This window comes from Lathyrus oleraceus, chromosome 7, assembly GCF_024323335.1.
Source record: "Lathyrus oleraceus cultivar Zhongwan6 chromosome 7, CAAS_Psat_ZW6_1.0, whole genome shotgun sequence".
Classification (NCBI taxonomy): domain Eukaryota; kingdom Viridiplantae; phylum Streptophyta; class Magnoliopsida; order Fabales; family Fabaceae; genus Lathyrus; species Lathyrus oleraceus.
The window spans coordinates 142,679,363-142,751,451 of record NC_066585.1 but is presented as its reverse complement, the minus strand read 5'-3'; the positions used below and the strand labels follow the sequence as shown (position 1 = coordinate 142,751,451).

At 35.4% G+C, this 72,089-nt stretch overlaps 2 protein-coding genes and 2 long non-coding RNA genes across 10 annotated transcripts; 2 read left to right on the top strand and 2 right to left on the bottom strand.

Annotated features, from left to right (window-relative positions):
- Positions 1–15,088: 15,088 nt before the first annotated feature.
- LOC127102477 (uncharacterized) lies at positions 15,089–16,183 on the bottom strand. The gene is made up of 2 exons (XM_051039845.1): positions 15,890–16,183; positions 15,089–15,817 (listed from the first exon to the last, which is right to left on the bottom strand). The coding sequence occupies exons 1-2, from the start codon at positions 16,181–16,183 to the stop codon at positions 15,089–15,091; spliced, it is 1,023 nt and encodes a 340-aa protein (XP_050895802.1).
- Positions 16,184–28,958: 12,775 nt separating this feature from the next.
- On the bottom strand, positions 28,959–29,467 carry LOC127102476 (uncharacterized). Its single transcript, XM_051039844.1, has 2 exons — positions 29,266–29,467; positions 28,959–29,158 (listed from the first exon to the last, which is right to left on the bottom strand). Exons 1-2 carry the CDS (start codon positions 29,465–29,467, stop codon positions 28,959–28,961), a joined length of 402 nt encoding a protein of 133 aa, XP_050895801.1.
- A 25,295-nt stretch (positions 29,468–54,762) lies between these two features.
- On the top strand, positions 54,763–58,176 carry LOC127106151 (uncharacterized). Of its 2 annotated transcripts, none has more exons than XR_007795297.1 (5): positions 54,763–55,138; positions 55,521–55,641; positions 56,055–56,176; positions 57,074–57,555; positions 57,974–58,176. It is a non-coding gene; the product is annotated as an uncharacterized LOC127106151 (long non-coding RNA). The 2 variants fall into 2 exon arrangements; XR_007795296.1 differs by having other exon boundaries at positions 54,763–55,205.
- A 1,131-nt stretch (positions 58,177–59,307) lies between these two features.
- LOC127106019 (uncharacterized) lies at positions 59,308–62,656 on the top strand. Of its 6 annotated transcripts, none has more exons than XR_007795212.1 (5): positions 59,309–59,912; positions 60,294–60,530; positions 60,805–61,411; positions 62,047–62,241; positions 62,365–62,656. It is a non-coding gene; the product is annotated as an uncharacterized LOC127106019 (long non-coding RNA). The 6 variants fall into 6 exon arrangements; XR_007795209.1 differs by having other exon boundaries at positions 59,313–59,912; positions 60,294–60,386; XR_007795213.1 differs by having other exon boundaries at positions 59,316–59,912; positions 60,805–60,914.
- The last annotated feature ends 9,433 nt before the right edge of the window (positions 62,657–72,089 follow it).

The following is a 72,089-nucleotide window of genomic DNA, read 5'->3' as shown; positions in this document are numbered from 1 at the left end:
TGTCTAGTCATTGTTGGCAATGGTTCATGTAAGTTTGTTGGTGCTCATGACAGAAATTCATGACTGATCTTCCTTCTTTATACTCATTGCTTTGGATTCTGATTTGTGGCTCACTTTGGCATGTTTATGGTTTGGTTTATGGTTCATTGTTGTTAGCTTGTTGGCTCAACAGCTTTTTGGTAGCAGCTTGGATTACGCTTGTTTGGCACGTGCGTAGCTTACATCGTAGCTTTTGGCAATTGTTTTGGATTGGTTCTGCATAATTTTTGTTAAATGCAATGCAGAATTTTTAATGCAGAATTTTTGATAAATGCAATGCAGAATTTTTAATGCAGAATTTTTAATGCAGAATTTTTGTTAAATGCAATGCAGAATTTTTATTGCAGAATTTTTGTTAAATGCAATGCAGAATTTTGATTGTACTTGATGCTTTGTTAATTAATTTTATACTGATAACAAATTGGATAAACATAAAAAATGGTTTTGAATTAAATGGATTTGGAAAAATAAGTGGATATGGAAATTGGATGTTGAATAGTAAATGAATTCTGGTTTTATACAAATGGATACGAGTATGATTGGATTAGTAAATGAAAAAGGATATGCATTGGTTTATGAGTGGATTTTCTAAATGAATGGAAATATGATTTTGGATAATGAAAATGGATCGACGTGGATTATATGAATGAATTTTCTATATGGATATATAAAAGAGATTGGATTTGGATGAATGGTTAATGGACTGAACTTATGGGCTTAACGAAAAGAAAAGAATGGGCTCAATGCAATCACGATTAAATTTCCACAACCAAATCAACTTTTCAGTAATTAACTTGGATCATCCAACTCAACTTGAATTTCCAAAATTAATTCGAAAAAAGAACGAAATGATTTCTAAAACCAAATTTATTTTCAAAGATCAAATCTAACTTCAAAATCAATTCAAACTTCAAACGTTAATTTGAAATTGAAATCAACACGAAGTTATAATTAATCAGAACCATTATTAACATGATGCCAAGAGGATGCCTGCTTGTGGCGAACCATGCTTATTCAATGAAATGAATGAATGAGGATGATATGCGAATATTTGGGATTAGTGACCTATAAGATCAATGTGAACGGCGGGGCGAATTTCAGGGTATGACACTAGCTACTCCTAGGGAACCCTTTTTTATGTGTGTATGTGTTTTTGTATAAAAGATGTTTGCAATAAATAGAGTGTGTGGATGAGAAAAGAATTCATTAATTATATTTTTGTGTTTGACAAGACCTTCGGACTTGTGCCTACGTACCAACATAAAAATTAGGGATCAAAACCTCGTAGTTCGTGGTAATAATTTCAAAACGAGTGGGTTGCTTTTAATCAAAATTAAGTTTAAAAGAGGCACAAAAGGCATAAAAGAGTTTGAATGAGTGTGAGTTATTTTTGTCTTTTGAAATTTTAAGTCAAATATGGTTAAGTTCATTTACAAGTTTGATTAAGAAAAAGAGTTCAAAAATGCAATGGCATAAGGCCAAAGTTTCTAATTTGCAATAAAGTCTAAGTTTAAAAAAACATAATCAAAGAAGATTTTGAAAGAGGGGAGAGATTTGAAATTTAAGAAGTGGGAGGAGATGAAGAGACTAATCCTAAGCAAAAATTTAAAAGTTAAGAGTTGAAAAGATCTGACCAATGGGATGCAATCCAATAGACAAGAATGTTATATAGAAACCCACTTTTCCTTTGGACTTTAAAATCAAGCAATATCAATAAGCAAGCAAGATGAAGAGCAAGGCATCAAATAAAGATAACCACATCCAAGCTAGCAACTTCATAGTCTTCTTCATAATCTTCCCCATGTATCAGATGACATACTCCTTAAATGGCTCAGAATAAGGCATTAGACACAAGTTCAAAGTAACATTTGCATCAAGACCATATAGCAGATGAACTCAGAGGGATCTCAATACTTGCATCAGATGAAAGTTCAATTCACAATGACTTGGCTTCAGAAAAGTTGGCATTGGCCAAGTCCTTTTGCATAGGGAGTGTTTCCTAATTCTAAGTCCAAGTCTCAAATCAAATCCAACAGTCCACACAAATATTTTTTAAGAGTTCTTATAGTTATTATGTACATTAAAGGTCCTAAGACCACAAACACAAACAAAATACACAAACAAGTATATACAATCACAATATATTCACAACACATGGCTCAAGTGAGCAAAGTAAAAATGGCATTAAAATAAACAATATGAATAATGACAAATGATAAAAGGGCTTGAATTTAAAGTGCATAAGGTAAATGACTTGAAATTAAAAGTTAGTCAATTGTTAGTTGATTAGATGTTAGTATTGTTTTTTATTTTCAATTGTTTAAGTCATTCTTTGGAGAACAATCAACCCTCTATTCACAAGCATGGATCCTTGAACCAAGACATCTTCCAAAGGAAGGAAAAAAAGGCCAAATTTTCACACAATACCATGAAAGGGGGGGGGGGGGGGGGACTTACAATCTCACTTACTAGAATGTTATGCTTTTGGGACAAAATTTAGTGTTATGTTAAGCAATCGTAATTGGACTTATGTAGAAGTAACAACTATCTGAGGCAGGGCAATAGAAATTTTAGTGTTAATGCATGTTAGAGATATGGTATAATGAACCATACTCCTAAAATATACCACACTTAAAAAGAAAATGGCAAAAGGATGAACCTAATCTAATCCATACTTGTGTTGGTTTATGAACCAACTAGCCTTAGGATATAGAGATATCATTGGTCAATTGAATGGATGGGATAGAATGGGATTGAAGATGAAGAGGAGGGAAATGAGACAAACACAAATTGGTCATGGAAGGAATTTTATCAAATTAAAATCATTCATTCATTTTGGAAGATGAAATATACATTTTATCAAACCCCTAAATCTAATGATTTTAATCCAACAAAGTCAAATCAAGCTTGACCAAGGCCCAAACACAATAGTCAAACTTCACGAGTCAATAAAAATAGCTCAACACAATTTATTCACAATTAAAAAATTAAAAATGCATTAAATTTAATTATGTTTGATCAAAAACCTAAAACCTCTTCAAAACACCAAATAAATGGCCAAGAGATTTATCATAGGTCAAACAAGGTCAAAGGACCTTAGAGAAAAAAATTCATTATTTTTGAAAAGTCAGAAGTATTTTTAAACAATTAAAAATATGCACAAAAACAATTAAATCATGAAAAATATTAATGTTGATCCAAAAAATAATTTTAATTCATAAAATGAAAGGAAAATATTTGAATTTTTTTGGTGAAAGTCCAATATTTTTTGGTTCAATATTAAAATTAATATGAATTAATGAAAATAAAGCAATTAAAATGAAAAATCAGAAAAATAAAAAATACATGGACCATCTAATCTTCCTCATTAATTGAGGTGGCAGATCAAATGGTCCAAAGCGCACGTTCCATGTGATCTCTAGTCAACTGCGTAGCACGCGTGGTAATCACAACCAACGCTCAAGATTAAAATTTTTTGAATAGATCATGTGGTTCAAAGACTTGCCAACGCATTGCCGGAACCAGAGCTCCGGTCTTCTTCTCCGGTGAACCTCACCGGACTGGTCCACCTTCAACCATCACCAAAATGAAAAAGCAAGAAATGGATTTAAAGAAAAAATGCTCAGGAGCTCGAATCTGACCTCAATTTTGTCTAACTTCAAGTGTATATGAAGATACAGGGAGTTGAATTTTGAGGATCATGATCTGAGTTTCTTCTATTTGACCTTTAAGCAACTCAATCTTGTTGCCTACATTGGTAGGACTTCAAACAACCAAAAATCAACAAGAATAGTGGAGAAATAAGAGAGAATCGAAGAATGGAAAAATCTGGAAAATCACCTTCAATGGAACTTCAGATTGGCACGATCTTGCTTTCAATTATGCTTGGCCTTGCTTCAGATGCTTGATGGAATAGAAATGGATCAAGGAAAGGGATGGACTCTTGGAGTTTCAACCTCAAAAATAGTGGGAGATTCAAACTCGATTTTCAAAGAAAATCTTCAAGCTTATCCTTTAATGGTGAGGGTTTAGGGTTTCTAAATCAAAGCTTGCGCGCCAGGTCCCTATTTCTTAGCAGGAGAGCTTATATTTATAGGCCAATGGGACTGATATTTGCACACTTCCATTTTTGACAAAACTTGAAAATATCTCTTGCATGCTTTCATGGGCGTGTTATAGGCCCATCAAGTGATGCACTTAAGTACAAAATTGAGTGTAATCCATGTTGAAGTCATGTTGTCAAGCTATGCACTTGTGTATGAAAGTGGAACTTGATATTATCCAAATGGTCCTTCAACTTTAGCCAATGCGCAAGTGCTTCATACTTTGTCCAAATGAGATGATTTTGGACTTCTTAGAAAGGTTAGATCAAGAGGAACAAATTTTATGTTGAACACTTTTTCATTTGAAGCTTATATCATGATGAATTTTTAGGTGGAAGTTTGGAAAATCAAACATATCGAAAAAAATCTAAGTATCAAGCCATATGTTCACTTCTTTCACCTTGAATAACATTTTCTATGGACTTCAAATGAGAAAAGTCCCTTCATCAAAGTGTAGCTATTTTAAATCCCTTCAATTTTGTCACAAATTTGACCTCATTTGGATTTATCATGAAGGAATTATGCATTTTAGAAGTTGAGGAAAATCACTTGTTCAATGGTATTGACCCAAAATGACCTATAATGTTTCCTCTTGGAACATGCATTTTCAAGTTGAGTTTGCATTTCCTCCAAACATGAAAGTTAAAGTAGACATCTTGAATTTGACCATGCAATCTGAATGGCTCTCATATCATAAAAATTGAGCAACTTATGGTCTTGGGAAGTTGACCTTCAAACTAGGGTTTAGACAAAATGACCTATAATCCTTCACCATAAAAAATGACTTTCCAAAAAAAACTAGATCTTTACTTCAACGTGAAAGTTGTTTGGAATGTAATTTATAGTAACTTTTATCTTGGAATAATTTTCATATGATAAAAATTGTAGGAGATAGGGTCTAGGGAAACCTAGTTTTGACCAGTTGAATTCCTCTGGTCAACCACCATGAACCAACTTGCTAGCTTGATATTATATTGACTTTTGGGACTCATGGAGAATCATATATGCATAAGATGATTAAATGTGAGTTATACCTTGAAATATTTGATCAATTGGTGAAGAAACTTGTTGAAGAAGTCACACAAGATACCTAGATGAATTAGGGTTTCCAAGACAAACAAACTCCAAACTCTTGATGATTTCTTGATTCAAATAACATGTAAAGACCATGGGGATCCATATATGATACTTAGAGCCATAGTATACAATTTCTTGATTGAGCTCCTTGCATTGAGGGTCTTGAACCCTAGATATGAGCTTGATAGAGCATAGGTGAGCATACCCACTACCTAGAAAAGAGTTAAACTATACATTGATATATTTTTGGTATTTTGGTTAGTAAATAAAGAAAAATGAAGTATGATACAATCAAATATGCTTGGTGATCTCTCCCAATGCAAACCCAAAGACTGAGGGGTAAGAAGGATGCCAAGGTGTGATCCCAATGTTAATGCATATGATGAGATATCAAGAGGGATCTTAAGGTCAAAATTGGGGTCTTACAGTAATGATTTAGGAAACTAGGTGTATACATGTATTTTTGACGCCATGAAATTAATAAGCAGAATAATGTTTTCGACAAATGGAGATGCTTGCAAAAGAAAAAAAAACTGGAAATATATACTTGAAGAGCATTTTCGACAGTTTAGTTGATAAGTGTTTTTGACACTTCGACAGATTGGTGGTTCGACATTTCGACAGAAGAAGATGCCTGCAGATGAAAAGACGTCTTCGACAAGTATGGATGATGTTATGATATTTCGACAATTCGACAAGTCTGAGGAGACGCGTCGTTTCGACGTAAAGCGGAAATTCAAATTCAAAAAATTATAATGTTTGACAGAAGATGCGTGGAAGCACCTGGCGAAAGGAAGTCATGCAGAAAGCCAAGTGTCATAGTTTTAGGATTTATTCGTTAGTGACAGTTATTTTGTTTGTATATAAATAGGATAGTTGTTATCAGAAAAAGTGTGTGAAAACTTGTACAAAATTCCTGCAAAATACTCAAAGTACCCGTGTGAGAGAAAAGAGTCTTATCTGGAAAATGTACGTGTGAACAAACACCATTTCTTTAAAGTTTTATCTTATAGATTTCAAAGTTCTTTACCAATTTTCCTTTACATTTACCAGTCATTTATCCTTTGCATTTACTTTATGCAATTTATCCTTCGCCATTTATCTTAATCTTGTTAAGTTTACTTTTACTTCAGCACTTTTAGTCAATATCTTTCGTACATGAAGAACTTAGTAAACCAAATAAAGGATACAAAGGTTATTCTAAAGAGTTACAAAGTTATTTAAATTTGCACATGTCCTAGGATTTGTATGGTTGATCCTGCAAGTGACCCAATTCGACAAGTTTTGGAAAACCAGAGGTTGTTCGCCAAAATCAACTGCGAACAAATTGGCACGCCCAGTGGGACAAGTGCAAAATATAAAACTTAAATAATCTTTAGTCAAGGTTTCTTCTTCGTTGTATGAGACTAAGAAGCGGTAAATTAGCCGTATCTGACGTAGAAAGACCTAAACGAACGAGAGTAAGGAAAATGGCGAGTCAGCCAAATAATCCAAATAATCCAAATCCAAATGAAGCCATCCCAGTATCCAACCCCATCCCTTCGACAGGAGGAAATGTGGGATCAGTCCCTGTGTCAGAGGCTGTGCCTTCATCAATAGGGTCAATACCAGCGGTTTCAATATCGCAAAATGCGCCTAGTTTGTCCATTAGGGCGCAACAAATGCCTGTTGGGACACCTCCTCCTATAGAGAATACTTCTAGGCCTTTTGTGACAAATTTCACCATGCCTCTGCCTGGTAGGGAACAACCATTTGGAATTCCAACTTCGGTAATGGCAAATTTACACAATTCGCCGGTATTATATTCTGATTCTATGGCCAATATGTCTTCACCATTACAAGGGTCAGGATATGGCGGAAACATGAGTAGACTAAACCAACAACCACTTTACATGTCGGCAATAACAAATAATTTTGCGCAAGTAATTAGACAACAAATGGACGAGAGTAATCATGATGTGGTCCAAATGTTGACACAACAAATGGGGGCAGTGTTTAATCCTCTAATACAAAACATCACCCAAACAAACCAATTGTTGGCAGCGCAAATGACGCGTATTGCTGACTTTTTTGGGGTCCCTCAAACTCGACATAGAGAACAAGTGGTTCAGAACCCAGTGGTGGCGGTCCAAGAAGAGCCTACAATAAATCAAATACCGTTAGATAATCTCCAGGCAAACGTCAGAAACCAAGAGGAAGTAGTCGAACAGCCTCGTGTCGAAATTTCTGTTCCACAAGAGCCTAGAAGGATAGTAATCCAGAGAGGCCAAGACGCTGATGTTATGTTGCAACAGCGAATCCGGTATAATAACTTGCCTGCCGAAAACAATTTAGCGGCCATGGTCGAAACGATAATGGCACAAAATGGGGTAAACGTAGGATTACAAAGGCCCAGTTATGCTTCCCCACTGTCGGAATATATTCTGCAAGAAGAATTGCCCCCAATATGGAAAGTTCCTAAGTTCACCAAATTCTCAGGGGATACTAGTGAATCCACCATAGAACATGTAGCACATTATCTGATTGAAGCAGGAGAGATAGCCCGTAATGAAAATTTGAAAATAAAATACTTTCCTAGTTCCTTGACGAAAAATGCGTTTACTTGGTTTACATCCTTGCCTGCAAACTCAGTGTATACGTGGACCCAATTAGAGAGGTTATTCCATGAACAATTTTACATGGGACAAACCAGAATAAGTCTGAAGGAATTAGCCAGTGTTAAGAGAAAATACTCAGAACCAATAGATGAATATTTAAATAGGTTCAGGTTGCTAAAGGCTAGGTGTTTCACTCGGGTGCCAGAACATGAGTTAGTCGAAATGGCCGCAGGGGGTCTAGATTATTCTATAAGAAAGAAACTAGACACTCAGTATTTAAGGGATATAGCGCAATTAGCAGATAGGGTAAGACAAGTCGAAAGGTTAAGGGACGAAAAATTTAGAGCAAATAAAAAAAAAGGTGGCCTATGTAGGGGTATGTCAAGATGATGAATACGACGAAAACGAACCAAGTAACTTCGACGAACAAGAGATTGACTTAGCAGAACTGAAGCAAGGCCCACCATATTCGTGCAAAGTACTAACTCCATCGAACGGAAATCCAGTCGAAACCAATGATAAGTTTCCTAAAAGAACTTATACGTTCGACATCACCAAATGTGACGAGATTTTTGACTTATTGGTTAAAGATGGTCAATTAATAAAACCACCAGGCGCTAAAGAACCGCCTGTGGAACAACAGAAAAAGAGAGGTTTTTGTAAATACCATAACTTTCTGGGCCATAAAACGTCTCGGTGTTTCCTTTTCAAGGATCTCGTTCAAAATGCTATCCGTGACGGAAGGCTGAAGTTTGGTGATAAGCCAAAACAACAGATGAGGATTGATTCGAATCCCATGCAGCCAGTCAAAGCCCATTACGCTGAACCATCCATTGTGAATATGGTGGAGGTCGAAGTCGCTTCTGACGGCAGTTTTGAAATGGTGGAAGCTGCTGGAGGTTTCGACACTAATATCAACATGGTTGAGATTGCTGATGATCTTACAAACCAGAACAAAGTTAAAGTCACTGAAGGCTTTGACGACCAGAAAAGGATGGAAACTACTGAAGGTTTCGACAAAAAGGACAATGACAATATTGCTGAAGATGTTGTAGATCGACAAGGAGCAAATTGGGATTGCTTGGGACAGCCAAGTGGGAAGTACGATTGTCTCACGAAATACACTGCGCCTGCAAGTTCTCGTATTGACATCAACGCAATCCAGCCAACCGGGTGGGGGGATTTACCTTTGAGCAACAATGAAAAAACAACTAAGACAACTGACAATCTCCCTATCATCAAAAGGAAGGTTACTGAAGACCTCACCATTAAAAACAAGGCTACTGAAGGCCTTGATCCTGACCAAATAAGGATAGGTGATGTCGAAACTTACGTCAACATTATGGGACCTTTCAATAAAGAGGTCACAGGAATCAAAGTAGAAGCTGTGAATGGTCCTATGAAGCCTGTGACCGTTGGAATCCTACGTAGGCTAATGGAGGACCCCAAAAGAAATTCGAACAAATGTTGCTGCAAACATGGTCCCAGGAACATATCTTGGTGTTGCTGCCCAGAAAAGGAGTTTGACCAGATAAAAAGAAATGGTGAAGTCGAAGAAGAAAGGCTTATTAAAAAAATGAACAAATTAAGCATTGCTGACGGACAGAATGTTGGGGTGAATATGGTGGAAGTGTCTCAGAGAAACCAGGCAGAAGTGGATGAAGATCGCAGTCGAGAGAAGTACCAAAGGCTGGCATATCCTAAAGAAGAGGAAAATCTAGTAGAATTCATCAAGAGGTGCCAAAAAATGAGGACTGAAGTGATGTTATGCCCACGTTGCAGTGCAATCTTCGACAGGAAGGCAGCAACCAATCTGGAAGCAGTGGATAAAGCCAGGAGAAAAGAAAATTGGGGGACAACAGGATATGACCCAAGAAAAAGTGATCATCACCAATGGAGGCACGGAGAAAGACACCATAGCACTTACAAACCGTCCAACAAAGCAACGGATGACAAATGGGTTCAACCCATTAGAGATGCTCAAGGACAGAAAAAATGGAGAAATTTTGAAGTTCAAAGAGGCACTTCGATGGAAGGTAAGAAGGAGGTGGAAAAGCACAAGCCGAGACCATATCCTTTAGAGAACTACAAAGGAAAAAACCCTATGTCAATATCCCAATGGAGAAGATTCCAGAGGCAGAAGAGGGCAGAAAAAGAAGCTGCAGAAAAAAGCGTGATTGGAAAAGATGCTGACAGCAAAGATAAAGCAGAATCCAGTGACAATACTCAGACAGAAAACATAGAGGAGCCCTCCCACCAGATCAATACTGGCAGCGTGGTCGAACCAGTGGTGTCCAAAGAGAAGGTGCAAGAAGACGACGAAATAACTGACAACTTCGAATCTGACTCAGAAGCGTCCTTTAATGTGATCTGCAACGTGGTTTCTGTCCTCCTTAAAGATTATGATAGAATCATGGAGGTCGAAGACGAGGAAGATGAGATGGAAGAGGAAACAATGGTATATAGGCCTGTTTGCTACTACGTCATGAACAATGGTTGCGTCGAAGAACAAAATGCTTTCTTCGAAAGGCCAAATGATTCCATTGAAAGCACATTTAAAGCCTTTGTTCATAAAAGGAAAGGTTGAGAATGTTGGTGTAAACAAGATACTGGTAGATGGCGGAGCAGTAGTAAATTTGATGCCTCATTTCATGCTAAAGAAGATTGGGAAGGATGATTCAGACGCAAAACCTCACAACATGGTGTTGTCGAACTATGAAGGAAAAGTAGGAACCACTATGGGCGTTATCCAGGTGGATTTGACTGTTGGAACCATAACAAGGCCAACAATGTTCATGGTCATTGCTTCAAGGGCGAATTACAACTTACTACTTGGAAGGGAGTGGATTCATGGTGTAAGAGTCGTACCTTCTTCAATGCATCAGCGAATAGCCATCTGGAGACCAGACGGGATTGTCGAAAACATTGAAGTTGATCAGAGTTATTTCATGACAGAAGTGAACAATGTCAACAGTCGAAGTTTTGACAAAAACCTGGCTCACATACCTCCGTGCAGCCCAACCGAGTTCGACCTAAAAGCAATAGACAATGCCTACTTCTCCATGTACCTTCATCCTACACATGGTTTTCAGTGGGACAAAGAAGTAATTGGTGAATCAGACTACATGTGGGGAACTACTCATATAGCGCCAACAGGATGGGGAAGCGAATTTGATGATGATGAGTAAAGAATCAGCGCTCGAAAGAATTACGGCTTACATAGCCGAAAACAAACTCACAGAGGCCCTTGAGGCCGAAGTAAAATATATGGCTGTCGAAGCCAACAAAGAAAACTCCAACGAACAATGTCCCCAAAGAGACGTTGCAGAAGATTATGATAACAACCAGATGGGCGAATGGCAACACCAAAAGCTTGACGCCATTTATGATGACGAACCTCTGGGGTTCAAAAAAGATCCAGTGTTAACTAACGTGAAGATGGTGGCGCAGGATCCATTAGAAGAAATAAATTTAGGACTGGGGGCAGAAAGTAGACCAACCTACATAAGCGCAAAGATGGACCCCCAGTTCAAATTCGAAATAGTCTAGTTGTTGAAAGAGTTCAAAGACTGCTTCGCATGGGATTACGACGAGATGCCTGGTTTAGATAGAAGTTTGGTCGAATTGCAGCTGCCAATAATGGAAGGAAAGAAGCCAGTAAAGCAGACTCCAAGACGCTTCGCACCAGAGATTCTGTCGAAAATAAAAGAAGAGGTCGAAAGACTTCTAAAATGCAAGTTCATCCGCACAACCAGGTATGTCGAATGGATTGCAAATATAGTTCCTGTAATTAAGAAAAATGGCAAACTTAGGGTATGCATTGATTTCCGAGACTTAAATTCAGCTACCCCAAAGGATGAATATCCTATGCCAGTGGCAGAAATGCTTATAGATTCTGCAGCAGGCCACGAGTATTTAAGTATGCTAGATGGATACTCTGGCTATAATCAAATTTTTATTGCTGAAGAAGATGTTCCTAAAACAGCTTTCCGTTGTCCTGGAGCAATAAGAACGTATGAATGGGTAGTAATGCCCTTTGGTTTAAAAAATGCTGGAGCAACTTACCAACGGGCTATGAATTCCATTTTTCATGACTTTATTGAAACTTTCATGCAAGTGTACATTGACGATATTGTGATCAAGTCTGTTTTAGGGAAAAGTCATATAGACCATCTTCGACAATCCTTTGAAAGGATGAGGAAGTTTGGTTTAAAAATGAATCCCCTTAAATGTGCTGGCGAAAGCGCCATCAACGAAAAAGGGGTTGTAGTCTCTGCTGGGGAAAATCAACTTTCTCAGAAGGTTTATCTCCAACCTTAGTGGAAAAACGCAAGCTTTCTCTCCTCTACTTCGACTAAAGAAGGAAGATTTTGCATGGGGGCAAGAACAACAAGCTGCCTTTGACAAAATCAAGGAATACCTGGCTAATCCTCCAATTCTAATATCTCCTTGTAGAAAAAGAAGTATGAGATTGTACATTTCGGCATCAGACAAAACATTAGGAAGTATGCTGTGCCAAGAAGATGAGAATGGCGTCGAAAGGGCCATCTATTATCCCAGTAGAGTCCTAAATGATGCTGAAACTAGATATAGTATTATAGAAAAACTATGTCTATGTGTATATTTCTCTTGTATGAAATTAAAGCATTATATAAAGCCTGTTGATGTATACATTTCTTCTCATTTCGACGTAATAAAATATATGTTATCTAAATCTATTTTACATAGTCGAATCGGAAAATGGGCTTTAGCATTGATAGAATATTCCTTGAAATATTTTCCTTTAAAGGCTGTGAAAGGACAAGTGGTTGCTGATTTTATAGTTGACCACTCTATAGATGAAAATGTAGAGTATGTCAAATTAGAACCATGGAAACTGTATTTCGACGGTTCTAGTCATAAGAATGGAACTGGTGTTGGGATGTTGATTATTTCTCCTGACAGAATTCCAACAAAGTTCAAGTACAAAGTTGAAAGTCTGTGTTCAAATAATGAAGCAGAATATGAAGCTTTGATTGCTGGACTTGAAATATTGTTGAAATTGGGGGCAACAAGAGTCGAAATAATGGGTGACTCTGAACTGGTGATAAAGCAGTTGACTAAAGAATATAAGTGTGTGAAAGAAAATTTAATCATGTACTTTGTAATAGCCAATAGACTTCTCAAGGAATTCGACAATGTGGCCTTTAGGCACATTCCCAGGGTGGAGAATCAAGAGGCGAATGACCTCGCTCAACTTGCATCTGGATACAAAGTGTCGAAGGAAAAGTTAGAAAAGGGTATTGAAGTCAGAGGAAGAGTCATATCTACCAAATTGTCCCCATCAGATTTGGAGTCAATAAGATTAGGATATGGTGACGAAGAAAATTTTAAGATATTCAATATAGATGATTCAGGAATTGAAGACTGGAGAAAACCCATCAAGGATTATCTACAAGACCCAAATCAGAAAGCCGAAAGAAAGGTAAAATACAGAGCTTTAAGTTATGTACTTTTTGGAAATGAATTGTTCAAAAAGACTGCAGAAGGAGTCTTGTTGAAATGCTTAGGTGAAGATGAAGCTTACATAGCTTTGTCGAATGTGTACAGTGGAGCGTGTGGCGCACACCAAGCAGGTCATAAAATGAAATGGTTATTATTTCGACAAGGAATGTATTGGCCAATAATGCTGAAGGACTGTATCGAATTTGCAAAAGGTTGTCAGGAATGTCAAGTACATGCAGGCATACCACAGGTTCCTGCAAGTGAGTTGCATTCAATTATAAAGCCTTGGCCATTTAGAGGTTGGGCTTTAGACTTTATTGGTGAAATTCGACCAGCCTCTTCAAAAGGGCAAAAGTACATTTTGGTTGGAATAGACTATTTTACTAAGTGGATTGAAGCCATACCATTGGTAAATGTAGATCAAGAAGCAGTTATAGATTTTATCCAAAAGCCCATCATTTATAGATTTGGGATACCAGAAACAATAACAACAGATCAAGGATCTGTGTTCACTGGTAAAAATATGCAGAAATTTGCACAAGAAACAGGATTTAAACTCCTTACTTCGACACCTTACTATGCTCAAGCCAATGGACAAGTTGAAGCAGCCAACAAGGTAGTGATAAATTTGATCAAAAAGCATGTGGGGAGAAAACCTAAAAACTGGCATAAAACTTTAGATCAAGTTTTGTGGGCTTGTCGAACATCTCCAAAAGAAGCAACGAATTCGACTCCATTTAAGTTGACCTATGGACATGATGCAGTTTTACCAGTCGAAATATATTTGCAATCAGTTAGAGTTCAAAGGCATCATGAAATCCCATCAGATATATATTGGAGTATGATGATGGATGAATTAGTTGATTTAGAAGAAGAAAGGTTGCGTGCGCTGGATCTTATAAAGAGACAAAAAGAAAGAGTCGAAAAGTTTTACAATAAGAAAGTAAAATTCAAGACCTTTTTAATTGGTGATCTTGTTTGGAAAGTAATCCTTCCTATGGATCGAAAAGATAGATTAATGGGAAAATGGTCTCCTAAGTGGGAAGGACCTTTCCAGATTTTGAAAAGTTTTTCAAATGGTGCGTATGAGATTGAAGAGATAGGAAAAGACGAGAGAATCTTAAAGATAAATGGCAAGTATTTGAAAAACTATAAGCCAATATTGTAAGAAGTAAAAATAGCAGTAGAATAATTGTGAAAATAATTGTGATAGCTTTGCCAAACAAATGGCACCAAAGTTATTACAAAGAAAGCCTCAAAGGGCTGAGAATTGTTAAACTAATTCGACGACAATTTGATACTAGCAAAAGCTTCCTTCAATGTGGCAAATTTCTTTTTCTGAAACTGGAGTCGATGATCACAAAGACTTTTGTGGGTAGAGAGAGTCTCAATCTCTTGACCAAGTTGTTGAGCCCTTTTTGCATGTCGAATACCCACCTTCAGTTCGTCGTCAATCTCATTTTGCTTAGGTTGCTGTATGGATGCTCTGCGCTTTTTCTCATGGGAGATTTTTTCTTGAAGAACAGCTATTTGTTTCTCCCATTTCTGGATATTATCATCACAAGCAACAACTTCTTTGATATAAGTTTCAGAAAGCTGTTGCAATTTTGAAACTTCGTAAGTCGAAGTAGCAACAACATCCCATTCAGCAATTTGAGTCTCGGATTTTGTCGAGATTTGCTGGGAGAGATCTCTTTGACGATGAAGGTCTGCAGTCGCCAAGTCAATGAGGGTCATCAGCTCCATCACAAAATTGCCAACCTCAGCAGAAGTTTCCAAGACGTTTATTTATTTCAAAATCTTCTTGAGTTCAATATGAGCAAGGGCGTTTTCTTCTAAAACTTTGAACAAATCAACATCAAGGATTTTCGTCTTAATCTTGGTCAAAATGTTGTCAAGAGATTGCGCTTCAGAAGTGGCCCCAGAGGTAGTCGAACTGCTTTGCGAAGAATCTTGGAAATTGTGACGAGCGCTAAGCATGGCCTTCAGATATTCTAAAGGTCTCTGCACCTTGAGACTCTCAAGCTCTTCGCGAGAGAAACCAGTCGAACCAGTTGATACGGAACTTCCTTTGGTCTGGTCAGGAGCGGGTTGAGTGCTTCGCCCTAAAGTTTGCCCAGCATCCGGTTGTTTCGACTGGTCATCCTCATCTTTAGCAGTTTCTTCTTCATGGTCATCTTCGACCCCAGTTTCCATGTCAGTGTCATCGCCCTTATTTGCAGCATTTAATCCTGGATGAGGAGGAGAATCGTCTTCAGAAGCTTCACTCATTGTAGCGTCGAATTCTGCTACAGTCTGCCTGTCATGATCATTTTTGGGGATTTCTTCTTCGTGGACTGTCTCTTCCAGAGTTTTCTCAGGTTCAGGATTAATTTTTGTCTGCGCCATCTCCATTGTTGATCCTTTTGTCGAATCCTTCGGAGAAGTGGACGTCGAGCTGACAGTTTTGAGAGCAGAACCACTATCAGGTTTTGGTTTGTTTTTATCTATAGGTTTTCCTTCGACATCTAATTGTTTCTGAAAATAATTCTAAGTCAGAAGAAAGAAATGCAATGAAGATGAACATAGATAGTCGAAATAAGGATTTACCTCAGGAATCTCAGTATTAAAACTAGATTTCCCACTCTCTGTATCCTTCGACTGAAGTTTGGCAGTTGGAGTACTTGAAGAATCTTTTTTAGCTGACTTAACAAGGGATCTTTGGGAAGAGACCCTCTTGTTTTTTGTCTTCTTCTGAGGATGGGGGTTTGGCTCTGGAGATTCATCACAAGATTCTTCATTAGGAGCTTTCTCCTCTTCTTTCTCCTCTTCTTTCTTTCTTCCCAGTCGGTGGTAGTTTTGAATGTTAGTTGCTGCCAAAAGTCGAGAGTGTTGGATTCCCATTCACTCTCTAAAGGGTGTTGGCAAGCAAACTCGTCTCCATGAGGGAACAAAAGTAAATCGGACAGTTGGTCTTGGTTAATACTGTAACACCCCTTTTTATACCCCAAAATACTTAACATATAATCAGAGTGAATAAAACACGCATATAAACAAAAGGGCGTCACATCGACGTTTTCAAAAACTAAAAGCTTTCAAAAACCAACATCGTTCATCATCAATATACAATACACCTGGTCATTTAAAATGACACATTTCAAATATCATGAATATTCAAGAATATGCGTTCGCAATGGAAAATAATGAATATTCATGCATTTCATAAAATGATTCATGTCCCATACCATGATCATCTCTCAATAATCTCTTCAAGATAAGATAAAACCATATCCAGAATATTTGGCACTATGGTCTCTCAAACAACAATTGCAATTAAATATGTTCACAAGTAATAACATAATACATATCCAAATAAGACATGAGTTCAATAATACTAATCTACCCCGTATTACATGACCAGAGCATTGACTCACTACCTAGTCTCTAAACCAAAACACGGAAACTCGCCGGCTAAATCTCGAGTGAGCTACCGTCCACTTACTTCAGCAATACTACTCTTGAGTATCTGCACGATGCCCATGTAAAGGCAACATTCAAACAGAAGGGTGAGAATTCAAATCATTATGAAGAAGTATAATAAAGCACAATGATTAAATCAACAATTAACGGAATTCATCACACCTTGTATAACCATGTAAATAATACTAACCAATGTTTATTTCACATGTTTCAACCATCCATCAAAACTCAAGGAGTATAATATTAAAATTCAATACTATATTCCCAAATATACATATAACTACAATTATCACATAATCACATATTTTGCCAAGTTATGTATCCAAACATCACCAAATTCAATTACCATATCTCATACACACATCACAATCATATCAATGCATACATTCAATTATCACATAACTCTAATGTGACTCAATGCAAGACATGTGACTCTATGCATGTGGTACCGCAATGTGAACCCAACGTTTCACCGCTTTCCGATTCAATATCTAGAATCCAAGCCACGCTTCCGATCCGGAAAAGATCAAAGCCACTACGTCTATTTCCAATTAAGGATCAACGTCTGCTATGCCTATTTCCATTCAAGGATCAACGTCTATCACCATGTGAACCCACAATTTCACCGCTTCCACCATAAAGTCGACCATGCCATGAATGAATGTACAAATACCAACAACATATGCAATTAAGATCATCTCTACCATCTTAACATTCCACATATCACCATAATTCAACTCTATGAATTATCCACCAATGGTACATATACACATTCATAACAAATATACTATTCATATATATAAGTTAATTATCAAATACGCACACTTAGATTTCATTTCAGAATGATTACAGCATTTAAAATCCTCAATTTTCCCTTTTTCAACAGCAAGTAACCAGTTAACGTATTTTAGGTAACCCGTTACTCAGTTTAACAGAATTCAATTCCTAGACAGATTTTTAACTAAGTAACCCGTTAACGTATTTGGGGTAACCCGTTACCCTGAAAACAGAACACAATTCTGGGCAGATTTTTAACTAAGTAACCCGTTAACGCTTTTAGAGTAACCCGTTACCCTGAAAACAGAATACAATTTTGGGCAGATTTTTAACTAAGTAACCCGTTAACGCTTTTAGAGTAACCCGTTACCCTGAAAACAGAATACAATTCTGGGCAGATTTTTAACTAAGTAACCCGTTAACGCTTTTAGAGTAACCCGTTACCCTGAAAACAGAATACAATTCTGGGCAGATTTTTAACTAAGTAACCCGTTAACGCTTTTAGAGTAACCCGTTACCCTGAAAACAGAATACAATTCTGGGCAGATTTTTAACTAAGTAACCCGTTAACGCTTTTAGAGTAACCCGTTACTCAGTTTACAGAATTCAATATTGGGCAGATTTTCAACAGGGTAACCCGTTAACGCATTTTGGGTAACCCGTTACTCAGATTACCGAATTCAATATTGGGCAGATTTTCAACATGGTAACCGGTTAACGCTTTTAGAGTAACCGGTTACTCAGTAAACAAAATTAAATTCCTGGCTCATGTTTCACATGTAATCGGTTAACACCTTTGGGGTAACCGGTTACTCAGCCTAAAACTGGAATTTTTCTTAACGTTACATGTATGTAATGGAATTTAATAAAATAAGTGGCTTCTCAATCTATCACTCAATTCCATCCATATATCCATTCCAAACGCAATTAATCATCACAAATCAAAGATTACTCATCAAAACCTAACAATTCCCAAAACCGTAAAAATTAGGGATTTCAACCTAAACATATTTCTACCCATTGACCCAATTATACTAACCCATAATAATAAGGATTCTCCCCCTTACCTCTTTAATTTTCTTGAAACCTTAGCTTCTCTCTTGTTCTTCCCCTCTTCTCCTCACTTTTCCTCTTTTCTTTCTCTGTTGCCGTCAAATGACCAAATGAATCCTACTTCTCACTCTCCTCACCTCTTACTATTCTAGTATTATATTTGGGCTTAAATAATGATACCTCTAATTTAATTATTAGGCCCAATAAGACCTAGTATTATAATATCTCTATTTAGTTCAAATAAATTAAACCAACACAGTATACACACCAAGTTAATTAATATAATCAATTATTATACTACATAATAACCAATTAATTAATTAACACTCCAAATAAATAAAATATAATATAATAATAATATAAGAAATAAATATAAAAATTGGATTGTTACAACTCTCCCCCACTTAAAAGATTTTCGGCCTCGAAAAATACCTCAAACGAACAACTCTGGATACGATTCCTTCATTTTATCCTTGAGTTCCCAAGTGATATTGCCATTGGCGGCTCCGCCCCATATCACTTTCACCAAAGCAATCTCCTTACCACGAAGCTTCTTCACTTCTCGATCTTCAATTCTCATAGGTGATGTATCAACCGTCAAATTATCCCTCACTTGAACATCATCTAATGGAACAACATGCGATGGATCCGCAATGTACCTCCTCTATTGAGACACATGGAACATATCATGAAGATTAGAAAGTGACGGTGGCAATGCAATCCGATATGCCACTTCACCTACCCTCTCGAAAATCTGATAAGGACCAATGAAACGCGGCGTCAACTTACGCGACTTCAAAGCTCTACCAACACCCGTTATTGGCGTAACTCGAAGAAACACATGCTCATATTTCTCAAACTCAAGAGCCTTCCTCCTCTTATCATGATAACTCTTTTGACGACTCTGAGAAGCCTTCATCTTCTCTTAAATCATCTTAATCTTATCCGTAGTCTCTTGAATCAACTTGGGTCCAACCACAACACTCTCCCCCGATTCGTACCAACACAAAGGAGTTCTACACCTTCTACCATAAAGAGCCTCAAAAGGTGTCATTCTAATACTCGAATGGAAACTGTTGTTATACGTAAACTCGATCAAAGGCAAGAAACTATCCCAATTTCCTCCTTGTTCCAAAACACAAGACCTCAAAAGATTTTCAAGTGATTGAATAGTCCTCTCCGTTTGACCATCAATTTGCGGATGATATGCCGAACTCAAACGCAACTTCGTACCCAAAGCACTTTGCAAACCTTCCCAAAATCTCGAAGTGAACCTCGGATCTCTATCCGAAACAATGCTCGACGGAATACCATGCAAACACGCAATCCTCTCGATGTACAACTTAGCAAGTCTCTCCATCGAATAATCCATCCTTATCGGAATAAAATGAGCACATTTCGTCAACCTGTCCACAACGACCCAAATCGCCTCACTATTACTCGATGTTCTCGGCAAACCCGAAACAAAATCCATAGAGATATTATCCCACTTCCACTCGGGAATAGATAACGGTTGCATCAAACCAGACGACTTTTGATGTTCAATCTTTGACTTTTGACAAGTCAAACATGAATACACAAACTCCGCTACATCCTTCTTCATACCTTGCCACCAAAACATCTTCCTCAAGTCTTGATACATTTTAGTAGCACCAGGATGAATACTCAGACCACTTCTATGCCCTTCCTCAAAAATCCTCTTCCTCAAATCCGCAACATCCGGAACACAAACTCGATCACGACACCTCATGATACCATTCTCATCAATCCTAAAGTCACCACCTTTGCCTTGATTAATCAATGTCATAACATCGACTAATTTCAAATTTGACTTCTGACCTTCTCTAATCTCGTCAAGAATGCCACACATAAGCTTCAACATACCAAGCTTAACACACGAAGACGTCGTTTCACAAACCAAACTCAAATCTCTAAATTTCTCCAACAATTAAAACTCTCGAATCATCAACATAGACATGTGCAATGACTTCCTACTCAATGCATCGGCTACAACATTCGCCTTTCCAGGATGGTAATTCAAACCAAAATCATAATCTTTCAAGAATTCCAACCATCTTCTTTGCCTCATGTTCAATTCTTTTTGATCGAACAAGTACTTCAAACTCTTGTGATCACTAAACACATCAAATCTCGATCCAAACAAATAATGTCTCCAAAGCTTCAACACAAACACAACGGCGACCAACTCTAAATCATGCGTTGGATAATTCCTCTCATGAACTTTAAGTTGCCTTGAAGCATAAGCTACCACTTGCCCTTTTTGCATCAAAACACCTCCCAAACCCAACAAAGAAGCATCACAATACACAACGAAAGGTTCTAACGGATCCGGTAAAATCAAAATGGGAGCCGTAGTCAATCTTCTCTTAAGCTCTTGAAAATTCGCTTCACACTGCGAAGTCCAAATGAAAGCTTGACCTTTCCTAGTCAATTGCGTCAATGGTAACGACAACTTAGAAAATCCTTCAATGAACTTCCTATAATAACCAGCCAAACCAAGGAAACTTCTAATCTTAGCAACAGACTTAGGAGCTTCCCATTGAGATACAACTTCAATCTTCGTAGGATCCACAGAAATACCACCACTCAAAATCACATGTCCAAGAAAACTTACTTCACTCAACCAAAACTCACATTTGGAGAGTTTAGCAAACAACTTCCTCTCTTTCAACACCGATAACACAACCTTCAAATGCTCGGCATGATCCTCTTCGCTCTTAGAATAAATCAATATATCATCGATGAAGACAACAACAAACTTATCCAGATAATCATGAAAAATTCTATTCATATACTCCATAAATACACCAGGTGCATTAGTCACACCAAAAGGCATCACGGAGTACTCGTAGTGACCATACCTTGTCCGAAAAGCAGTCTTTTGAATATCCTCAGCCTTTACACGAATCTGATGATACCCAGACCTCAAATCAATCTTGCTAAACACACAAGCTCCAACCAGCTGATCCATCGGATCGTCAATCCTTGGAAGTGGATACTTGTTCTTAATCTTCACTTTGTTCAGTTGTCTATAATCAACACATAATCTCATAGAACCTTCTTTCTTTTTGACCAACAGAACAGGTGCACCCCACGGCGACACACTAAGACGAATAAACCTCTTCTCAAGCAAGTCTTTAAGATGACTCTTCAACTCTTTCAACTCAGAAGCAGACATTCTATAGGGAGCCATCGATACAGGACTAGTTCCGGGAACTAAATCAATTGAAAACTCAACCTCACGTTCCGGCAGTAAATCACTTATATCTTCAGGAAATACCTCCGCAAACTCACAAACTATTGGCAATTCTTCAATTGTCCTCTTCTCACGAATATCCAGAGTTGCCAACAACATAAACAACTCGGCACCACCTTGCACCGATTCATCAACTTGCTTAGCAGACACAAACCAATCTTCCTTAGCACCAACCTCGGGAAAAATAACCGTCTTCTCAAAACAGTTGATATACACCCGATTAAATTCTAACCAACACCATCCTCGAATCCGACCTCTCTTCGGGTTCAGGAAAATCACAACATTCTCAAATAGGTTAACTAGCCAACACTGCACTCTTGCATGCAACAACATAATGTCCAAGCTCGACACAATTAGAACATTCAAGATAAGCAGACGCTTCTCCCCCACTTATTTCATTCCCAACCTGGAATGGAGAATAAAACAAGCATCGACAGTGTTCTCACACACATGTCGCATACTAGGGAACAAACACAATTAAACAACCTGGCCGGACGGACCAACCAGGCTCTGATACCACTAATGTAACACCCCTTTTTATACCCCAAAATACTTAACATATAATCAGAGTGAATAAAACACGCATATAAACAAAAGGGCGTCACGTCGACGTTTTCAAAAACTAAAAGCTTTCAAAAACCAACATCGTTCATCATTAATATACAATACACCTGGTCATTTAAAATGACACATTTCAAATATCATGAATATTCAAGAATATGCGTTCGCAGCGGAAAATAATGAATATTCATGTATTTCATAAAATGATTCAAGTCCCATACCATGATCATCTCTCAATAATCTCTTCAAGATAAGATAAAACCATATCCAGAATATTTGGCACTATGGCCTCTCAAACAACAATTGCAATTAAACATGTTCACAAGTAATAACATAATACATATCCAAATAAGACATGAGTTCAATACTACTAATCTACCCCGTGTTACATGACCAGAGCATTGACTCACTACCTAGTCTCTAAACCAAAACACGGAAACTCTCCGGCTAAATCTCGAGTGAGCTACCGTCCACTTACTTCAACAATACTACTCTTGAGTATCTGCATGATGCCCATGTAAAGGCAACATTCAAACAGAAGGGTGAGAATTCAAATCATTATGAAGAAGTATAATAAAGCACAATGATTAAATCAACAATTAACGGAATTCATCACACCTTGTATAACCATGTAAATAATACTAACCAACGTTTATTTCACATGTTTCAACCATCCATCAAAACTCAAGGAGTATAATATTAAAATCCAATACTATACTCCGAAATATACACATAACTACAATTATCACATAATCACATATTTTGCCAAGTTATGTATCCAAACATCACCAAATTCAATTACCATATCTCATACACACATCACAATCACATCAATGCATACATTCAATTATCACATAACTCTAATGTGACTCAATGCAAGACATGTGACTCTATGCATGTGGTACCGCAATGTGAACCCAACGTTTCACCGCTTTCCGATTCAATATCTAGAATCCAAGCCACGCTTCCGATCCAGACAAGATCAAAGCCACTACGTCTATTTCCAATTAAGGATCAACGTATGCTACACCTATTTCTATTCAAGGATCAACGTCTATCACCATGTGAACCCACCGTTTCACCGCTTCCACCATAAAGCCGACCATGCCATGAATGAATGTACAAATACCAACAACATATGCATTTAAGATCATCTCTACCATCTTAACATTCCACATATCACCATAATTCAACTCTATGAATTATCCACCAATGGTACATATACACATTCATAACAAATATATTATTCACATATATAAGCTAATTATCAAATACGCACACTTAGATTTCATTTCAGAATGATTACAGCATTTAAAATCTTCAATTTTCCCTTTTTCAACAGCAATTAACCGGTTAACGTATTTTGGGTAACCCGTTACTCAGTTTAACAGAATTCAATTCCTAGGCAGATTTTTAACTAAGTAACCCGTTAACGTATTTGGGGTAACCCGTTACCCTGAAAACAGAACACAATTCTGGGCAGATTTTTAACTAAGTCACCCGTTAACGCTTTTAGAGTAACCCGTTACCCTGAAAACAAAATACAATTCTTGGTAGATTTTTAACTAAGTAACCCGTTAACGCTTTTAGAGTAACCCGTTACCCTGAAAACAGAATACAATTCTGGGCAGATTTTTAACTAAGTAACCCGTTAACGCTTTTAGAGTAACCCGTTACCCTGAAAACAAAATACAATTCTGGGCAGATTTTTAACTAAGTAACCCGTTAACGCTTTTAGAGTAACCCGTTACCCTGAAAACAGAATACAATTCTGGGCAGATTTTTAACTAAGTAACCCGTTAACGCTTTTAGAGTAACCCGTTACTCAGTTTACAGAATTCAATATTGGGCAGATTTTCAACAGGGTAACCCGTTAACGCATTTTGGGTAACCCGTTACTCAGATTACAGAATTCAATATTGGGCAGATTTTTGACATGGTAATCGGTTAACGCTTTTAGAGTAACCGGTTACTCAGTAAACAAAATTAAATTCCTGGCTCATGTTTCGTATGTAATCGGTTAACACCTTTGGGGTAACCGGTTACTTAGCCTAAAACTGGAATTTTTCTTAACGTTACATGTATGTAATGAAATTTAATAAAATAAGTGGCTTCTCAATCTATCACTCAATTCCATCCATATATCCATTCCAAACGCAATTAATCATCACAAATCAAAGATTACTCATCAAAACCTAACAATTCCCAAAACCGTAAAAATTAGGGATTTCAACCTAAACATATTTCTACCCATTGACCCAATTATACTAACCCATAATAATAAGGATTCTCCCCCTTACCTCTTCAATTTTCTGGAAACCTTAGTTTCTTTCTTGTTCTTCCCCTCTTCTCCTTACTTTTCCTCTTTTCTTTCTTTGTTGCCGTCAAATGACCAAATGAATCCTACTTCTCACTCTCCTCACCTCTTACTATTCTAGTATTATATTTGGGCTTAAAGAATGATACCTCTAATTTAATTATTAGGCCCAATAAGACCTAGTATTATAATATCTCTATTTAGTTCAAATAAATTAAACCAACACAGTATACACACCAAGTTAATTAATATAATCAATTATTATACTACCTAACAACCAATTAATTAATTAACACTCTAAATAAATAAAAGAAAATATAATAATAATAATAATATAAGAAATAAATACTAAAAATTGGGTTGTTACAAATACTGTAATTTCTTCTGAACATCCTAAAATGTGCAGTGCCAGTGGTACGGATTCCTCCTATAGGGGTGGTGTATATAAAAGAGATTAAGAACTCGTAGGTAAGTCGAATGTAGGTTGGACTAGTCAAACAGCAAAAGTGAGACATACCTAGGTTGTTAAGCATCCAACGGACACTGTCAGATAAACCCAAATCACGAAGAGCAGCATCATTGTGGTACCTCATCGCTAAGACGTCCCTCTTGAAAAGTTTGTGGTATTTGCTCCTTTGATTTTCTCCATCAATTTCCTCGACGAATGCAATTCCCATATAGTCCATCTCTCTTCTTGGTCTAACTGCTCTTTAAGGCATGTTGAACAAAGGGAAAGAGAAATTTGAAGAAGAGGTTATGGGTGTTGTAAAGATAGAAACGCAAGAGGAGAGGATTTATGGAGTTGGGAAGGGTATGTTTAGGATTTTATAATGATTTGGAAGAAGTGGAGTGGTTAGGAGTTGAAGGGTTGGAGTTATAAATGTTTAGAGTAGTGTGGTTTAAGAGATTTAAATGTAGGGTATTGGAAAAACACGCGGGAGGGAAAAGAAAAGAGAGGAAAATAGTTTATTTTCCTGATATGGCGGTCACCATTAGGCATATGGCGAATGCCATTTGCCTAAATTGTTGGCTTTTAAATTTGAAGCTAATGGTGAAAACCATTAGCATAATGGTGGACGCCATTAACCTAAATGCGCAAATTTCAACTTTTTCTTAAGATTCCTGCAGGAAAATGCTCCTAAGGCTATAAAACAGTTAATGGGTATAATAAAAAACTAATAGCTATAATTAAGTTTGCCTGGAAATAATTTGGGTCGAGATTTAAAGAGAAGTACTACGTCACCCTCATTGAATTCTCGCCTTATAATTTGTTTGGCATGCCATTGTTTGGTTCTTTCCTTATAAATACTGGCATTCTCATAGGCATCTAGTCTAAGTTCTTCTAGTTTATGGATATCCAAAATTATTTTCTCGCCTGCAATTGTGTAATTCATGTTAAGGATCTTGATGGCCCAATAAGCTTTATGCTCGAGTTCCACAGGCAGGTGACATGATTTACCATAAACCAGTTTGAATGGTGTTGTTCCTGTCGGGGTTTTGTAAGCTATCATATAAGCCCATAGAGTTTCATGAAGTTTTGCATACCAATATTTCCTAGAGGTTGCAACAGTTTTCTCTAGAATTTGTTTGACTTTTTTATTGGAAACTTCAACTTGCCCACTTATTTGAGGGTGATATGGCGTTGCTACACGGTGTCGGACTCCATATTTCAGCAATAATCTTTCAAAGATTTTGGAAATGAAGTGAGATCCTCCGTCGCTAATCACGAGTCTTGGTATACCGAATCTAGGGGAGATTTGATTCTTGAAAAGTTTAATCACTACTCGTGCATCGTTAGTGGGAAAGGCTACTGCCTTGATCCATTTTGATACGTAATCAACTGCAACGAGTATGTATTTGTTACCAAAAGAAGATGGGAAAGGACCCATGAAATATATACCCCAAACATCAAAGACTTCTAATTCTAAGATACCTTTTAGTGGAATCTCATCGCGTCTAGAGATGTTGTCAGTGTGTTGGCACCGGTCGTAATTTTTAATCGCGAAGTGGACATCTTTCCATAGATTAGGCCAAAAGAGGCCAGATTGTAAGATCTTTGCACAAGTCTTTGAGGTGCTTGCGTGCCCTTCATATGATGCAGAGTGGCAGTGAAATATGATATCATTTACTTCCGATTCAGGGACACATCGACGGAAAATACCATCGGTGCCTCTCTTGAAAAGTAATGGTTCATCCCAATAATAATGTTTAAGATCATGGAAAATTTTCTTCTTTTGCTGGTATGTTAGGTATGGTGGAAGCACTTTAGCGGCTTAGTTGACAAAGTCATCATACCATGGCAGGATGGTCTTGGTGCAAATAGATTCCACAACTTCTTTAGTTTCTATATCATAATGTATTAAAGTGCATTCAATCATTTCGCTTTCACTTTCTAATTGGGCGACAAGTCGATCATAGGGGAAATCGTCATTGATGGGCACTTGTTTGGGTTTTATATCCTCAATCCTCGAGAGATGATATGCTACTATGTTCTCGGTGCCTTTATTATCTTTGATCTCTAGATCGAATTCTTGTAAGAGTAGGATCCATCTTAAAAGTCTCGGATTAGCATCCTTCTTACTTAACAGGTACCTAATTGCGGTGTGGTCGGTATAGACAGTTATTTTTGCTCCTACTAAGTAGGAACGAAATTTATCTAAAGCGAACACAACAGCTAGGAGTTCTTTTTTTGTGGTGGCGTAGTTTATCTGTGCGTCGTCTAAGGTTCTACTTGTATAATAAATAGCATGGAGCTTTTTATATTCTCTTTGTCCTAAGACTACGCCAACAACGTAATCACTGGCGTCACACATTATCTCAAATGGCTTACTCCAATCAGGTGGTTTCATAATGGGTGCGGTAATAAGAGCATTTTTCAGATGTTCAAACTCTTTTAAGCACTCTTCGTCAAATGTGAATTCATCGTCTTTCATTAATAAGCCCGTTAGTGGTTTCGTTATTTTAGAGAAATCCTTAATGAATCATCGATAGAAACCGGTGTGTCCTAAGAATTTCGAATTTCTCTAACGGTTTTCGAAGGTTGAAGATGTTCTATAATTTTGATTTTTGCTTTATCCACTTTAATTCTTCGATCGGATACAAAATGCCCAAGTACAATTCCTTGTCGGATCATGAAATGGAATTTTTCCCAATTTAATACGAGATTGACCTTAACGCGTCTCTCAAGTACCATTTCTAGGTTCGAAAGACATCCTTCAAAGCTTTTCCCACAAATAGAGAAGTCATCCATGAATACTTCAATTATGTTATCTATAAAATCAACGAAGATTGACATCATGCATCTCTGAAATGTTGCAGGGGCATTACACAGTCCAAACAACATTCGTCGATAGGCAAATGTACCATAAGGACATGTGAAAGTAGTCTTTTCTTGGTCATCAGGAAGGATAGGAATTTGAAAGAATCTTGAGTATCCGTCTAAATAGCAGAAATGAGAATGTTTAGCCAGTCGTTCAAGCATTTGATCAATGAAAGGTAATGGAAAGTGATCTTTACGAGTGACTTTATTTATTTTTCTATAGTCTATGAACATTCTCTATCCAGATTGAGTTCTTTTTGCTATGGATTCACCCTTCTCATTACTAACAATAGTAACACCTCCCTTCTTTGGAATGACATGTATCGGGCTGACCTAGTTACTGTCGGATATCGGGTATATGATTTCTGCTTCTAATAGCTTTTGTACCTCCTTTTTGACTACATCACTCAAGATAGGATTAACTCTTCTCTGATGCTCTCTATAGGTTTTACAGTTCTCCTCTAGCATAATGTGATGCATACATATAGAGGGACTTCTTCCTTTTAAGTCGGAGATGTTATATCCTAGAGTTGTCGGGTATTTTCTTAGGACATGGAGTAATTTTTCGGTTTCTATCTGTCCTAAGTCAGCATTGACTATAATTGGTCTTTCAAGCTCGGTATCTAGGAATTCATACCTTAAATATTTGGGTAGTGTTTTAAGTTCTATTGAAGGTTTCTTGGGGCATGGCATTGTATTTGGTGTTAGTGCTAAACATCCTCTCAGACTGTCATCTACGTATGGCTCATGCCAATTATCATCTTCGAATATATGAGGTGTTGGAATCTTCAGTACTTCAGTATACTTAAATGCCTCCTTCTCTATTTCTTTCACACATTCGTCTATGACGTCTAAGAAACAACATGAGTCATCTATAGTTGGTGCTTGTAGGAATTTAGCTGAGAAATTCAACTTTTTCTTCTCCGACTTCGAATGTCAGCCTACCCTTCTTCACATATATGATGGCTCCGGCTGTGGCTAAAAAGGGATTTCCTAAAATAATAGGGATGAGGGAATCCTCCTTTATATCAATTATTAAAAAATTGGTTGGAATATAGAATTGTCCTATACGAACGAGAATATTCTCTAGCATACCTATTGGATATTTAACAGAGCAGTCAACTAGTTGTAGAGACATCTTTGTTGGTCTTAGTTCTCCTAGATTTTTTCGCATGTGGATAAGGGCATTAAACTAACACTACTTCCTAAATCGCATAGAGATTTGTCTATGATAAACTTTCCGATTACACAAGGTATGGAAAAGCTACCAGGGTCTTTCAGTTTATGAGGCATGTTGTTTTGAATAATAGCGCTACACCCGGCAGTAAGCATAACGGTTTCGTCATCCTTAAGCTTTTTCTTATTGGATAGAATCTCTTTAAGGAATTTAGCATTTGAAGGCATTTTTGTAATGGCTTTTGTGAATGGTATAGTGATATTAAGTTGCTTCAGAACTTCTACGAATTTCTTGAATTGTCCTTCATTTCTGGATTTAACAAGTCTTTAGGGATAAGGTACATGTGGTTTGTATGGCGACGGAGGCACATAAGGTGGTCCTTTATCTTTTGCCTCTCCGCTTTCGTCTTCTTTTCCATCATTGGTTGGTTCGTTTACCTTTTCGGATCCCTTATCAGAAATTTGATACATGGTCTGATTTTGGATTTTTGGGTCGATTGATTCATCTAATTTTGTTCCATTTCGAAGTGTGATAGTGTTAGCGTGGCCTTTTGGGTTTGGTTGTGGTTGACCAGGAAATGCTCCAATAGGGGCTGCTACTGCGACTTATTATTGGGCTAATTGGGAGATATGGGTTTCTAACATTTTGTTATGGGTAGCCATAACATCAAACTTATTTGACAATTGTTTCATCAATTCACTCGTATGAGCATTTTGTTTTGCAAACTCTTTATTTTGTTGAGCTTGGGCATTTATGAAGTTTTCCATCATGATCTCTAGATTTGACTTTCTAGGTGCTTGTGGAGCAACTGGGGATCCTTTCTAATAGCCAGGTGGAATAACAGGTGTTGGGTTTGGTGGAAATAAAGCATTGTTAATTTTATAGGAAAAGTTCGGATGGTTTCTCTAACCAGGATTGTAAGTGTTTGAATATGGGTTTCCTTGAGCATAGTTTATTTGGTCAGTGGGAACACCAACTAATAACTGACAATCAGCATCAGTGTGCCCAGGGGTTCCACATAATTCACAGTTTGGTGTTATGGCAGCTACGACGATTGCTGGTGTTATGGACAAACTTTCAATCTTTTGAGTAAGTGCATCCACTTTAGCATTGAAGCGGTCTATGCCATTAACATCGTACATTCCGCCTTTTGGAGTTGATTTTTCTACAGCAGCATGTTCTCCTCCCCATTGGAAATGATTTTGAGCCATGTTCTCTATGAGTTCATAAGCTTCATCATAAGGTTTGTCCATTAGACCTCCGCCAACGACATCGCTTAAATTCATCTTAGTGTTATACAACAGACCATTATAGAAAGTATGGATAATCATCCATTCTTCAAGTCCATGATATGGACAAAGTAGCATCATATCCTTATATCTTTCCCAAGCGTCGAAAAGAGATTCATTGACTTTTGGCTTAAATCTGTTGATTTGAGATCTTAGCATAACTGTTTTGCTTGGTGGAAAATATCGAGCTAAGAAGACTTTCTTCAACTTGTCCCGTGTGGTTACTGAGTTTGAAGGTAGAGACTGGAGCCAAGCTCTAGCTCTATCTCTTAAGGAAAAAGGGAAAAGACATAGTCTAATCGCTTCTTGACTGACACCATTTGCTTTCACTATGTCTGCGAACTGCACAAACACTGACAAATGTAAGTTAGGATCGTCTATAGGACTACCTGAAAATTGGTTTTGTTGAACGACTGATAATAGCGTAGGTTTCAACTCGAAATCGTTTCGATTGATGGTAGGGGCAACAATGTTGTTATGTGGTTCTGCTTATGATGGAACAACATAATACTTCAATGGACGGTTTTGTGGTCTTTCAGACATATTTTGTTCTGGTTCTGAAAATGGGATATTAGGGTCTGGAAGATCGTATTTAATACGAAATCTGTTGATTCGGCGTCTTAAATTAATATAACACTCGATGTCGTCAACATGTTGCTCTAACACCTTGCTCTGAGAGCGAGTGTCTGGTATACAATCGACAAAGAAAAAGAAAATTTTGTTGCCTTAGTCTATACTACGCAACAAATGAATCGCAATATTGACTAAATTAGTCCCCGACAATGGTGCCAAAATCTTGATCGTTGACTGCAAGTGCACATCCTATCATGTAGTTTTAAAAGATTATCGAACCCACAGAGACTAATAGTCAAACTAATGTCATATATTGTTGCAGTTCAAAGCTAAGGCTAAAGGATATAAGGTTATAAACGGGAATAAAAATACTAACTTCTAATGGTTTAAAATTTATGATAAAAATGAGTCTAAAATGTGGATTCCATGTTCCTAAGGGCTTAGGTAGAATTCGGGCACTAAATATGATTCTATCGTGTTATGTAGAAAATGTTGACTTAAAGGTCCGACCTTACACTCTCGCGCTATTGACAAAGATCACACCTCATAACCACAGGATTTTGCTCTCGCTCGCCCGTTCTAATTAGAAAGCTTATTTTTAAAGTAAATGAGATCCTAAATGATGCCTAAAGCACTCTCACTATTTTAGGATCGATGCCTAGTTTCCACTATCCAGTTCCTTCCTCATACTCTCGCGCTATCGGACTGAACCTTGATTTGTTCCACACTCTCGTGCCAAAACAATAAAACATACAATTAGGAACTAAAGCCAGAACATAATTAAATCATATATTCTCGCCTATTATTTCTAACGAGTCCCGTCGGTAACAACGGTCCTCATACGCTAGACTCAAGGTAATTTAGCAAGGCATGGTATTAATTGAGAGAGACATGATTAAGTCATTTAAAACTAAGAACAACATGTCATGCAAGTAATAAAAACATTAAAACATATAAATATTAAAAGCGGTAAAAAGAAAACCTAAAATTGCGTAAAGTAAAACTTGAATTAATTTGAACTTGAACATAACGACAAGCTTGTTCTTGATCCAAAGTACAAACGATACAGAAAATGAAAAGGTGTGACAATCCCTCGATGTGAGTTATTTCCACTTTATAGGTAATTTTCTACCTAAAACTAAGACGGAATTTTGACAGAGCTTCCGCGCGAATTCAATGGATTTCTAACACTCCAAAAATGGATCTATATATAAAGTTCATATGCCTGGTAACTCCCTTGGACGTGTTGCATTAGTGGAGGGAGAAGTGGTTGAAAACTACTAAGAAACTGCCCCACTAGCACAGTTATGTTTCTGCGTGAAGATGGCAAACGCCATTAGAGCAATGGCGAACGCCATTAGAGTAATGGCGAACACCATTAGAGCAATGGCAAACGCTATTGTCTTGCTCATTAAATGACGCGGCGAGCAGTGGAGATGGAGAATGCCATCTAGCAGGGGCGAATGCGATTTGCTCAGATTGGCTAAAATTAACTCTTTTGCTCCACTTTGGCTCCTTTTTCGCTTCTTTTTCGTGAGGCTGCCAAAACTCCAATGAAATCGGCTAACAACTGCAAAGCAAATAAAAAGAAATTAAAAGGCGATAAAATGCATAAAAACATAGACGTATAATATGTGAAATAAGCCTAAAAACACGATACGATTTCTCGTTATCAGCTTCCACATATCTGATAGTCTTCCAACTGATATTTCGTCCAGAGTAGTTGTGTGCAATAACTTGTAGTTGAGACATATTTTACTTCTGTTGTAGATAAACCAATAGTTTCTTGTCTTTTACTACCTCGGGATATAAGGTTTTTACCTATGAATTGATAATTTCCAATAGTGGGTTTTCTCTCAATTCTATCCCCAGCATAATCAGCATCACAAAATCCAACTAGCTTAAAATCTAGGGATTTTTTTTTATAAATCAACCCTAGATTGGTTGTTCCCTTCTGATACCTAAAGATACTCTTAACAACAATTAAGTGAGTCTCTCTAGGATCTGACTGAATTTTTGCACACAAGCAGACGCTAAGCAACATATTTGGTCTAAAAGCTATTAAGTAAAGTAAATAACATATCTTACCTTTGTATGACTTCTGACAGGCTTTGGCGTTGCTTTTCTGCTTGCTCAAATTGCAGGTTGGATGCATATGAGTTGTCATGATCTTGAAATCATCTAGCTTGAACTTCTTCAGAATCTCCTTTGTATATTTTTTTCTGATGAACATATACTTCATCCTTGCATTGGTTGATTTAAATTCCAAGGAAGAACTTCAGCTCTCCCATCATACTCATCTCAAACTCAGTCTGCATTGACTTTGAAAATTCTTTACAAAGGAAAGAATTAGTAGAACCAAAGATAATATCATCCATGTATACTTGAACAATTAAGATATCATTTTTAAGTGTCTTTCTAAAGAGTTTAATTTCTACTTTCCCTTTTTGAAAACTATTTTCTAACATAAAATTGCTTAGTCTCTCATACCAAGTTCTAGGATCTTGTTTGAGTTCATAGAGTGATTTCTTAAGTTTGAAAACATGATTTGGGTGGACTGAATCCCCAAACCCATGTGGATGTTTGACATAGAATTCTTCAAAAATAACTCCATTTAAAAAATCACTATTAACATCCATTTGGTATAAAATAATAATATGATTAATAACATGTGAGAGAAGTAGCCTGATTGCCTCTAACCTTGCAACATGTGCAAAGGTTTCATAGAAATCTATACCTTCTTGTTGACTTTAGCCTTGAGCCACATGTCTAGATTTATTTCTAACCATTTATCCTTTCTCATTAAAATTGTTTCTAAATACCCATTTTGTTTCAATGATGTTCTTCTAATAAGGTTTAGGTACCAGATTCCATACATCATTCCTTTGGACTTAATTCAGCTTTTCTTACATTGCCATAATCAAGCCATCATCAGAAAGTGCTTCATTGACAGAAGTGGGTTCAATCATGGAGAATAGTCCAAACATTGAGTGTTATTCTCTAAAAGCAGACCTTGTCTTTCTAGAACTATCTTTATTTCCAAGGATTAACTCTTCTGGATGTGAAGACTTGTACTTGAAGTTCTTCTTGGATTGTAATGCTCTTGAGGAGCCATATTGAGATTCTTTAGAATCCTCTTCATCTGGATGAGCTTTAGAGGTTGGATCATCTTCTAGACCACCAGCTTCTAAAGTTTTGATAGCTTTTGAACATCCAGCTTTTGATGGATTGTTAGCTCTTGAACTTCCAGCTTTTAGACCTCTAGCTTCTGAGGTGTCTTCAGACACAGAAATTTATGAAAAGCTTTGAACTAGCTCTAACATTTTATTGTCATGATCTTTGTCATCAAATTTGATGTGTATTGATTCTTCAACCATTTTGGTTTTAGATTTATACACCTTGTATGCCTTTGAGCGTTCATGCCCTTTTGAGCTTTAACATCAAATTTCTTTAGATAGACCTTATTGTTCAAGATGTGGCATGTACATCCAAAATGGTGAAAATAAGAAAGGCTTGGTTTTCTTCCTTTGAATAGTTCATATGAAGTTTTGTTCATAATAGGTCTACTATAGATTATATTCTAAACATAACATGTTGTGTTTACAGCTTCTACCCACAAGTACTTAGGTAAATTATTTTCATGGATCATAGTTCTGGCCATTTCTTATAAATATTTGTTCTTTCTATCCTCAACTCCATTTTACTATGGAGTTCTAGGAGAAGATAACTCATGGAGAATTCCATGTTTTTCACAAAAAGTTTCAAATGGCTCATTTTCAAATTCTCCTTCGTGATCACTTATTACTTTTAATTTTTTTTATTCCTTTTCATTTTGTACTTGTATGTAGAAGATGCTAAACAAATTATATGATTCATCCTTAGTTCTAAGGAATTTAACCCAAGTCCATATGCTATAGTCATAAACTATGACTAATCAATATTTCTTCCCATTAATTGATGCAATACTTACTGGACCAAATAAATCAATATGAAGTAATTCTAAGGGCATGGAAGTAGAGACAACTTTCTTAGTTTTAAAATATGTTTTATTAATTTTCCCTACTTGGTATGCTTCACAAAGAGCATCTGAGTGATAATTAAGTTTTGACAATCCTTTAACAAGTTTTAAATTGCTAAGTTTATATATTAATCTCCAGTTAGCATAACCTAACCTTCTGTGCCAGAGCCACTTTTCATCACTCACAGATAGAATGCAAAGTACCTTTTGATCAACCAATTCCGAGAAATTAATTTTATAAATGTTTCATTTTCTCCTTCCTTTGAACACTATGGACTTGTCAAACTTATTCATGACTATAACGTTTATCTTATTAAAGATGAATTCATAATCACTATCACAAAATTGACTAATGCTCATTAGGTTATGTTTTAGTCCACCTACTAACGAAACATTATTAATAGAGATATATGAGTTACCAATAATATTCTTACCAATGATCTTTCCTTTCTAGTTTCCTCAAAATCCCACAGCTCCTCCCTCTTTCAGAGTTAGGGTTGGAACATATGCTTTTCTGTTGTCATATGTCGTGAGAAGTCATTGTCCAGTTACCATGATTGATGCTTTGCTTCTCCCAAAAATCATATTTGTTGCAAACATAATTTCAGATTTAGGTACCCATAGTCTTATGGGTCCTTTAGGGCTAGTTCTGACAGGTTTCTTCTTAATTTGTACCTTAGCTCTCATATAATAAGGCTTAGGATCATTCACGACTTTTGATTTAAAAGTTTAATGTCTTGAATGTATCTTTGCCTTGGTTCTGAACCTTTTAGAACCATATATCCTGATGTCTTAGGTTCTGGTTTCTTTAGAACCTTTGACTCAATAGTTTTAGGTTCTTACTGGTTCAGAACCTTTGATTTGTCAGCAGAAGGTACAAAATAGAAATCTAGCCCTTTCTGAGCAGAGCTTGAGGAAAAAGGTTATGTTGGTTTAATCAAGGTTTCAGACCTTGTATTAAAAGATTTTTTAGAATAACCAAGTTCTCCTTTGCTTATACTTACACCATAAATCATGGATTCAAGTTTTGTTCTATTAAATCCATTTATGATAAACATGAAGATCCATTTCATGCTCATCAATGGGTTTATAAAAAAATCATTTTACTAGAGAAACATGATCTCTTTCTAAAGCTTCATTTTTTTGTTTTGAGAAGATTTTAATTCATCCTTCAATATATCATATTTCTTTTTCAATATTCTCATATGTTTGGCTTTTTCGTGAAACCAACCTATAAGGTCTTGAATAAATTAATCAAATCAGAACGAGATAGTTTAGAAAATACCTCATACCCTTCTTTAGAATCTGAGTCAGATTTTGTGCTGAAGATGTAAGAGTCATCAAAGTTAGATTAGATTCTTCCTCATATTTTTCTAATTCATCTTCTTTGTCAAATTTATCCCATGTTTCCATGAGACTCTTTTTGAACTTGTTTCTGAAGCTATCCTTCTGATAACTTCCTTTCTTTGACTTGTCCTTTAGCAACCCTAGATAGTCAACAATGAAGTGACCAAGCTTCTTGCAGTTGAAACATTCGTTCTGACCATATTTCTTGTCTCTTGAATTTGATTCTCTAAAGCCATTGTTTATTCCTGAGAATATTTTGTTCTTCTTTTCCAGATATGGAAATCTTTTGATAATAAAGGGAATATCCTCATCATCTGAATCTTATTTAGAACCTTATACATGAGAAGCTTCTTCAAACTCCTAAACTTGATGAGCCTTAGTAGATTTAGCAACAAATTTCAAAGCAAGAGACTTTGACTTCTTGGAAGGTTCGTCTCCATTAAGCTCCATCTCATGGCTCTGGAGGTTTCTTATAATGCTTTCAAGACTTATTGTGTTTAAGTCCTTGTCTTCCTAGATAGTTACCACATTTGGTTTGTATATGATAGGAAGACTTCTAAGAATCTTTTTAACATGATCAGAGGTTGTATAGCTTTTGTTCAAAACCTGAAGTCCAGACACCAGAACTTGAAACCTTGAGAACATGGTTTCAATGTGTTCATATTACTTCATTCTAAATAATTCATATTGTTGACCCAAGAGATTAACCTTTTCTTCTTTTACTTGTTAATTTCCTTCATATGTAGAACATAGGGATTCAAAAATGGTTTTTGCAGTAGATTTGTCAATAATTTTGATGTACTCATAGTGAGGTAGAGCATCTACCAAAATGCCTCTAACTCTATGACGTTTCCTATAAGTCTTTTTCTGAGAAGGTGTGAGACTTTTTTTTGTCATTTACCATTCCAACTCGATTAACTGGAATATCAATGCCATCCTCAAGAATGCCCCATAGCTCATTAATAAGACCTATGATGTGAGTGTACATCTTACTCTTCCACCATTCAAACTCTGTAGAGTCTCCACTGAAAGTTGGAGGCCTAACTGTATAGTTATTCTTTTCAGAAGTACTATAATCATGATTAACAGTGACATGTGGGTTAAGAGTACCACTACCAAACCTAGATATTTCAGACATGATTTAATATGTTTTTCTCTCAGGATTTTTTCTATACCATTATTAAGTGTTTAGCAAAAATCGTGCTCTGATGCCAGATGAAGGTGAGAAAAACAAAAGAAGGGGGATTGAATTGTGTTTGAAGTTTTATTTTAAAAAAAAACTCTAGTCAAATTCTAAACACAAAGTCTAGAATTTGTATCAGAGGTGAGTGATAAGTAGCGGATAAGGAATAAAAGAAAGAAAGAGACACACAAAGTTATCCTGGTTCCTCTCACAAACCGAGAGTAGTCCAGTCCCCTTGCACTTCCAAGGGATTTCACTATAATCACACAAGATTACAATTTGCTCAAGAACACAAGCAAGAGACTTCCAATGCTCAAACACAAAGTAAGATACTTCTAATGCTTAAGCATACAAGCAAGAGACTTCAGATGCGTAAGCACACAAGAAAGGACTTCAAATGCTCAAGCACACAAGCAAGATACTGAAGGAGAAGAGCGATCCAAAACGCAGCGGAATTTAAAAATTTCTCCTTTAGTGATCCTTATAAATGGGCATGATCAGTGATAGAATCGTTACCTATTGTGGCGACTGAAACCTTTGATGCAGATCTATGGAGCGATCACGAACATTGAATGGTGACAACGCCTCTACTCAGTCCACATGAACGGATTCCTTCAATCTCAGTGCTAGCTGCTACAAATGAAGACTTTGAGTGAGTGAGAGAGAGAGTGAGTGAGTGAGAGAGAGAGAGAGAGAGAGAGAGACAGAAATGAAATTACTACTGAACAAATGCTTCTGCACAAGGGTTCTATTTATAGAACCACTTATGTGGGCTGCAAGCTAAAAATCCCACTTAAGTGTATGTGGCCCATATCTTATGATATGCCAAAATCACTTAAGCGTGTGGTACCTTACCATAATTCGTATTCTACTTAAGCACACCGTACCTTACGATATTCTACAACTCACTTAAGTGCACCGTACCTTACAGTGTTCCTTATTTACTCTATCTCTCATCATTCCATCCTTTTGTGTGTGACCCTGTAGGTTTTCGCGACATTAGCAATTATATTAAATCACATATTTAACATAATAAATAGTGAGCGGTATCTAGCAACACATCACTGCTACCCAAGACACGAAAATGTCATGTGATCTGACAGATCCTTTTGTGATAATACTTATGTGTACAATTACCCTTTTATCCTTATGTCTATATTGAACACAAGACATAGACCGTTTCATCCTTGTCCAGTTCAATATTGGGCCTGTAGACATTTATCCTATTACGCAGGATGGACAAATTCCATCTAGGTCACTCATGTCCCTCAACATGCTTCGTGGAGTATCCATCAACTGTCTTTATGGTCATCCAGTTATGAATAATGTTTGATCAGCAATAAGGCACTCGACTCTACATCTAGGGTCCATAGTGGTTTCAAGTCGAAGGGTGGTATACACCATTATCACCATGAGAATAACTTATGACACTTTGCATAACATTCTATATAGTATTCTCATAGAGGGTCAATCAAGTATAAATATCACTCTTAATATTCATACCTATGTTTAAGACTTGATAACTCCTTATCCATGATCCATGAGATGTGATCATCAGTCTATATACATAATAGTCTTAATGCTTTAATGTTATCCCACTTCATAATAAAGCTCGACTACAAATACTTTAAGAATAGTTTCCTTATGTTTAATGGGATATCATGATTAAGTCACACTTGATACATTAAACGGACTAGCTATTCTAGGGACTTTATTAAACAAACATAATAAAGAAAAAAACCTTTTATTATTAATAAATAATTCGATACAAGTACCAAAAGTATTTGCCTCTAGGGCTTACACCAACATATACTTCTAAGAGACTTCTAATAATCTACCTAACAAAGAAAAGATTGTTTGGGATAATACATTTGATATACAATCAGAGGTGTAGACAAAATACAATACAATAATACTCTTTAAGACTTATGGATTTCTAAGGTATACAAAGATAATAAATCCTAAGTTAAACTTATGTTTTTGTTTTGACAGAGTATTGGCTCTTTGAATGTCAATAGCTATTTGTTGTTCTTCAAGTCTTTAAATCCTTAGATAGAGAAGAAAAAGAGTCATTGAAGAGTTTTCACAAGAGATTCTTTGAGAAACTTGATTCAAAGACGTTGAGATGTTTCTTTTTATGGTTAATGTCTTTGAAATATCACTTGAAATTCCTTTGTTTAAAAAGGAATTATCAGTTACATGCCAACTATCTATATGAAAAATAACTTAGGTATTCACGTGATTAAAAGATGATAAAACAACCATAGAGTCTGACAGTGACCTATCAGAGCCACCTTGATCTTTACGTTTTGGCTGACTTCAGATTTGACCTTCAAAAGTTGACTTCTTTAGAGATTAGTCTTTAGATGTGTGCTTCATTCAGAGTCTGGCCTTCAGACGTAGACTCCTTCAGAGTCTGGTCTTCAGCTTCTAATCCTTCAGATTCTGATCTTTAAACTTCTCTTTAGATTTTCACTAACAGAACCAATACTTAGTTTATTCCTGGAAATTTAGTCTATGATCCTGCACACATGAAAAAATATTAGTATATCCAATTATTCTTTAAATACTTTGTTATCGTCAAAACCTAAGGGATATGGTACAAACCCAATTTGTTCCAACAAGATTAAGATTGGATTTTTGTGAATGAGGCATCAAGTTTGTTTGTAGTAACAAACTAATCAGTTGAGAATATTGTTCTTGAGTGATATTAGTAGCTTGGTTACTTGATACACTTTATTCACCATTGTGAGTCATAATTTATGCATCACCATTTGAAGCATTGGATGCATTGATAGATACCTACTTCTTGCCATAATTTAGAGGAAATTCATTCTTGTGATAACAAACATTTATGGTGTGACCTGATCTACTACAGTAGGTGCACATTCTACTATCTTTCTTAGAGTTATGAGATACACCAAATGGAGTTGAAGATTTACCATGATTAGGAAGTTTTCTTGAATCATAAGCATAAATCAAGGTATTGGCTTCTTCAAGAACAACATTAGACTCAAATTTTGAAGTTAAAGATACATTATTACTTTCTTCTTGAATCCCCATATAATAGATTTTGTTTATAAATGGTAAAGGATCCATTGATAGTACTTGATTCTTAATTTCTAAAAACTTATCATTCAAACTTGTTAAAATCTAGATAATTTGATCTTCAATACAAAATTCACCTGCAAATCACATTTCTTCACATCTGCATGGATGAATCATGTTGGAATTGGTATGTGAGAATTCAACTATTCCCATAGTCTGCGCATTTAAGTGAAGTAATCAAGAACGAATTTGGATCCTAGTTTGAGATTGTTAATCTCAATATGAAATTGGATACTGATAGCTCGACTTTATGAGTCGAATTTGGGGTACAAACTGCAAGTGCACAGTTCTATCGCGTAGTTTTAAAAGATATCGATCCCACAGAGACTTATGAATCGATATACCGTTATCTAAGGTTACTTCGTAAAGCTAAGGCAGGTAATACTTTGATTGTTTGGGGGAAAAAGCTAAAACTAAAATAAGATCTAAAATTAATATCTAATAAGCGGATATCGGTATGCAGTTCATCGTAATTAAGGAATCAATTCTTTGTTGGTTTCTTGGTTTTAAAATGAATCTTTTCAGTTGACTCTATTGATTAAAAGTTTTATCTCAAACTCTCGCTCTGTTGAATAAACTATGATTTTATATTAACGTAGCTGTCACTTATAGTTAAGTCAAAAACCACTTTTTGAAAACAATAGAATCCGTAGAAACTCTTTTTAAGAAAACACTAATCGTTTAAACACCCTTATCTCAAACTCTTGCTCTGTTGACTTGGGTTATATAATTAAATTCAAATGCTTAACTCTCGTCCTCACATTCAATCTTTAAAAATACTTTTTGAAAAAGGTTAGAATTTAATTAACTCTAGAAATTGCTCTCGCCCTGATCTAGAATTAATGTCCAATTTACACTGTCCAGTCAAAACCTCAAACTCTCGCTCTATTGATTTTAACTTCTTTATGTCTTTTACTTTCGTACAAAAACCTTGTTATTAAACCTGTAAATTCAGACCGTAAAAAGAGTGATTTTAATTTCAAATTTAATTAAACCAACTTAGTTTTGATTCCTTCATTCCGCTTACTTTACATACCGATACCTAAATAAATCAGCCAGACATGCTAAACAGACTTAAATAAATAACATGCATAAACAGATTCATCACAGGCAAGCAGCAAAAATTAATAATAAAAACAAGCATATATAAATTCAACAAATAAATAAAGAACCTGAATAATTAAATAGCAGTCTTGAACACTCCACCACAGACCGGTTGGATTTGTTCTTGAGTTCTTCAATCAGGCAGAAAAATAAAACGAAGGAATAAAAAAACTAGATTCTAACGTAAGGTTAGATCCGGTAAAAGGTACACAATAGTTTCCGGTGTAGAAACTATTGTGCGAAAAATTAATTAAGAGCTAGAAAAGAAAATAGAATTGCAAAAGAAAACAATATAGAAATTTGTAAAAGTAATACTGTAAAAATATGCCTAAGCTGCTGGAAAAGAAAAAATACGAAAAAGCGAAAGCTGAAAAAAAGCGTGGAAAAAATCTGGAACCCCCTTAGGTTTTCCGTAAGGTTCTATTTATATTGGTCATGTTGTAACCGTTTCCAAGAGTGTTCCGTGTCAAATGGTCAGAGGTCGTGGCAAATGATCCGGCGTGCAAATAGGACTCAACGTCTCTGAAGCCAAAAATATAGGAGAATGGTGTGACGTCCGTCACACCATGTGTGACGCTCGTCACAGGAGTGTGCAAGGCGTGACGCTCGTCACAGCCTCTGTGACGCTCGTCACAGGCACAACGCTTGAGCTTTTTGGGCTGGGCTTTGGTCTTTGGTATTTGGTTCTTTTCATTCCTTTTTGCACCTCCTTTTCTTCCCTTTTTTACTTGTGCTTCAAATAAACCACCTGAGGCAAATAGAAAGAAAATACCGCGTAATATCTAATAAACTGAAATAAATTGCAGTAAATAATAATATAATTTAATTAAATTGAGTCCTAAAATGTTATATAATTTCATGTTATCAGATACGCGGATATGATTAGCATTGGCAAAATGTTCCTTGTGATAATTCTATACGTCAAGAGCATTCTCCAAGAACACTATTGTTTGATAAATCGAAGCATTAACCGAATTCAAAATTCTAAAGTGAAAGAAGCAATTGCATTTTCCCATGCTGTACGATTAAGATCAACTATATCAAAAATGGGAATGGAACCATTGATAAATGAGAGTTTGTTATGTAGAAGCAAGCTTCAATCCAAGAAGTATTTTGATGAAGACAACTTGCATCAATGCAAAAAGAGAAGAGCTACAAAGTTATCTCAAGCATCAAGTATCCAAAGCCGCATATGCATTTTTGATCAAGCTTCATTTTCAAGACACCATTTGGCAAGTTTGTTGATTCACTTCTTAGGTATATCTAACTCACTCTTAGATTAGTATACAAGTGTTCAACAAATATGATCTGCATGTGCATCTCTTAACATAACCATTTGTTAACACCTTGAAATGCAAGACACATTTATTTTTAAGTATTTTTCTGCATTTCAACAGTGTTAACCGGTTAACCATATGGGTTAACCGGTTAACAGCCCCAATTTTCAAATTCTTTGTTAACGTTTGCATGCGTTAACCGGTTAACCCATATGGTTAACCGGTTAACGTTTTGCAAAAATGGCTTTGAAAAATTATATCTTTTCATCAATGTTCATGAGGGAAATGATACCTCTTTGAAAAGGTATTTTTGGCAATATAAATTATTAAATTTTCAAAATGAATTTTTCACCTCCAAGAATTTTCATACAAACTTCAAATAAATCACTCTCTCATATTTTACCTTTAATAATTTTTGAAAGTGTTCATAATAAAAATTTTCATCTCATTCTTTTGTTGAACACTTGCATATTATCTTTTGAGTGGCTTATTTATCTAAGGAGAAGATCAATCAAGAGAAGATTGATACTATTACATCTTTGTTAAAATCATTCATAGAAATTATTTCTGTTTGACTTGTGATCCAGGATTGTTGGACACAAGGGTCGGTGTTGAAGAGGATTGTTCTTCATACACTTGTTTGTCTATAGGTTAGATAGTAGGCTTCACCGTTTGTGTGAATAGGCTGTACCATTTCTAACTATAGTGAATTCTCTTTCATGTGAAAGGGGAGTGGATGTACCTTCGGATTGTGAAGGGAACCACTATAATTTCCGGTGTCGTTTACTTTCCGCATTTTAATTTTCCGCACTTAAACAAAAATATCCAAAAACCGGAAACTAGATCGAAGAAATTTTTATCACCTAATTCACCCCCCCCCCCCCTCTTAGGCGCATTTACAACTTACATTTGGCATCAGAGCAAGTTATAGGTAACTTGTTCCTAGAGATCCAGCATGGCTTCCGCAAGCATAAATCCGGTTTTCAAAGACGGTGGAAGTAGCAACAAGCCCCCACTCTTCTCCGGAGAATATTTCGACTTCTGGAAAATCAGAATGAAGGCACATCTCGAGGCCCAAGGGGAAGGTATATGGGAAGCAGTTGAAGAAGGTCCACACAAACCGGTGAATGTGGTGAATGGAGTTGGTACCCCAAAGTTGAAAAACACTTATGACGAAGATGATAAGAAAAGGATTCTGAATGAGAAGAAGGCAATTAACATACTCCAAAGCGCTCTCAGTATGGACGAGTTCTTCCGTATATCTCAATGTAAATCGGCAAAGGAGATTTGGGACACCTTGGTTGAAACACATGAAGGAACCACCGAAGTGAAGAGATCGAGGCTAAACACCCTAAGTCAAGAATATGAAATGTTCCGCATGCAGCCCGGTGAATCTATAGTTGCCTTACAAAAGAGATTCGTCCATCTAACAAATCACTTGATCGCTCTGGGTAAAACTTTTACTAATGATGATCTCAACCTGAAAGTCCTAAGATCCTTGACAAGAGAATGGCAACCGAAAGTGACCGCTATTTCGGAAAAGAAGAGTCTCTCAACGATGACATCCGCGTCTCTATTTGGAAAACTTCAAGAACACGAATTGGAACTTGGAAGGCTCGAGAAGCACGGAAGTCAAGAAAAGAAGTCCAAGGGAATTCCCCTGAAGGTTGATTCAAAATGGGACAAAGATGATGAGACATCCGAAGATGAGAACTTTATGCTTCTTGTAAAGAAGCTTGGTAAGTTTTTTAATAAAAATAAAAATTCCTCTTATCCTAAAAAGAATAACCATTTCAGGAAAAAGGAAGCATCCACATCAATGCAAGACGTTACATGTTATGAATGTGGACAGCAAGGTCACATAAAGTCGGACTGCCCAAAACTTGCAAAGAAAGGAGGATTCAAAGGCAAGAAGGAATTCAAAAACAAAAAGGCTTACGTCGCTTGGGACGATAATGAGATCAGTTCATCTTCGGAATCGGAAAGCGATGAATGTGCGAACATGGCTCTTATGGCTTCACATCACTCCGATGAAGAAATCGATGAGGTTAGTAGCAATTTTTCAGTTTATGACAATGACGCACAAGATGTTATAAATGAACTCTTAAAAGAATGCAATACATTGTATAAAAGTATTTCATCCCAAAAGAAACAAATTTCATCCTTAGAAGAAAAAAATACTGCTTTGGAAAAATATATTGAAAGTGGAAAACAAAAGTTGATGGATGAAAAACAAAGTCTTGCATGTAAGAATTGTGAATCTTTATCTTTTCAAATTGTTCAACTTAAAAGAGTTTTAGAAAGATATGAAAAAGGTCAAATTGGGTTGGAAGAAATTCTTAAACACCAAAGGTATTCTAATGACAAAAGTGGATTAGGATATTCTAAGTTTTCTAAACCAAGCACAAATAAGACCATTTTTGTTAAAGCAAGTGAACAAGTTGCAAAAGAGAAAGTAAACAATTCTAAAATTATGCATCAAAGTCATAAAAAGAAAATGATTGCCAAGAAGAAGAATTATGTTCCTAGATATAGAAGTAATTTTCAACCAACTTGCTTTTATTGTGGAATCAAAGGGCACACACCTAATGCTTGTTATGTGCGAAACTTTAGCATTCCAACAGGGCATTATGTGTGGGTTAAAAAGGGTACTAACTACCAAGGACCCAAAGCAATTTGGGTACCTAACAAAACTTGATTTTGTTTTGTAGGTATGCTTGAAGACAACCTCTAATCAATGGTATCTTGATAGCGGTTGTTCAAAGCATATGACGGGCGACATCGACAAATTTTCACATCTATCTTTAAAGGCCAAAGGATATGTTACATACGGTGATGACACCAAAGGGAAAATCCTTGGAGTAGGAACCATTGGAGCACCTCCTGCTACCATCATCGAAGATGTCCTTTATGTTGAAGGCCTAAAGCACAATTTACTAAGTATAAGTCAATTGTGTGACAAAGGGTTCCGAATCAATTTCACAAAAGATGAATGTGTGATAGAGCATGAAGTCACCCATGACATCTTGCTAAAAGGTAAAAGGATTAATAATATTTTTATGACGTCTTTTGATGATTCTTCCTTGAAGGTAAAATGCCTAATGACGAACAACAACGAGGCTTGGCTATGGCATAAAAGATTCGCTCATATACACATGGAGCACATGAACAAATTAATAAAGCATGATCTTGTCGTTGGTCTTCCAAAGATTAAGTTCATCAAGGATAAGTTGTGTGACGCATGCCAAAAGGGAAAGCAAACCAAGACGACTTTCAAATCCAAGAATGTTGTGTCTTCGTCGAGGCCACTTCAACTCTTGCACATGGATCTCTTTGGTCCATCAAGAACGAAAAGTTTCGGAGGTAATGTTTACGGTTTGGTAATTGTTGATGATTTCTCTAGATATACGTGGACTTTGTTTCTTGTGCAGAAAAGCGATGCTTTCAAGGCTTTCAAAAAATATGCAAAACAAATTCAGAATGAGAAGTCTCTTTCAATAATCTCCATTAGAAGTGACCACGGGGGAGAATTTCAAAATACACTTTTTGAAGAATTCTGCGAAAAGCACGGAATTTCCCACAACTTCTCCGCACCACGAACACCACAACAAAACGGTGTCGTAGAGAGAAAGAACAGATCCTTGGTGGAACTCGCAAGAACGATGCTCAGCGACTCCAACCTTCCTAAATATTTTTGGGCGGACGCAGTTAGCACAGCATGCTTTGTTAGCAACCGTGTCAACATTCGGCCGATTCTCAAAAAGACTCCGTATGAGCTTTTCAAAGGAAGGAAGCCCAATATATCTTTCTTTCACATCTTTGGGTGCAAATGTTTTGTCCTCAACAATGGAAAGGACAATCTTGGTAAGTTTGATGAGAAATCCGACGAAGGTATCTTCCTTGGCTACTCCCTTTCTAGTAAGGCTTTTAGAATTTTCAATAAAAGAACTCTTACTATTGAAGAATCAACGCATGTATGCTTTGATGAAACTAACCCCTCGAAAGAGGATAACCTTGTTGTTGATGACGATGATGATATAACAGATGTATCACAAAAGGAACTTTCAAATGTTCAATCCATTCCACAAGGAGATGGCTCACCAATCATTAAAGAACATCATGATCTACCGAAAGAATGGAAAACTCATAGAGATCACCCGATCGATAAAGTTATTGGTGATATTAGCCAAGGCGTTGCAACACGACTAAATCTCAAAGATGCTTGTCTCAACATGGCTTTTGTGTCTCAAATAGAACCAACCAAAGTCGATGAAGCCTTAGGCGACGATCAATGGATAGTGGCAATGCAAGAAGAACTCAACCAATTCGAAAGAAATCAAGTTTGGAGTCTTGTACCAAGACCGGACAACAAGCACATCATTGGAACAAGATGGGTCTTCAAGAACAAACTTGATGAGAATGGGATCATAGTTCGTAACAAAGCAAGATTGGTCGCACAAGGATACAACCAACAAGAAGGAATTGATTTTGATGAGACGTTCGCTCCGGTAGCAAGGTTAGAAGCAATTCGATTATTACTTGCTTTTGCTTGTTCTATGAACTTTCAATTGTTTCAAATGGATGTCAAAAGCGCTTTCCTAAATGGCTATATCAATGAAGAAGTCTACGTCAAACAACCTCCGGGTTTTGAAGACTTCAAGAACCCTTCACATGTCTACAAGTTGAAGAAAGCACTATATGGGTTAAAGCAAGCACCGAGAGCGTGGTATGACCGCCTCAGCAACTTTCTTTGTGAAAAGGGTTTTGTAAAAGGAAAGGTTGACAAGACTTTATTCATAAAGAAGATCAAGGGCAACACCTTATTGGCTCAAGTCTATGTCGACGACATCATCTTCGGTTCAACAAATAAAGATCTTTGCGAAGAGTTTTCAACCATGATGCAAGGAGAATTCGAGATGTCCATGATGGGAAAATTGAAATATTTTCTTGGACTACAAATCAAGCAAACCAAGGATGGCATCTTCATCAACCAATCCAAGTATTGCAAGGAATTATTGAAAAGATTTGATATGGATAGTTGCAAAGTGATGTCCACTCCTATGGGATCCGGAACGTACGTCGATCAAGATGAATCCGGAATGTCAATAGATATTACAAAATATCGAGGTATGATTGGTTCATTACTATATTTGACGGCAAGCCGTCCTGACATTATGTTTAGTGTATGTTTGTGTGCACGCTTTCAAGCAAACCCGAAGGAATCGCATCTCACCGCCGTGAAGAGGATTATGAAATATCTCAAAGAATCAACGAACGTCGGACTATGGTATCCAAAAGGTAGTACATGTTCCTTGATTGGTTATTCTGATGCTGACTATGCAGGCTGTAAGACCGATAGAAAAAGCACAAGTGGTACCTGTCACATTCTCGGGAATGCACTAGTGTCATGGGCATGCAAGAAGCAAGCATGTGTCGCACTTAGCACGGCCGAAGCAGAGTACATTGCAGCAGGCAGTTGTTGTGCACAAATTTTATGGCTCAAGCAACAACTTCTGGATTTTGGTATAGACCTCGGCTGCATTCCTCTTCGATGCGATAACACAAGTGCCATCAACATCACAAAGAACCCGGTCATGCATTCAAGGACGAAGCACATAGATATCCGACATCATTTCCTCCGAGATCACGTGCTTAACGGAGATGTAGATGTTACGTTCGTGGATACACATAACCAACTCGCTGACATATTCACAAAACCATTGGCTAAAGAGCAATTCTTCAAAATTCGGCGAGAACTCGGTATTCTCAATGAAGGTGACATCTAACCTTGTCTTCAAATTACTTGTTATGTGGTATAGTTGCTAAAAATGTGTTTACTTTCAATTTTTATGTTATGCATGCTAGCACTTCTTTTTCGTCGTTTTCCGTTTTTCTTACTTTCGCATGTCCAAATATTATCCGTTCTAAAATATTTTTAAATCGAAAGTTGCGTATTGATAAGTGCTAACACTTTGTGCAAAAATTTTGAAAATATTTTTTCCCGATTCTTCCTAACGGAGCTGCTGTTTTTTTTCTATTTTTTGAAAAATTCAGTCCGTTAACCGGTTAACGGTATAGGTTAACCGGTTAACGCCTCCCAATAGCAACTCTGTTTTTCGTTTTAAAATACAGAACGTTTTAATTAAATGTTTTATATTTTTTTGGGTTTATGTTCATTGCATGTGCTTTGTTCTTTCACCTACTCCTCATAACTCTCTCCTCCCTCATTACTCACCTTAAACCCTTCATCTCTTTACTTTCAACTTTCATAACTCTCAAACCCCTTTCCGAAAATCCATCTCTAAACCCTAGAATCTTCATCTTCTTCATGGCTCCACCAAGAATGGGAAAGGCTCCTGTCTCATCTTCTAGCAGTGAAGAGGAAGAGTTGAAAATGGAAACTGCCAAGAAAAGGAGAATGGACTTCAAGGTCAGGGTTCGACATCTGCTTAAGGGTAAGTATGTGAATCTCAAATCCTTCACTACTTTCTCTTTTCCTGAGTTGTTGAAGTTTCAAGGATTGCATGAGTTCATCACTGATAATGGGAAAATTTACACTGACTTGGTAAAATCCTTTCTGAATCATTTTACTTTAAATCTAAATACTGATGAACAACACATGCTGTCTGCAACTGTTAGAGACTGTGAAATTGTTACCGACCTTGGGACGTTGGCTGCGTCTCTTAAGATTCCATATTCAGGTTTTTTCCTACGAAAAGGTGTTAATTATGAGGAAGGAAAATGGGCTCAGTATGATAAGATGGAATACTACTACTCTATCTGCAGATTTCCCAGGGAGGTGGTTGTGTCGGGACAGCGCACTTCTCGCATACTTTGCTATGCTAAGAATCTGTCGGTTGACGATCGTATGCTGCATTATGTTATCTGCCATGTCCTGCTGCCCAAGGATTCCAACCTATCTCAAATCAATGATTTGGAAATGCAAGTTCTGTTTGCAGTAAAGAACAAGATCCGAGTTAATTGGCTGCCCACCATGTTGTATCATCTGCGACAACAACTTTCTCTCAAGACACGGCTGCCATACGGTCGCCTTATCTCAAGGATTTTGGAACTCACAGATATGGAAATCGGGCGAGAACCTTTTTTGGCTATGACCACTACAGCAAATGAAATCAACGGCGTTACCATCATGAAAAATACTGGAATTATTCAAAGCAACGACGGCTCCTACAAATATGATGATGGGTCCTCCTCTTCAAACTTCCCTATTCCGGAAGGTGGCATTACCAATGAATTTCTCTATACTACCATGATGAGCCACCACCGTGAGACCACCCGTGCTATCAAGAGTCTTCGGAACCTAGTATTGAGTTCCCGCAACCTTCCCGTAGAAGATGATGAAGGTGCTGACGGTAGTGAAGCGGATGGTGAGGAGGATGAGGCCGGTTCGGAAGAAGAATAAAGCACTATGTTCTTTTCCTGTTTATGTTTTCTGTTATATGTTGTCCTAGTGTTTTTATTGTTAAACTATGTTTATGCTTGTCATGTCTACCAAACACTTAACTTTTAAATCCATTTTTATTCTGTCATACCTTGTGATTCAATGTTTATCTGATAATCGCAAAATGTATGTTTACTTGTATGCTTTTTCCTTAAGTCTCTTCCTTTTTGCTAATGACAAAGGGGGAGAAGACTTGTTTCTCTAATAGTTTTCTATGCAGAATTGTTGTATGCCTCTCATTTAGGGGGAGTTCTTAAATTCAGGGGGAGAAATCATCTTAGAGAAACTCCACCTTCTGCATCTATCTCAAAGTGGTTGTCATCATCAAAAAGGGGGAGATTGTAGAAGCAAGCTTCAATCCAAGAAGTATTTTGATGAAGACAACTTGCATCAATGCAAAAAGAGAAGAGCTACAAAGTTATCTCAAGCATCAAGTATCCAAAGCCGCATATGCATTTTTGATCAAGCTTCATTTTCAAGACACCATTTGGCAAGTTTGTTGATTCACTTCTTAGGTATATCTAACTCACTCTTAGATTAGTATACAAGTGTTCAACAAATATGATCTGCATGTGCATCTCTTAACATAACCATTTGTTAACACCTTGAAATGCAAGACACATTTATTTTTAAGTATTTTTCTGCATTTCAACAGTGTTAACCGGTTAACCATATGGGTTAACCGGTTAACAGCCCCAATTTTCAAATTCTTTGTTAACGTTTGCATGCGTTAACCGGTTAACCCATATGGTTAACCGGTTAACACTGTTCGTTACAGCAAAAATGGCTTTGAAAAATTATATCTTTTCATCAATGTTCATGAGGGAAATGATACCTCTTTGAAAAGGTATTTTTGGCAATATAAATTATTAAATTTTCAAAATGAATTTTTCACCTCCAAGAATTTTCATACAAACTTCAAATAAATCACTCTCTCATATTTTTCCTTTAATAATTTTTGAAAGTGTTCATAATAAAAATTTTCATCTCATTCTTTTGTTGAACACTTGCATATTATCTTTTGAGTGGCTTATTTATCTAAGGAGAAGATCAATCAAGAGAAGATTGATACTATTACATCTTTGTTAAAATCATTCATAGAAATTATTTCTGTTTGACTTGTGATCCAGGATTGTTGGACACAAGGGTCGGTGTTGAAGAGGATTGTTCTTCATACACTTGTTTGTCTATAGGTTAGATAGTAGGCTTCACCGTTTGTGTGAATAGGCTGTACCATTTCTAACTATAGTGAATTCTCTTTCATGTGAAAGGGGAGTGGATGTACCTTCGGATTGTGAAGGGAACCACTATAATTTCCGGTGTCGTTTACTTTCCGCATTTTAATTTTCCGCACTTAAACAAAAATATCCAAAAACCGGAAACTAGATCGAAGAAATTTTTATCACCTAATTCACCCCCCCCTCTTAGGCGCATTTACAACTTACATGTTATTGATGCTAAGAGCGTGTTGAATTGATCTTGACCCAAAAATGTAATTAGAATCATTCAGTTGAGATGTGATGCTAATAGAGTTTGTACCTTCGCTAAGATGAATATAATAGACATAATCAACTTTACCATTGGTGATTCGATTAATAACGGGAGCAACATGTGGTGTCATGATTGGGTTGGATAGAAACAAAAATTTGCATAAGCAAATTGAAACATAATGAAAAACAATGAACAAAGAAGATCAATCAAGGAAAAAATCGAGGATCGAATGCTACTAATGTTATATTATGATATGAGAACTCACGTAAATTCATGATATTGAGCATGAAAAAAAAAAGGATAATGAGAAAATGAAAATGAATCCTCGTACATTGATCAAGTAGTAGTATAGCTTATATACAAGAGTTAATTGTTCACTAATTACTTATTACTTAGGATACAAGCAATCTTTCTACCTAACTAGAAAATGAGCATAACAAACTATAACTACCATTAACTAACTTCTAAATCAGTTAAGATTACTTTAACTCTAAAGATCATCCGGTGTGAAATAGCAATTCCAAATGTCTTTTATATAATAATAATGTATCAAATAATTCTTAATTAATGTTGTTTTATAGATATAATATCACTATATAAACTTGAGAAAAACAACTACTATGAAAAATACTAGATAATCCTTTACACCTAATTCTCTTTTGAGATGTGCTTTTACAAGGAAAATTTTGTATTTATGCTATCCACCATTTACTAAAGTAATGGATGTGTCATTTTTATATAATATCCAAACTATTTTTTTTAAAGAAAAACGTTATACTTTTTTATTTATTTTAAAATTGATAAGTTAATTTTTTTGTCAACTTTGTCTTTTTATGTAAATATTATTTTTTATATAAATGAATTATTCAAAAAGTTATTAACATATACAATTTATTTATAAGATAAATATTTGATTGTGATTAATAATCTAATTTAATTTAAAAGTATTTTAATCTTTTCAAAAATAAAAATAAGAATTATTATAATTATGATAAAGTTACAAGGATAATTTTGTATTTATGCTATCCACCATGTATTAAAGTAATGGATGTATCATTTTTATATAATATCCAAAGTATTCTTTTAATATTACCCTCATATAATTTTTTCTTAAATTTTTTTATAAATAAAAACATTATACCTTTTTTTTATATTTTTAAATTGATAAGCTGTTTTTTTTGTCAACTTGGTCTCTTTTATGCAAACTTTATTTTTTAAAAATTAATTATTAAAAAATTTACTAAAATATACAATTTATTATAAGTTAAATATTTTTGTGACTAATATAAATAAGTTGAAATTTTTTTAATTTTTTCAAAAATAAAAATAAGAATAATTATAATTATGATAAAGTTATTTTTGTGATAAAGTTAATCAAAAAGCATACATGGGCAAATATTTATGATTAAAAAATTAATTAAAGTTATTTTTTAACACTGTCTAATTAAAAAATAATAATAAATAATTAATTCAAATTAAATTTTTACACTTAAGTTATATTCAAATTGTTAGACTAAAAATAAACCACGTATAATAAGCCTTTGAAGGCAAAATCAATATATGGAATAAATATTTTATTTGTCACTAATAATTAGCTCAATCTAATATTTTTTTACACCTTTTAAATAAAAATGAGAATAATTTTAATCCAATATTAACTTAAAAGAAAAAAAATTTCTAGTGAATTATAACGGAATCTTTTTTACATTACTCTTAAATTGTCAGGTCTAACTAGGGTATTTAGACGACAAGAAATACACGGAGTGCGTGCGGATTTGCATGTGGAAAGAGATCCGCAGGTTCACTTGCGATTTTAGCTGCGAATTTCTATTGTGAAACATTATTTTCTGCAAAATATGAGATAGCAGCAAAATCCGCGGGAATTCCCGTGGTTTTACCGGCGGTTTTTAATTTTAAAATAATATATCAACTTTCCGGCAGTCTAAACTGCGATTTTTTCGCAGGAATAGTTATCTAATGAAACCTCAAATTCTTTACAGCGGTCTTGACTGCGGATCTTTAGTACTAAATTTTTTACAAATTATATTATATTTTGACTATTAATAAATAAAATTGTAAAATATAATTCACATATTGGTTTCAAAGATATGCTTTTGATACTTTTTTAATTTAATATTAAATTTTATATTCTTTTATGGAAATTCTACTATATTAATTGGGTTTTTTAGTAATTTTTGTAAAAAAGTTTGTTTATTTAATACTTTTTGTATTGTTGTGAAAATTAGAAAACCTACAAATGTAAGTTTATGGTATAATTGATGGATAATCCTTCAACTTGTAATTTTATAAAAGTATAAAAAATTTTAAAAAAGAAAATATAAAACATGTAGAAAGAAAATCATTTTGAGGATCAAACTCACATGAGCATGAGCCATTTGTCTAACAAAGAAACCAAATTCATTTATTAATTATTTACCACTAATTATTTATATATCAATTAAATTTAAAATTATATTTATGTATATTTTATTTTTTTGAATATATTAATTTTATTTATAGATAAAATATAATATTTATAAGATATAATATTCTCCACTTAAAGTATATATTATAATTATAACCATAAACTTTTTTTACCATTAGAACAATAACCTCAGTTGTTATTTATCTGAAACAAAGTCTATATATAATTTATTAATTTCTCTTTTAAGATCATTTTCACACAACAATTTAGTTTTGCTACTTTAATTAACTTTAATCAAAAACCGAAGTTCCAGCTTCATACCAAAATCTTATCTCAGATTGAAATCGCTTCAACAAATCATAAGCCAAAATCCTTCCAGATTGAAATCGCCTCATCAAATCATAGCCAAAAATCGCTTTCAGATTCCCTAATTTCTCTTATCATCGTATCCCTAATTTCTTCAACAAATCATAGCTTCTGATTGCGTTTTCATCGTAGCTCATAACTTCTCTCTCTCCCGTAGCTTCTCTGTAGCTGTGCTCTTCTTCCGCCTTCGTTCATTTGAGCCAAGTATTTTCATTTGGGAACAACCAACGAAGTTACTTCATCTCCTCTGTTGCGGTAATATTTTTCGGTTAGATCGTGATTTGAGAGTTATATACTGTTAAAGGTTTTGTTTATTTCTAAGGTTTTTTATTTTACTTTTAATCTTACCTTCAATTATAGTTACTCTTATGGTTAACATGTTAAGAATTTGAATTTGAATAAATGTGAACTATGAATGTTTCTGTATAAAGAAGTAGTTACTCTTATGAGCAAAACATGAGATCCTTTATCGCACTCTAAATCTTTGATAAAATGCCTCTGTGTGTTTTTAATTTTTTTTTTTCTGTAATTCCTTTATTGCACTCTTAAAGTAAATTCTATTGCCTAATGTGCTGTTACAGTGTTCAATTTGGCTTAAGTTTAGACTTGAACTAAAATCAACTTTATTACTTTACAGGGACTCAATGTGTATACTGTGAGTTACACTTTACTGGCTAATGTTACAGTGTTCAATTGTGCTGACAGTCAATCGAGTGTTGCATCCTCTTGTTGCCATGCATTCGCGATATCATTATGAGGTATTTGCTTGTGAACATATGCTTGTGATATACATGTTTACTGTTTTCATACTTAATGAACCCTTCACAACAAGGTTAAACAAATGAGTGATGAGTGACCTTACTGGCTCATTAATGCTTGCTTGTATCTTGATTGAGAAAATTTGCTCAAATGATGTGAGTTTTGAATGGTATAAGCTCTATATGTGTATAATTAATTTAATTTTGTCCTCTTTTTTGGTAAGGTTTTGAACAAAGGATTTTCCAATTCTATTTGATTAAAATCTTGTCCTAGTAATTAAAATAATTAAAATCATTACAATTATTACTTCTAAGTGACTCTGAATATGGATGTTCTGAGTTTTGAAAATGTATTCATGGTCTCATTGGAAGGCTTTTGATGAATGAGATTATGACTGGTTATGTGGATACAGGGTACTGGATTTGTTACCTCCCCTTGAAAGCTTTGGAATGGATCTTATCATTTTAACATAACACAATATTATCCTAGGAGACCTCCCTCGATGGGCGCAATAATTTCCACAAGCTAAAAAAGGTATGTAGAATCATGTCTTTGTTTCTAATATACAAGTCAATGCTAATTCATGCCTTTTCCCTATTATATTATCTTTTTCCAGATTATTTGTCGTAAATGATGTTTTGTCAAGACATTACATTACTTCAATGCTAATGCATTCTGATTGATGTGTAGATGCTTTTGTTGTTTTATTACGTAGCATAGTTTTTTCTTGTCTCTACTCTTTGTTACCATTTTTTAAACATTGGTGTTTGGACTGCTTTTAATTTTCATTTGTTTGTGCATGTGGACAGTCCTCATTGGTTGTTTTTGCACCTATTTTTTGCATACCTATGCTCCAGATGTACAAACAATTTTTTAGAGGTATGGTTTGAGAGCGTCAATAAGAACAAGTGAAACACTCTCCTAGTTTACAATTGTATATTTCCTCTGGAATTCTTACAATGCCTGATTCTCTGAGCTACGATTGTTATACTTTTGTCCACATTTTTGGTCGTTGCTTAAACTTAATTATTTTGTAGTGGAGGTTAGTGATTTCATACTTTTTGCGAGCTTTTACCGTTTTGGCTTGTTTGGTTAGTTGTGATTACTTGGAAAGTTTAAAAATATTATCGTATTATATTCTGTTATTATTTATTACCTGATTAACATGCTTTGTTTCCATCGAAATGTGATAGGTGAAAATGAGTTTAGAGTCACAAACTTGAGTTTGATCCTTTGATGGTGTTTGGTGGTTTTGAAGTAGAATTACATTTGACTTCAAACCTTGGTTTGACTAGAAGTAATTAAGCAGTATTGCCAACATAACTGAAAATACAGTGTCTTGAACTTGTGACACTTCTTTAAACTAATAATATCTAGTTTCACATACTTTGATATTTTAATATTTTTTCTTTATCCTGAAACACATTACAGATTTTGACAGGAAGTTGAGGCAGAAGTGAAAGAAGCAGCTGTGATAGCTATGGGAACTGAAATCGGTGAACTAGATTTGTCAGATATTAGAGAGCTATGACAGGGAACCATTATTAATGCTTAGAGCTTTGATGACAACAACCATCTATATAACTCACCAGAGCTTGAGGATTCAACCCTAGCTGCTCTGGGATTCATGGATCAGTACTTGTCATCACTAGACATGGACATGTTTCAAGGAGTTCAAAATAGAAAGATCACTAGGGAGAAATCACCCCATGTCTCAAGTGCAAGAGGATCATTAAGTCTGGCTAAGAAACTTAACGCTCGAACTCAAAATAAAGATAAAGACCCTTTCAAATGGGCTGAAAGTGATCAAAGTAAAAAAGAAGCTTTGAAGAGCCATTGTGAGGCAGTGAGGAGGAGAATGAGCAAGGATTCAGGGTCAGGGTGTTGCTGTTAAGGTTATCCAAAAAGTTAAGGTTAGTTTCTTAATTTGTTGATATTTGTTTTAATTGTAGTTTATAAAGACTGCTTCCTCTAGAAGTAGTTCTTACCAATACGAGTCTTCAAACTTGAATAGAGAAAAGAGTGAGCAAATGTGTTACATTTTAACAAAAATCTATTGTTTCTGTTATGCCTTTAGATTTTGAGTTTTATCCCATAGTGATGACATTCTTGAACTAATTGTCATTGATGACTTATATCCATAGGCAATGAAATAGTTCTGATGTCCTTGTTCACAACCTCAAAAGCATATATCCTTATACCATACACAAACTGACATGGATCTTATTTTACGTGCCTTTTAGAATTGTTCCATCATGTGTTAACTTAATGTTATAAAAGATTCTAATTGCAACTAGATTAGACTAAAAATCTAGATATTTATTTTTGCAGGAAGGAAAATGATGAGGCTCAGGAGATTATACAGTGAGATGTTGTAAATTGTCACAAATTTTATCCTAGTTTTAAGCATGAAACATAGTTGAGAGTTGATTTTGTAATGTTTTGTATAAATAGCATATTATTCTTTAATTAGAGTTGGTCCCTATTTGTACCAATATCTAGAACATAATTTCGCTGTTAAATTTTTTTTTTCACATCATTGATAAGTTGGGGAAGGCCACTATTGTTTGTACGTGTATATTTTTTAGTAGAAGCAATGCGTATATCTAGTGGAAGGGAGGCATATTCTTTTAAATTAAGAGTATTCACATTATTATCACAGGAAAACTGCCGTCTCAATTTATCAAATAAATTTAGTTTTTTTTTTCAATTTCGAAATACATTAGCTGCGGATTTACCTACGGATCTTGAATCTTGCACTTTGACACCGCCACATTTACATGCGGATATACCTGGGAACCATAAACGGCAGGAAAAACCGCAACAAACCTCTTTCCTGAGATTTATAGCTCAAATCCGCTTGAAACTAGAGTTTTTCTAGTTGTGGCATTGGTGCGGGTCGACCCACGAACCCATTAAATCCAAACCGAATCAACACATAAATTTTACGAACTCATCTATTTACGAATATACACAACTCAATCCATAACAACCAGTATAATATTGGTTCGGATATCGGGTTTGAGTTTTGTAACGTGCGGACTCGTTGACCCAACCCATTGACGTGTCTTTAGCTATTTCTTGTTATTTTTATTATTATTTAAAATAAAATTATAAAATTAATATCTCACTAATCACCATAAATTTTTAATTTTTTTTATTCATTACCAATAAACTACTAAACCAATGACTTTACGTAATTCTAAGATTAAATGTTCGTTTTTTATTTTCTTCTGCATCATAATTCTAAGATTAAATGTTCGTTTCTTATTTTCTTTTTCATCATTTTCAATTTATGCATTTTGTGTAAATAACGTGTCTTATTGAAATTTATACTATTATCAAGTGTTATGCTGTGTTGATGAATTTTATTAGATATTATATGATGTGTTTCATCGAATTTGAGTGTTATAAATATGTATGATTGAATTGAGTTGTGTTATATTTTTTAAACCGTAAAAAATAATCATAAAAAAATATTTTTTATTTGAAACACAACCTGTGCAACCCATTAAAGAACGTGTCGGTTCAGATCGGTTTCGACAATAAAACTGCGGGTTGGACGACGGACCAAATTCATTGAAATTTGAACGGATTGGATAATGGATTAGACCAAACCGGGTCCAACCCAATCCGTGTACACCCTTAGGCCTAACTTACTTTTTTTCTTCTGTCTTTAAGATACTATGCTATAGATCTACAAATACATCTATCATATAAGAAACTCTTATGCTCTGGAAATTTCATTTTTGTCCCTTTTGTGGCACTCAACCATCCATCCTTCTTTCAATTCTTCTTTTTCTTGACACAATCATCACATCTTCTTACATGAGATGGCTTTTCAAAATTTTCTTTTGTACAACAGACCTACCTCTACTACCTAGAGAAAACTATGATTTCCTATGCCCCACATTTCCATTACCCTAAACTTCATATCTATTTTCTCTTAGACCGAGATCATCTTCATCTTTGATTTCCTTTTTCTTCAACAACTTCTTTCTTCTTTATGATTTCTACAACCAAAAACGTCCAACCATATCTACCCATACCATCAGCTTCCATATCTTTTCACATCCATGTTTCTTCCTTCACGCTAAGGGTGTTCTATGAAAGCCTTCGGAGATGGATGATTCATTTTTATAATTGCAAGGATCTCAAAAAAATGTTTAGATTCACTGTCAATAGTTAGGGTTTCGACTGATTTTGTTATTGTTGTAGTCGAACTTCTGAAATTCATGTTGAAAGTGGAATCAAGGTGTTACTTCAAATGGTATGTAAATTTATATGGATTCCGTTTATGCTTTTTGATTTTATGGGTTCAGTTTATGTATTTTGATTTTAATGGTTCAGTTTATGTGTTTTGATTTTATGGGTTTTGATGAATAATCGTACTTTTTGAATCTTGCATTTAGAATATTACTTTTTTATGTTTAGGGTTAAGTTTATGCATTTTGAATCTTGCATTTTATAGTTCGATTATGTGAATCTAAGTTTTTCCTCTTATTTTGCATCAAATATGTATGACATTTGAAGCTGAAATATACCGGAAAGGTCTGCGGTTGTTAAGTTTGTAGATTTAATTGTTTTGTATGTTCATTCTTTATCATATAGCTTCATATTAATTTTGAATTTTGAATTGATGTGTGATTAGGTATATGCAAAAGTCAAAGAATGTTTGGAGATACTTTATGTGGAGGATTTTTCCTTTCTACTTGCCAAACATTTCACTTCATTTTATAAGCAGGTTGGTGAGTTAAAATTCATAATTTAATATCTATTTCAAGAATTTTTTTTACTTTTGTTATTTTTTTATTATTATTTTGCTCTGTGTCTTTTATTTTACATTACTTAGAAGAACAAAAGGTAGATGGTCAACCTCATCAACATGGTTAGTGAAACTATTATACGCTTGAATATTGCTTGTTTTAGAATGTGTATATAGCTATTTCATTATGTGTAGAGGTTCTTTGTTAGCTATTGTAATTAAACTTTATTACACTTAAGGCTGAAGTTTATATTGTTATAGAATTTAAAATAATTTGATGATGTATAATATTGACACTATTGATTTGAAGTAACCATATATATGAACTTTTCAATTATATAAATATACCAATGTTTTGTTTACTTTCCATCCTCAAGTCCTTTGATTTTTTTTTAAGGTTTCAAACTTGGATATGAGACACATATGACAGAGGTAATAGTAAAAAAGTCTGGTGCACTGCAATTGACTTTTGGTATTGAAGGATTGTTAGTGTTGAAAACAACCAAGGTAAGATTGCAATATATAGTACGAATTTGTGCTTTAATTGTCATGTAGTTTTTTCAAATGTCTTTTTGCACACTCTTTTTCTAGTCTTTAAAATTTATTCCTTGGGTGTAAATGAAAGATACACATTCATAGTTGTATATTCAGCAATAACTGTGTTAGTTTATAAGGTATCTTGTGTTCTTATCATTCTAAATCTAATAATAGTGATTTTTATGAACCATGGATACATGTACTGAATTGAATTGAGATGAGATTGTTAGACTTTTATGTGTAGTACGTAAATGTAAATAAGTGTGTCAAATATCAGCTATTGTTATTGTTCTGTGATGCGCCATTTATTATCTATTTATCATGTTTTTTTGTGGACATGCTCAAAGTCTCAATGTCATTACTTTTGTGGACCTTACCCAATATTTCATGCTATATTTTCGGGGAATATAATTCAACCATCATACCTGATCGGCCTGGCATGTTGGGGTTCTTATTTGATACTAAGGGTAACTACAAGACTTATTATTAAACCTGTTTTTTTTCCATCTTCAAGAAATATTTCTTTGTTGCATCTGGAATAGCATGAACTGTTTTTTTTTTTTTTATGTTTATTTGTAATGCTCTTTGGATTGGATTTTGTGATGCTATCTGAACATTAACTATTATGTCAAGTAAGATATTAACAAAAAAAATAATGCTTCATATCTGACTTGCTCAGACAGTTATTATGTAAATGAGACCTATGTAGTAATTTTATTGATATATCTTACTTTTTTTTGTGCATGATCACAATATTGCATAGGAGCAAAATAATGTACTGATTACAATATGTTTATGTATTTATGAGCAATTGCCTATATGATTTTTATAAACTATATATATATATATATATATATATATATATATATATATATATATATATATATATATATATATATATATATATTATACTATGTATTCGGGCTTCTTAAGTTTTATCTCACTTTTGTCTTATCTTTTTCGAATTAGATTTCTTGATACGTGTTATATTGCATTAGTAAATCATGCGAGGATAACTCCCCATTCTTTATTTTTTAAATAAGGAATATTTTGATTAGAGACATTGAAATTGTGGTTTTGAAATGATGGCAATTCTTTGCAGAGTTTTTTTTTTAAATGCGTTATAAGGAAACAAAATCTATCCACTTATTATGGTTACATACACCCCCTTTGGGTGCATTGCGACTTCTTTGACAAAGTATTTGATTTTTGGGGAGCTGGAAGAGATATATTTTCAAAACTGAAGCTGAGGATATGGGTGGTTTGGATCCATCTGGAATAATTATTTTATAAAAAGGTATCAAATGAAAATTTCCATCCTTAAAATTTATATCAAGTTGGTCAAATGACAAATCTGATATGAATGATTGAATGCTGACTTTACAATACTTATGGTTGATTGGTAATGTTTTATTTATAGAACGGTCTTGGCTTGAACAAGGGAGAAAAATCGGAGAAGACCAAGTTGTTCCCCTCCCAAGGAATTTCAATGGAATTGATATTGAATCAGGCGGCAGTTATAGGATATGTAGTAGACATATACTTTTAAAAAGTGGCAGCAATTACATCCCAATTCAATCTATATTTTATTATTAACAACAAAAATTATAAGTTTATAATATTTATAATGTATTTTATTTTTCTATTTTAAAATTATAATTAATGATATTAAAATTTAAATTTATGATAAATAAAAAAATTATGTTGTACCACTTTATTTATAATAATTTCAATTAGTCTATCATTTCATTTATAAGTTTTTAAATAAATTATTCACTTATGATCATTATTACAATTTATTTTTTTATACAAAGAAAAATTTTATTCTGATAATTTTAAATGATTATTAGTGTACATTTAAATTAGTATTTAATATTTAAATATTAACTTCAATGTATTAAATTTTTATAATGTGAAAAATAATTTGAAAGTTGTTAGTTTAAAAAAATTATAATAATCGGTTAATTTAAAAAATCATAAATTTTGTATTAAAATAAATTTTAAAATCTACCTGAAAATGAGTGTTATTCAACGAAATATATTATAATTTTTTGGATCGGGATGTTTTTATGTAATAATATGTTTTTATGTAATAATTTTGTATTATCAATCCCTTTCATTTTTTATTAATAGCATTTTTTTTACCATATTATATTTTGTTTTTGCTATATGTATAGAACAATGTATTTTTCTTTATTAATGTAATAATTTCACTAATATATGTTTTTGAATAAAAAAAATGTTTATTAAGGAAGCAAGAAACAAGTCCAGAAATAACAAAAACCAACCAAAAGGACCACACACTCCCAACTTAATCCATCATAAGATTAGCTAAGTGATTCCTAATTTTAGGATGACACCACCCTCTATAAGTAATAGTATTAATCACTATACGTCCGATGTCTATATTATTAAGTGATTCCTAATTTTAGGATGACACCACCCTCTATACGTAATGGTATTAATCACTATAGGTCCGATGTCTATATTATTTACATTGTTTTCAAAAATCAAATTGTTTATATACCTCAAACTCTCATAAACCATTTCAGCAACAACACTGCGGATCATTTGTGCTTTCCACCCTTTTTCTTTTCCAACTTTGTTCAACCAATGCTTTTCCTCATCCTAACCTTGGGGGTTATGGTCTACCTTTAACCAAGCAAGAACATGACTCCACAATTCCTTAAGAGTAGGGCAGTAGAAAAGCAAGTGTTCAATTGTTTCTACCGCGGGACATAAGACACATTTATCATCATCAACCATACCAAACCTTTTGAGCCTTGCTTTGGTGGGCAGTGTGTTGTGACACGCTGTAGCGGGGTTTTCGTTACTTTTAGGTTTATTGACTAAACCAAAAGTCAACATACAATTCGAGTCGCCACCGCACTTTAATTTATCCAAAGGAAAGGCTAAAAAGCGAACAAAAGTCAAGTAAAAAGTTTTTCAAATCAAAAACTAATAAAAATGTCAGTGTTTGGGTAAGGGGGTTGGTTATGAAATGGGAAGGTTTTATGCACCCAAAACATCCTTAGTACTCTAAGGGAACCCTTTTTACAAATATGTGTTGTAGGTTGGTATTTGTGAAAAGATTTGTGCAAAAGATTGGAGGGATGAGAAGAGAATAGATTATATTTACAAGTTTTGTTGTTTGAATGGATGAACCCATTGCCTACGTACCATCACAAAGGAGGATCAAAACCTCGTAGTTCGGGGTAAAAATTTCAAAGATTGGTGAATTGATTTTAATCAAAAGTCTTAAGGTCTTTTGTTATCAAAGGGAGAAAACTCAACCTAAACCAACAATCCACCATGTGAGGAAGGCTTCAACATGCTAGTGAGGGGTTAACCCTATAATGAGCATGGAAGACTTATAATCTAACACTAAGGATGAGGTGAGATTTACAAGTGGCCATTGGATTAAAGTTTATTTACAATGAGTATTTATGAAAAGAGTTTTGAAAAGTCAAAGGCTTAAGGCTTAGGTTTCTAATTCAAAATAAAGTCAAAGTTTTGAAAATGATTTTTGGCTTGGTTAGAGTGGGGAGAAGAGAGAAGGGCTAGTCCTAAAGCATACAAAGATAAGAGGGGAAAGATAAAAACCCTTGGAGTTCCTTTTCTTGGAGTCATAGATGACTCAAGATGCTCATTTCCTTTGGACTTAGCATACAAAACAAGCAATCAATAAATTAAATGCAAGCTTCTAGGATCTCCATTTTGCTTGGCTCTTAACTTGGTTACTCATGACAATGGTCCTCTTTTCACAATCTTAAGATGGGATCCCTATCACACAAAAGCAAACATCAAAAAGCTCACAACACAATAAAGGTAATGAACAAAAAATAAGTTTGAGGAGAAGTCAACTCTGAATTTTAGCATTCTAAAGGCATGAGGCCTAGTTGCTCTTCAACAAATTTTGCATTCTAAAGGTATGAGACCTAGTTGCTATTGAACTCCTTTAAGCATGGGTAAATCCTAATTCTAAGTCCTTTCTCCTTTTTGCATTTTGGTTCATATCAAAACAAACACAAATACAACAAAATAGCAATATATTTATATACAATAATGGGATCAAATGAGCAAAATAAAAGTGACATAAACATAAAATATGTGCTCAAGTGAGAAAAATGAAAAGCAAGATGAATAATGAGCAAGAAATAAATGACATTAAAAATTAAACGGCAAAAATTTAAAAGCTCAAATTAAAGTTAGTAGTTAGTAAGGTTATGTTAGCTTGTCAAAAGACAATGTAGCGCTATGTTAAGCAATCGTAAGTGGACTAATCTAGTAGTCACACCTATCTGAGGCCGGCCAATAAGAATATAGGCAAAGAACACAAGTTAGAGATCATGACTAGTAAGCCAAGCTCCATAAACTTGCCATGCCAAACAAAAGGGGAAGGGCCTTGTATTGACTTTTGGTTATTTGCTTGACCAAGAAGCAACCTATCTTTGACACAAAATAACTCACTTAATCATGGATCAAGTTGAGTTTGGTTTGGATCAAAGAAGGTTAAACTCCTATTTGTCAAGACCAACCTCAAGACTTTAACTCATTGGCCATTGAGGGAAAGAAAGGGATGAAGATGAAAGGGGAGGGGTAAGAAGTCAACAAACAATCCCAATTGATCAAGGGATAACTCACTCTTGATCAAATTCATTCATCTTTCTAAGTGATGATCCATAAGGATTTTCAAACCACAAGATCCAATGAATTTGATCAAAGTTGAATCAATTCAACCTCAATCAACACCAAACAGAAGAGATATGAAGATAACAAGTCAAAAAGTCAATGATATTTTTTTGGCATTTTTTGAATTAAAATAAAATACAAATAAAAAATAAAAAAACCAAATGGAACCTCAAATTCAATTCAAAGCAACTTTAAAAGGTCCAATTAAATTCTCATAGGTTCAACATAGTCAAACAAACTTTGACTAATTTTCTCACAAATTTTTGAAATCAGAAAGTAATTAAAACCAATTAAAAACAATTAAAAATGGCATAATATAAATTAAAATCTCAAATAATCTCAAAACAATTAAGAAATTATTGAGACTATTTTTCATTGACTTATCATGATCCATAGATGCTATAAAAATGTTTTTGTATTTTTTTAAAAGTCATAAAGTATTTTAAAATGAATTAAAATCATTAAAAACCAAGTAATTCATGAAAAATATCAAATGAAGTCACAAAAATGATTAAAAATCATAATATGAAACTAGATTTTTCAAGGAATTTTTTGGAATTGGTCTCATATTTTTCTGACTTCAAATGAATTTTTAATGAATTTTTGAAAATAAAAGGAATTAACAAAAAAAAGAAAAAGAAAATGGAATAAACAAAAAATGTAGAGTCACATGATGCACTTCATTAATTGACATGGCACAAGGCAATGGTTCAGATCTAAGGAAACACGGTGCACTCAAGTCTAACGCACCACATCAAGCATTAAATAAAGTAATTGAAACGGACGTGTGTGATTAGATTGTGGAAGCAAGATCCAAGGGCCACGGAGTGACACACGTGGTGGTGGTGGTGGAAACCACCATCTTCTCCAGCGAAGCAACAAATTCCGGCCACCAGTTGCAGGAAATAAATCTTAATGGAAATTAAAAACAAGGCCATGGAAATGAAGCTCATGTGATGGAGATCATCATTGTACCAATGGATTTCTCTCACTCTTCCTATATTGAGAGAAATGTGAAGGAGAAAACCATGGTGTCCACACGGATTGCTCATGAAATGATCAATTGAATGCATCAACATCTTGCCTCAAGTATGAGGACTTCAAAAAACCACAGAAACACAAGCAAACTACATTGAATTAGGAGTTTCAGATCCAAAAAGTTTGAATGGATACCTTTGAATTGATGAACATCTGGCCACAAATTCTCCAAGATCCTTGCTCCTTCTTGATCTATGAATGTAATGGAAGTGATTGGCTAAGGAATCTGGCTTTAAAACTCAGCTAATGATACTGAATTTCAAGCTCGAAAGTATGAATTTTTTTTTGAGTGATTCCTTTGGTGAGGGTGTGGTTTCACTTCTGCAGCACTTGGGATCTCCAAAAGGTTAACAAATGAAGCTCATGAGGGTGTTATTTATAGCTGAATGTGGCTGATCACACACTTCTCTCATGTGCATTAGAATTTGAAAATTGGATGCATGGGCCTGTGTGGACATGGGGAAGGCCCATGGATGAATGCAGAAGCATGATGATATCACGTAGAGGGCAATTGGTCGTGCACATTGGAATGAAACAGCTTGCATACCAAGTTATAACATAAAAATATCAAAATCCACATGAATGAAAATAAATTCGAATCTCCAAAATGGTAGACCCCAAGGGCTATTATGAGTAATGGTTGGAAAGCTCTTGAAATAAGGAACAAAAGTCATGTTGGGAAAAAAATCATTTGGCATGTGCAAATTGATCAAAACTGGCTGGGAAACTTCAAGTACAAAACATATTCAAATCACTTTGAATAATTTCACCAAAAGCAAGCTTAATCAAACCCCTCTGTTTTCATGATGCAAGCTTCAAATGAAAAACTGTCCAACACAAAAGTTGTATATCTTTTCAAGATGGTCAATATAGACTCAAAGTTTGCATCATTTGTAATTTCTATGAAAAAGTTATAGGCATTTGAAGTTGGGTACTTTTTCAAATTCAATGAATTAGGTCCAAGATGACCTATAATGTTTTGCATTATCACATGTATTTCTTTTAGGAATATGAAATTTTGTCCAACATAAAATTTGAACTAGACATCTCAAGATTTCCAATTACTTTGGTATAACCCCTAAATAATAAAAATTAAAGAAGTTATGCCCTTGGTAAGTTGACCCAAAATTAGGGTTTCAGTCAAAATGACCTATAATGTTTTGAAATGAATGATGAGCCTCCAAACTTCAGATGGATTTTTAATGAACATTAAAGTTGTTCATATGGTTCTTAGGAACATATTTTATTTTGGGGTCATCTTCATTTGACAAACACATCAAAATTATATCTCATTGAACCTCAGCTTAGTCAGATGACTTGACTGGTCAACTTTTCAAGGCCAAACTTCCAATCTTGATGAATAAATGATTGAGGGGCCTCAAATAGGCTCATATATGCATAAAATGATAAATGAAAGAACTTACCTTGATTAAATTTGATCAGAGGTTGAGATTGCTTCATGGGCAAGGCACAGTCAAAGCACAGTGAAATTAGGGTTTCCTTGGGAAACAATCTTCAAGCCCTTTGGGTTATCTTGATCAAATTGACAAATTGAGATACTTGGGAGACATATATGATGATTAGGAGCTTTGTGGACCATTGTCATGCTTTTTCTCATCTTCATCTAGCCATTGCATTGGGCTTAGGAGCCTCCTAGGAGCATTGTGGAACACATGATCACTTGAGCTTCAAAACAAAAAGAATTAGTGACATATTTTTTGTGCTTTTGGTTAGTAATTAAATAAGAAAAGCAACAATATACAATACAAGCATGCTTGGTGGTCTCAAAATACTCAAACAAGTCCCAACCCTAGGGTTAAGGAGCCAAACGTGCTATGATCCTTGAGGCAATGCACTTATGCAATAACATGATGCCATGAGGGATCTTAGGGTCAAAATTAGGGTATTACAGATGCCCCTATTTAAGGTCGTTCTAGCCGGAGATATGAAGGTTAAAATCTTCGTCTCGACGAGATAGAATGAGCTTAAATAATAACAAAGAGACGAATTTTGGTCCCTAAAAGACCTCATGATGCAAATGTATGCATGCAAAATAAAATCTTCATGGTGAATAATTGCCACAAAGGAAAAGAAATCGGGAGGAACTGAGGATCCATAGGAGTAACACACTCACTAGGGAGACAGAGACTCTGGGGGGAAATAAGGTAAAAATACGTGAGCAGGTCACGACTTGAAAACTTGCTAGGAGACACGAAGGGATTCCATGAAAATAAATTGATGGGAAGACTCGAGTTGACGCAAAGATGCATGTATTGGGGAATGTACCAATACAGCAAAACTATCCATAAAGGTTACATCAGATAAGAAATACGGACTCAGACGGGGATGTCCACAAAGGACTCAGGTGAGAAAGAAACGACGAGATATTACCAGTTATTGGGTAATAAACTCAAAGAGAGACATGTTATCAAAACACCGATTACTGGGTGAGAGAACAACACGCTTAGGGAGAAAGAATATCTAAGACCGGTATAAGGGTGAAAGATATCAATCATCCGAAACAACTGAGGAGGACCCAAAAGGCACATCTCAACTCAGGAAAATATGACTCCACAGGGGACCAAAAGTCATAATAGGGAGTAGAAGGAAGGAACACCAGGGATACCGGTTACTGGGTATAAACTAGGTGACCAACCAGGCGTGAATTGGAACATATCCAAGACACTCATCATCCAAAAGGAGGGTTGAACAAAGCAAACTCGACTTACAGGATGGACATTCGATTCCACAAGGAAATACGAATCTTACTCGACTAGGGAAGAAAAAAAATTCGACTGAAGAGCGCATGAGATATATTATCTACTACCGTTATATGGGTAAAAACGTAGATAACATACTCGCATGGAAGATTATCCACAACCGGTTACTGGGTTAATAAAGGATAAATCGACCGAAAAGAAAGGACATCGGGATACCGGTTACTGGGTATAAAATGATGACCAATCAGAAGGAGAAACAATCATGACCAAATAAGGGTAAATTAAAGATGACTCACTAGGGATAAATTGCCTGACAAAAGCAATTATCCAAGAGATCTATCAATGATTACTGGGTGGTATACTCAAAACGAAGGAATATCAATACCGAGTATTGGGTAAAGATAACCAACAAAGAGGGGATTACATCTAGCGGTTACTGGGTAGAAAACCACAGAAATAGGACTTACAACTATCGGTTACTGGGTAGAAGGCCACATAATCCGCTGGGGAAAAGATGAACGATTACTGCTTACTGAGCAATTGAACAACTGAACCACAGGGAACTGCAGGGGATAACAAGAAAGGAAAATCTATCTAGGAACAAACTAGAAAGACAAAATCAAACAAGACTCAACCCGATGAGGATATAACTCAGGGGAGTAATTCCATCCCGATACACAACTGGGGAGGAAACTGAAACAATAATCATCCACGAGGACATAACTCAGTGGGGAAGAAGAAAAGATAGACACTTTCTGCCTATGGGGCTGACTCTATATGGAGAGATCAGACACAAACATCTGCTTGGGAAGAACATTTCACCAATAGCAGGAGATAACAAGCAAAGATATATGGCAAAGAATGCAATCATGAATATCTGAATGCTATGATTATGCATGTATATGCATGATTTGTGTATGATTAATGCTGACAAATAGACATATCTAACACAAACAAGTCCAAGAATCACGAGAAAACACTCGGAAAACGTCTCGACAAAAAAGGGCGAAGCCTACTAGAGAACTCAGCTTGGGAATAACCCGAGCAGGATGAAAATAAATCATCAGGGATATCAAACCCTATCCCAAAGCTACACTCGCTGAGGATACAAAGAAGATGTATTCCGGAGCAGCGAAAGAGGAGAAATCACACAGAGGACTCAACTCTGATGGGGATCATCCCTGGAATAAGAGTAAATAAAGGAAGACGTTAACCATAGCTGGAGATAGGCAAGGTCAAAGCTTCCAACTGCAGGAGATGCCACTTTGCATAGGAGAATTTTTTTCAGGAGCAAACAATCCTGACATAAGGAAGATGCAGAAAATCTGTCGGGGAGTTTCCATAAACTCTCTCGGGAACAGGGGCTTAAATATCAATAAGATCCACCGGAGAAGAAACTCTACTAGGGAAGCTGTATCAAGGAATGATGTGAAACTCCGTGGGGAACAACCACCAATCAGACGTACATCAATCAAAACACTCCCTTCTATCTGTCGGAGAGGAAACTCTGCAAAAGGGGAATAATAACATTTTGCTCCACTGGGGAAGGAAATAAACGTCTTCACCACCAGCTCTGAATGCTAGAAGAAATCTTCAGACTCAGAGGAGATACAAACATCAAACTCTGACCTGGCAACCCCACTAGGGACAAGCTGTAAATGCTCTCTAGGGAACTACCCTGGTTGGGGAAATTGGAAGAGAATCCTTCATCCACATACCGGGGATACTTCTTTTCCAAATAAATGAAAAGGGAAACAAGCCCTACATCAACTGCACTAGGCAACTTCCTGTTGAGGAGATAACTATCTGGAAAGACAGCTCTGCAGGGAACACATACTTACTCCGCTGGAGATTCTTACTCAGGCTGGGGAAAGACAAACTTCCTCGTGAGTAGACAGTCAGGATAATGAGACAGGGAATATTCTCGACTCAAAGCATATCAACTTTTATCAATCTATAAGGGATTTTAGGTCAGTCCACACAAGGGATGACAACCATATAATTGATAAAATACAAATGCTAGTGCCTGATATAGAGGGATACACATCTCTAAAAGATCGAGGCAAAAACTTGGGAAAGAAGGGATCATTCACAGATCATCCATACCAATCATGGATTGCTAAAACTCTGCGGGAAAACAAGTATGTACACATAAACAAACTACCTGGAATGCATTGGATGAACATCCAAAAATTCTGATAGGGGATAGCAATCCATAAGACAAATCAAACCACTGCCATCAAGGAGAACTTCTCGTACCAAACTCTCTGGGAAGCTGATGATGTATTATTCTTTCTGCGCTCGCTGGGGAGACAACTTGAAAGCTGATGAAGAGGATATAAGGAGCAAAAATGCCAAGATATGAACAAATGTCTTACCCTTTGATGATCGTACTATCCTTGGGAAAGCACGGAGGACATTCCACTTATCCTTTCAGTTATTGTGAATGTTCACTTTGTTTAAAACAGTTTATTTACGAAAACTTTACTTGTTTAAAAACGATGATATTCATCAATTGAAACATGCAAACATTTGTTAGACAGAAATAAATAAGAGTGCAAAGAATTGGATAACGACTCAAATTTATTTAAGAGAATGGTAATCCGCAAATGGCGAGACTCCATGGATCTTTCCGAATTTGAAATTGGTGATATACATGGAAAAAGGGCTACATTGAACATCATGACCGTTTCTT

Excerpts from the sequence above, each read along its gene's own strand:
- LOC127102477 (XM_051039845.1), bottom strand. The coding sequence starts at position 16,183 with ATGGGAATCCAACACTCTCGACTTTTGGCAGCAACTAACATTCAAAAC. Across the intron at positions 15,818-15,889 it reads TTAATACTGAGATTCCTGAG|AAACAATTAGATGTCGAAGG; the intron begins GTAAATCCTTAT and ends AATTATTTTCAG.
- LOC127102476 (XM_051039844.1), bottom strand. The coding sequence starts at position 29,467 with ATGCCTTCAAATGCTAAATTCCTTAAAGAGATTCTATCCAATAAGAAA. Across the intron at positions 29,159-29,265 it reads ATCTCTATGCGATTTAGGAA|GTATGCTAGAGAATATTCTC; the intron begins GTAGTGTTAGTT and ends AATATCCAATAG.